Source organism: Pollachius pollachius (genome assembly GCF_949987615.1).
Source record: "Pollachius pollachius genome assembly, chromosome: 10".
NCBI classification, from domain to species: Eukaryota; Metazoa; Chordata; class Actinopteri; order Gadiformes; family Gadidae; genus Pollachius; species Pollachius pollachius.
The window spans coordinates 5,426,842-5,486,962 of NC_136943.1; the positions used below are offsets into that span (position 1 = coordinate 5,426,842).

At 44.1% G+C, this 60,121-nt stretch overlaps 5 protein-coding genes across 5 annotated transcripts; all 5 read right to left on the reverse strand.

Annotated features, from left to right (window-relative positions):
- Positions 1–473: 473 nt before the first annotated feature.
- Positions 474–11,847, reverse strand: LOC307081290 (protocadherin gamma-A4-like). Its single transcript, XM_079744403.1, has 4 exons — positions 9,180–11,847; positions 4,790–5,857; positions 2,642–2,677; positions 474–2,105 (listed from the first exon to the last, which is right to left on the reverse strand). Exons 1-3 carry the CDS (start codon positions 11,580–11,582, stop codon positions 2,666–2,668), a joined length of 3,483 nt encoding a protein of 1,160 aa, XP_079600529.1. The 5' UTR covers positions 11,583–11,847; the 3' UTR covers positions 474–2,105; positions 2,642–2,665.
- Positions 11,848–13,082: 1,235 nt separating this feature from the next.
- LOC307081620 (protocadherin gamma-A4-like) lies at positions 13,083–19,705 on the reverse strand (the record flags this gene model as incomplete). The annotated part of the gene is made up of 3 exons (XM_079744868.1): positions 13,083–13,109; positions 13,796–14,863; positions 17,306–19,705. 3 exons carry the CDS (start codon positions 19,703–19,705, stop codon positions 13,083–13,085), a joined length of 3,495 nt encoding a protein of 1,164 aa, XP_079600994.1.
- Positions 19,706–19,867: 162 nt separating this feature from the next.
- Positions 19,868–26,130, reverse strand: LOC307081621 (protocadherin gamma-A4-like; the record flags this gene model as incomplete). Its single annotated transcript, XM_079744869.1, has 3 exons — positions 23,806–26,130; positions 20,360–21,427; positions 19,868–19,894 (listed from the first exon to the last, which is right to left on the reverse strand). Exons 1-3 carry the CDS (start codon positions 26,095–26,097, stop codon positions 19,868–19,870), a joined length of 3,387 nt encoding a protein of 1,128 aa, XP_079600995.1. The 5' UTR covers positions 26,098–26,130.
- Positions 26,131–26,370: 240 nt separating this feature from the next.
- LOC307081623 (protocadherin-16-like) lies at positions 26,371–42,668 on the reverse strand (the record flags this gene model as incomplete). Its single annotated transcript, XM_079744875.1, has 6 exons — positions 26,371–26,397; positions 26,864–27,931; positions 30,364–32,734; positions 33,592–34,556; positions 36,955–38,022; positions 40,266–42,668. The coding sequence occupies 6 exons, from the start codon at positions 42,666–42,668 to the stop codon at positions 26,371–26,373; spliced, it is 7,902 nt and encodes a 2,633-aa protein (XP_079601001.1).
- Positions 42,669–47,671: 5,003 nt separating this feature from the next.
- LOC307081267 (protocadherin-10) lies at positions 47,672–53,471 on the reverse strand (the record flags this gene model as incomplete). Its single annotated transcript, XM_079744379.1, is given in 5 exon segments — positions 47,672–47,876; positions 47,878–47,977; positions 48,365–48,495; positions 48,581–48,642; positions 50,949–53,471. Coding segments are annotated over 5 exon segments (3,021 nt in total).
- Between the last annotated feature and the right edge of the window lie 6,650 nt (positions 53,472–60,121).

The window sequence follows — 60,121 nt, forward strand, 5'->3', positions numbered from 1 at the left end:
ATTAAGGCTGTTCAATTAGCCTGTGAATAGGGACTAAGTCTGGGAACAGACAGAATGTGACAAACTGTTTAACTAACATCTGTTGTCTTTGCAGTTTGCCATAAACTGGTAAACAGAAGAACAGATAGTGTGAGAGAAAAGGGAGTCAATGGTCAAATTAAATCAGGCTCTAACCTTTCTCTCCTAATCACACAATTTAATAACAGACTACAGGCATGACGGAATATCCTCATTTAAATGGATACAGTAAATTGTAGGTGATCTATCCTCCAAGTCCTGATGTACCAAACAGGAATGGAAATAACAGAGGTGACCATTATGCAGACAGTGGTTAGGGTTATATAAAAACCTTCTGCCAAGATTATTTAGCCTAAATGTTTTAAAACATGGAATGAAAACATTTACACAAGGATCTCAGCATGGGTTTAATGGCATAATTCAGAGTATTTCACACAAGATTGACATGAACCTGTTTGTACCTATAGGACACAAAATGCACCGTTTCAATAATTGTCTGGTTTTCTGTATATGTTAATGTGATTACCATAGCATACAATATGATCACACTCTGTAAGTACTAGATATTGTACCATTAAAAATGACAATGTACAAAAGCACTTATCTACTGTTGTTAAACAGAATACAGCGTCTTATTGTGCAATGAATTTAATATAAATCACTTAGGGGTTAACTTCAGGGGGCTAGCCAACTGATTTAAGAACATGAGGTTGTAAATACAGCTACCAGTCATTTCATTGCACAATAATTTCAATGTTTGATATAACATAAACACTTGAGTAATTTTTGAAGTTAGATTCATGAATTCATAACACAGAGCTGGTAGGAAATGACACACTGATCAAAAATGTCTTCCTGTACGGTTCTGTAAGTTGCCCAAACCAAGTATTAGGCTTGGATATTTGTTTTAATACCATTGTTCAGAATTTATTTGGTTTCTAAATCATCCCAACAATAATTTATAATGCCACTGGAAACTAATCAACACCATTGTGCTCATTTTAAACATCATAGTAGGCACAAAAAAAGATAAATTTGGCAGTGAGTCAGATATATCAATGGCATTGCTTCCTTTGTTTACCGCCGTTATTATGTCGAGTCAATAGGATCATAATACGTAATCACTTGTAGACATAGGCTATCCCAGAAGAACTATTGAACTTTTCAGTATACCTTTAGTATTAAACTTTCCAGAATACTTTCACTGTCAAGTCCTTTGGGTCTCTTGTATTCCAAATTAACTTATTGTTGTGCTCCAATCAAACTCAAAAACACACTGCATCTTAACTACCACACAGCACCAGACTTGTATGAAATGGAACGGGTCCCAAAATAAAGTTACAAAAGCACTTAAAAACCACATGCATGGCATGAATGTCATCACTTATTCATAAAAAAAGAAAACGCCTCCATATTTGTTGGCTGATGTATTTCAAAAAGGCAGACAGCTTCAACACTAAACCATTAGAGCCTATACACACATAAACAACATCAAATATAGAGCAATCCCAAATCGACCACAGCGACACAACACTAATAACTATACCTTTCAATAACTTACACACATATATAATTTTGTTGATGCCTATGCTATTTACTGTTGAGCATTTTGCATAAGTGCTATAATACAGTAGTGAGTCATACACACGATGGGAAAAGGTTTCCTGTAGGATCTTCTGAAGACCTACACTATGGGTCCACGTTGTGGCTTGATGCAGCGTCCTGTAAAGTCCCATTCACGGCAGGGTTTTCAAAAGTCTTATATGGCTATGGCGCTTGTTATCATGCATGTTGATGTTGATTGGTTCAGCATGTGCTTATAGAGAACGTATCGGGGGGGGGGGGGGGCTCAGAAAGGCCACCGATGGAGGGCTAGAAAATGGAGGGACACCGATGTCACACAAGCAGGGCGGCTAGGAGCGATCAAGCTTGGGATTGGACAATCACGCATATGTATTTTTGTCATGTATTTACAAGGCCCTCTGGGGGAGGGTGGGGGATAAGGGTGAGGGCTGCAGGGTCCGCCATCCTCTCTCTCCGGTGGTCCGCTCGGCATAACCGGGGGGCTTCACGTGGAACTGTTACTGCTGTTGGTGGTACAGAGAAAGACGACACCGGAAGGGAAATGGTTATTCTGCAGTATCTATTAATACATGCCTTTTATAGCCGAGCTCTGCTGCTCCATGTGTATGCGAGAGAAGGGGGAGGAACTGTGTGAGGGTGCGTGTGTGGTTGCCGAATGAGTGTGATTGGCTCTGTGCTCCCTCTGTGTGCCGTGCAAGGGTCACAAATCACAGCTGCCAATGGGCAACCCTGATTGAACTCGCAGAGGTGTTTAAGTACACAGCATGCCATTACTGTCCAGCCACAATCCACACGCTGACTAGTCACAGACATACTTAAATACCTTGGTTGGAATTGTATCACATGCATTGGGTGTTTCATGCTTTGAGTGTTTCATTGCAGTGTATAGTTATTTATTTAATACAGCGCTTTATACAAATCACAGCAGGCATGGTTTGTTAAAAAGGAAACCTGTGTGTCAGGGAGCTTTTATTTTAGCACAAGTTAGATTGAGAATCAAAGGGATAAGTCAGAAGGGCCGGGGAAAGGTTCAACCTACCTCCAGCTGCAGAGCAGATGTCCTTCACTTAGGATACTTTAGAGACAAAAAAAAGAACAAAGCAAGTTACTGGGCAGTTTATTTTAAGTCATAAAAGACTCTCTGATTGGTTAAATGGCAGGCTATATGGTGTATAATATACTATGGACTACACATGACAGGTTTGGACTATAGCTTGTGGAGAATATTCTATGGAACAAGATAAAAATTAGTTAGTCTTATTCTCAGTGGTTTATATTTTGGAAACCCTCTCCAGTACATGTCATGCTGGACCGGGAGTCCCCCGTGTGTTTAAACCAAACATAGACTAGTTGACCTCCACACCAGTGACCTGCTATTGTGTAGCAGGTTGGACGTTGCACGTCATTCTGTAAAGGCAAGACAGTTAGTATCGTGTTAGATAAAAGCATTTTTGACAGAAAAAGAAAACAATGTTCTTCTATACTTACCCTCCTAACCACCTTTGATAGAAAAAAAAGCAAAGTTAGATGACAGGTGAGAAAATATGATGTTCTACCATTCACCTTGAAAGACCTTGACAATTACCTAAGTACCCTGATTTATAAGAGGAAACAGCTAGCATCCTATTAGTACACAGACACTGTTCCAGGCTGCAGGCCTGCTCTCTCCCTCACTGCTGAGCGATGGGGAGAGAGGAGGGGAGAGCGCCTCTGCAGTGTTCGCTGCAGTGTGCCAGAAGAGGAATTAGTTCCCTACAGCACAGCACAATCCCTGCCTCTCCGCTCTGTTGTCAACAAAGACCGAGCAATGCTGTTTCATGCACCGTGACTGGTTTGCTTCAAGACAAGAACGTTTACCAACAATGTAGGTTCCAGATCGATTACAAAAAAGCAGACAGGATAATTATCAGCAGGTCATTCATTTGCTCTAAAATTTTCGCATCATATGAAGTGAAATATAATAATTACTGGAAACAGGACAGAGGCCAAATGTATAAGCCCCAAATAAGCATGTTTTCACAGTGAAGATATGTTTTCTCTGTATACACCTGGGATACTGGTGGAGGAGAAAATAAGTCATAGGCATAAACTACACTGCAGGGATGGACCATGCCTGAAAATAATAAGCTAGATAGCTAGAAAGTTATTGTTTAAACCAAACCACAAACTGCTGCCATTTACTAATCTTACGCAATTATGAGGTTGCAAGGCCACGTTGTTTAATTCAGATGCTTCAAAGCCATAAAAGAGAGAAGAACCACGGTAAACAATCATGAGGTATGAACAGTAAATGGAAGGTATGAGTGATGGAGAATGATACCATCATTAAATGAAGTTATATAAACCCCCTCACATTGTTATAACCTAGTAGGGTACCACTCATAACTGTAGTAATATGATGTTGAAACTGAATTGCAAGGGATTTTGTTTCCATCATATGAGTCTGTTAAATCATGTTAGTCTAAGGGTTCAGACAAAGGACAGGCCTAGTCAAATGTTAAGCATAGCTGTATTTGTATTTGATCAGACACATTATAGCTCACATTACTTCATATCTTATTCATATAGTGGCTCTCTTAAGGTGTGAGCAGATGGAGATTTAGTCTCTGTGAGGCCAGTGCCGACATAAGGCTGAACGTGTACACAACGCTACCCTGCACTCACATGACAGGCGAGTGGGAGAGCAGAAGAGAAAGAAAACCACTTGCTAAGCTACCCTCGGTTAGCCGATGTTGACATTAAAAAAAAAAAAAATACGCCCACCAGTGTGCCAAGCAGGACGAATACCAGCAGGCAGGGATCTCAGGGAGATAGCGGAATTCATAGGGAAAGACATGATGCCCCTCAACACGGGGACCATGGCTGGGTTTAAGGCTTTCGGAAAGATACTGGATAAATGGAACAGCCCGCCATCCGGCACATATTCTGGCCAAGCGGTCATAGCTTAAAGCGGCTGGAGCTAAAAATTTGCAGAGTTTTTTACTACCACGGGTATGTGGTCGCACATGTTTTTATTTTATAGGTTTAATACGAGGACTTTATATTTCTGCACAAATCACACTGTTTTTGTGAGTTGTTACTGTTACTGACTGGAGATCAGTAATATCGAAATATGTTATGGTTCAAAGCGCTAGAGAATGTGAACATTTCCCAGATGAACACATGAATTGTTTGCTGCAGTCCTCACCTGCAGCGTGGAGGGTGCTGAGCCGCTCGTCTCTGTGAGGCCAGTGCTCCGTGGTAAACTGGACACTATGTACCTGGAGCCCTTTGGCGCTGGCTGTCTAACCACCAGCTTTCCTTTCCTGGTCTCCGCTAGAAACATGCTGTACCAGTAGGCATCGTTGGACACCAGAGTGGAATCTGCAAAAGAGTTCCTCTCACTGACCACACTGTTCCTGCAGGGAGGAGCAGCTTTGCTGGACTTGGGTTTCTGACACTTGAGAACGATGGTGACCAATATGGTGATCAACAAGAGAAAGGACACCGAGCCCAGGCCGATGACCAGATACAGATTTAAGTCTGAAAAGATGTCGTACTCTAGGGGCACTTCGGTCATGTCCGAGTTGGCCTTGACCGCGGTCTCCACTGTGGACAGCTTGATGGTAACGGTAGCAGAGAGAGCGGGCTCTCCGTTGTCCTTGGCGACCACAACAAGCCGTTGGAGACGGGGATCTCTGTAACTGAACATTCTCATGGTGCGGATCTCTCCGTTGTACTGGTCCAGACTGAACAAGGTGGCGTCCGTCACCTGTAGAAACTGGTAGGTAATCCTTGAGTTCAACACAGAGTCGCCGTCGATAGCAATCACCTTGGAAACCAGAGAGCCTTTATCGGTGGATCTGGGGATCTTCTCCTCCACCACTGAGCCGTGAGCGCGCCATGGGGACACTATGACTGGAGTGTTGTCATTCTGGTCCACAATAATGATGTGGACAGTCACATTACTGCTGAGTGGAGGAACACCAGAGTCTCTGGCCTCAATGTGGAAAAGAAACTCCTTCTCAATCTCATGGTCAAACGTCTTCAGAGCATAGAGTTTACCGTTCTCTGGGCTAATGGAGAACAGCATGGAAATGGAGGTGTTGGCTATCTCCCTCTCTATGATGAAATACACTAGATACTGGTTTTCATGGAGGTCTGGGTCGTATGCAGTAAGAGAATCTAGCAAGGCCCCAGGAGCATTATTCTCCATCACACGTATGGTATAGAAAGACTGAGGGAACTGGGGGACATTATCATTAACATCCAGTAGCTCTAAGGTCATGGTTTCATTATCAGATAGTGGAGGAGAACCTCTGTCTGTTACTGTAAATGTGATGTCGTATTCTGGAACCTTCTCCCGGTCTAAAGGTTCTGATATTAACAATTCAAAGTAGTTATCAGAGGATTCTCGAAGTTTAAATGGCATAGAAGCAGGAATCGTTAGGTCAACAAAGCCATTATCACCTGAATCCTTATCACTTACACTTATAACTGCTATTACCGTGTCTATTGGAGCGTTTTCTTTAATTGGACTCTGAAAAGACTTTATAGAGATTTCTGGGTGATTATCATTCATATCTGTTACTAATATTGTCACTTTACACTGACCAGACAATGGATTAGGACTTTTGTCTGTGGCAATTATCTCCATATCATATATTTTGAAGTCTTCATAGTTAATCATCTCCTTTACTCGAACCTCACCTGAATCTGGATTCAAACTGAACGTATTTTGCGTTTTCTCTGATGTATACAGACTATAAGAGTACATTATTTCTGCGTTGGAGCCTTCGTCTCGATCAGTGGCGTTCACCTTGAGTACTAAACTTCCAGTCGGTGAGTTTTCCATCAGCTCAATTTTGTAGTTTTCCTTGTCAAATGACGGGGCGTTGTCGTTGACGTCCAGGACACGAACAACAATATTGGCCGTTCCAGAGCGCGCAGGGACACCGCCGTCCACCGCGGTCAGCACCAGACGATGGACTGCTTGGGCCTCTCGATCCAAAGTCTTTTTAAGAATCAAGTCCGCAAACTTGGACCCATCTCTCCCCGTTTGAATTTCAATCGCGAAATGTTCACTCGAGCTCAAGTGGTAATCCTTAAGGGAATTCACCCCCACGTCAGGGTCCACGGCGTTATTCAAAGAAAACCGTTCACCCATCGGACTGGATTCAGATATGTCCAAATGCATGGTTTCCCTTCGAAAATAAGGTGCATTGTCGTTAATATCCAATATTTCTACCTCGATATTAAACATACGTATGGGGTCTTCGATCGCTGCATCCAGTTTAAGAAAACACGATGTAGTTGTTCTCAATGGGCACAGAATTTCCCTATCAATCTTTTCTAAAATGAAAAGCTCGCCCGTATCCTTGTTGATATCGATATACTTTTTGTTGGCCACAGCATCTATTCGCATTTTCCTCTTGTAGAGCGATCTGACATCTAACCCCAAATCAGAAGCCAAACTGGCAACTACTGCGTGTTCCTCCATTTCCTCAGGAATGGAATAATGCGTAACAGCAGAGGCCATGTCCATTGTGGCAACCAGAAGCATAAACGTTGACACGTACCGTAACCAACATGACTGAATCCCATGGCGCGCCATGGTAATCAGATACGTTGTATGACTCTTCCAGTGGAAGACCGCTAATACCCAACCTGTCGCGAACACGTCGTCTAACCTTTAAGAACTCTCCTTAAAATACGAGGCGTCCAAATGAAACCAACCGACAGAATATACCGCTACCTCCCCACAGGAAATGGTCACAACGATGATGACATCATCGATGCATACTTGTAAGCGAGCAACGTGACACGTGGGTCTTGCGTGCCGTGAGAGGGGAGAAGAAGAATGTGGATTGACGGAGACCTTGCCTATATAAAGTCACGATATCACATAGCCTACATCCACTGCGAAATGGATTGTATCTTCAAAATCTGTAAATACAACGATATATAGACATATAGCTTGGTATCAAATCCCACTGTGTGGGGGGGTCTGGGTGTGTGTGTGTGTGTGTGTGTGTGTGTGTGTGTGTGTGTGTGTGTGTGTGTGTTCCCATTGACATCATTGTTCAATCAACAGCCTGTCTGTTCTTCACTGTCTCATCCCTTTCTTTTCCTGCTGTTTTACATTATAGCAAATTTGCATCTTACCACATCCTAATCCCACTTACTGATGGGGTTAGTAAGGGTAGTTAGTTGGTTTCCTTTCCAAAGTAAACAAAGGAAAAGCTCACATCTGGAAGACGAGCAGCAGACAGCAGACAGCAGTCACACAGGTTCTCCAGAGCCACCAGGACCCTGACAGAACACAGCTAGAGGTAACAGCACACATTACCAGTGTGGGGGGTGGGGTTATAAACCCTCAAAGAACATCATACCACGGTCGGGACTTCTTTACTACACGGCACGTTGACAACAAATGATTCATGAAATGCTGATAAACATCTTCATGTGTCAACATTTGAAGATGACAGTAAGAACAGAATAAATTAAATTACATGTAAATGATTATAAGGCGTTATAACCGAAGTACAGAAATGCTGTTTTATTTCAATGGAAGGCTTGGAGACCTGTGTGTGTTTTCAATAATAACATGCTTATATAGTAAATTCATTTTCAAGGTGAAACACTCAGCCTTTGTTCCAGGCTCTGCTTGGGTCATGGCCTCACAACCAGCGTGTGATTCTCCACATCACACCCTTCAGAAAGCAGCACTGAACTTATGGTTCAACCAACCTCGACACTTCACACCCCTCTACATGTCTCTCCCCTGGATCCCTGTAGCCACCTGTGACAAGCTAGAATCCATAGGGTTGACAATATGATCTGCAACCAACATCCAACCTCTCTTCAGTCCCTACCTTCAGAGGACCACTTATAGGGGCAGGCCAGCACTTCACCTCCGTCACTTCAGGGGACTAATTCACAATGCAGACCTTTTTCTTAAAAAAAACATTGTAACACCCATCACTCCCTGGATCACCTCGTCCACTGACACGTGTTCTTTGTGATAGCGCTTGTGTAGAATTGAGAACCTATACGCAATACACTGACAACTACAGAACTGTCTACATCAACAAACCACCTAACCTTGTGTTCTGATTCCTATAGATAGTCTGCCCTTTCGTTGTTTTAGACACTGGGTTGTGAATACATGCTGTGTAGTTGATCTGATGATTGTCTGCTATGAAAGTAATCAGCTTTACAATTCCCTTTGGATGAAAGATATTTGGAAAATGACTGCTAAAAAATACACATCATTTTGGTCACATTTTCTTATGGACAAGGCAAGTGTGTACACAGCAATCAGGCAAAGGAGTTACTGAATGTAGCAAAGACCACAGGGGGGAATCAAAGCTGCTTACATATAAACACTCTACCTGGTTGAGCCACCAAACCAACGTTCATTAGATGTTATAAAGAACAGACACTACATAAGCAATAGGGAGGAGTCTCACCTGCAGGGTGGAGAGTAAATAGATGAACTTCAAAGATGAAATGGATTGCATTTAATTATATAAGGAGCCAAAGAATGCATTAGAATTAACCAGATGAACACATGAATTGTTTGCTGCAGTCCTCACCTGCAGCGTGGAGGGTGCTGAGCCGCTCGTCTCTGTGAGGCCAGTGCTCCGTGGTAAACTGGACACTATGTACCTGGAGCCCTTTGGCGCTGGCTGTCTAACCACCAGCTTTCCTTTCCTGGTCTCCGCTAGAAACATGCTGTACCAGTAGGCATCGTTGGACACCAGAGTGGAATCTGCAAAAGAGTTCCTCTCACTGACCACACTGTTCCTGCAGGGAGGAGCAGCTTTGCTGGACTTGGGTTTCTGACACTTGAGAACGATGGTGACCAATATGGTGATCAACAAGAGAAAGGACACCGAGCCCAGGCCGATGACCAGATACAGATTTAAGTCTGAAAAGATGTCGTACTCTAGGGGCACTTCGGTCATGTCCGAGTTTGCCTTGACCGCGGTCTCCACTGTGGACAGCTTGATGGTAACGGTAGCAGAGAGAGCGGGCTCTCCGTTGTCCTTGGCGACCACAACAAGCCGTTGGAGACGGGGATCTCTGTAACTGAACATTCTCATGGTGCGGATCTCTCCGTTGTACTGGTCCAGACTGAACAAGGTGGCGTCCGTCACCTGTAGAAACTGGTAGGTAATCCTTGAGTTCAACACAGAGTCGCCGTCGATAGCAATCACCTTGGAAACCAGAGAGCCTTTATCGGTGGATCTGGGGATCTTCTCCTCCACCACTGAGCCGTGAGCGCGCCATGGGGACACTATGACTGGAGTGTTGTCATTCTGGTCCACAATAATGATGTGGACAGTCACATTACTGCTGAGTGGAGGAACACCAGAGTCTCTGGCCTCAATGTGGAAAAGAAACTCCTTCTCAATCTCATGGTCAAACGTCTTCAGAGCATAGAGTTTACCGTTCTCTGGGCTAATGGAGAACAGCATGGACATGGAGGTGTTGGCTATCTCCCTCTCTATGATGAAATACACTAGATACTGGTTTTCATGGAGGTCTGGGTCGTACGCATTGAGAGTATCTAGCAAGGCTCCAGGAGCATTATTCTCCATCACACGTATGGTATAGAAAGACTGAGGGAACTGGGGGACATTATCATTAACATCCAGTAGCTCTAAGGTCATGGTTTCATTATCAGATAATGGAGGAGAACCTCTGTCAGTAACTGTGAACGTGATGTCATATTCTGAAACCTTCTCCCGGTCTAATGTTTCTGAAACAATCAGCTCAAAATAATTATCAGAAGACTCCCTTAATTTGAAAGGCATATTTTCAGGAATCCGGATGTCAACGACTCCATTATCCCCTGAGTCTTTATCACTAACGCTCACCACAGCTATGACCGAGCCTACTTCTATGTTTTCCTTGACAGGACTTTGAAAGGACTTGATTGAAATCCCAGGATGGTTGTCATTCATGTCCTCCACTACAACCGTTACTTTGCATTGCCCTGATAAGGCCGGTGCACCTTTATCCGTTGCTATCACTTCCATGTCATAAAGCTTAAAATCCTCATAGTTCAGTACTCCTTTCACTGTTATCTCTCCCGTGTGAGGGTTGACATTGAATGTGTTTTGGGTCATTTCTGAAGTATACAAACTGTACATGTATTCTATTTCTGCATTAGATCCATCATCTAAGTCTGTTGCATTAGGTTTAAGCACAAGGCTTCCGATTGGAGAGTTTTCCATTATTTTTATTGTATAATGCTCTTTGTCAAACTGCGGGGCGTTGTCATTAGTGTCCAACACCCGAACCGTAATGCTCGCTGTGCCGGTGCGCGAAGGTGTCCCGCCATCTACAGCGGTGAGAACTAGATTATGGACGGCCTGCAGCTCACGGTCCAGCGCCTTTTTAAGAATAAGATCGGCGAACTTCGAACCATCTCTTCCTGTTTGAATTTCGATATCGAAATGCTCACTAGTGCTCAAATGATATGTTTTCACGGAGTTCGAACCAACATCCGGATCAACTGCATTGCTGACGGAGAATCGTTCCCCGGCCTGCGTTGCCTCTGAAATGTCTAATTTAATTGCGTCCCTCCTAAAATGAGGGGTATTATCATTTATGTCCATTATCTCCATTTCAATATAGAATATACGCTCTGGGTTTTCTACAATAGCTTCTAATTTTAGGAAACACGATGTCGATGTTTTTGAGGTGCAGAGATATTCCCGGTCTATCCTCTCGACAATGTACAGGTCCCCAGTCTCTTTGTTCACGTCCAGATATTTCCTGTTCGCTACGGCTTCGAGTCGAATCATCCGTTTGGAAAGCATCTTAACGTCGAGGCCCAGATTAGAAGCCAAATTTGCGACCACTGAACCTTCCTCCATTTCCTCGTCTATTGAATAGTGAGTCACTGCATCTGCTGATTTCCAAGAAGCAAATAAAATACAAATCAAAACATACCGAGTCCAGCTCTTGATATTACATTTCGGCTCCATCGTTTTAGGAATCTGTTTGTCTCCTGTAACCTTTACTCATTGGCCCAGAGTAGCGATGTCCTCGTTGAAACAAGGTAATACGTACAACATAATCCTCCAATCTAAGGCCCCGTTTCCACGAGGACGCTTGCGGGTAAAAACGACCAAATATTTTATCGGAAGTGCCTTTCGTTTAGACGGTGACGGAGTTTTTGGGGATAAAACGCAAAAATCTGACACCACCCTCCAGAGTGGAAAACATGAATACGCTCCGCCGTATCGTCTCCGTCTACACTGGCAAGACGCAAAACTCTGCTCAGGTCTGCTCACGTCGCGTTCACGCAGCTTGCTCACGCAAGCTGCTTTGGCAGCTCTAATAAACTTACAGGAGTCTTTCCACGAAATGTGCAGGATATGTACAGATAGTATTACTGAACAGAGGACAGTGACGTGCAGTCAGGGGAGGCAGGTGAGGCAGAGCCTCACCTGTCATCATGAAAAGAAAAAACTAATTATGATAAAATTAAAAAAATATTATATATTGGTATTTGTCTACTGATCTGTGGTCTAAATGTAATTAATTTACGATTCCAATAATTTAAATCATTTTTATTATCAAAATCGCTGAATTTGCATTTTTACTGAGGGGAATTACGCGTGCTGAGGCCAGCTGAGGCAGTGAGCAGGGCTGCCTCACCGAGAATTGCGCAATCCCTCACAAACTGGGTAGAGCGCATGCGTTTAACCCAGTTTGCTTTTCCACCATTGTCACCAATGTAATGTTTGTAGACACTTATTATATGATCGCACTTTACTTAAACTAGTTAATGCATTTGATATATGTGTATAACATATTTAGTCTTGCAGCAAGACTAAATATGCTGATCTGACATAAAACCGCGCTGAAAGAGCATGAAATGAGGCAGCCAGTACCTCTGCCTCACTGAAGGGGGCCTATGCGTGAGCCCACAGTGTTTACAGGATGCTCCCGTTAACTTATTTAAAGGAGTCAAGTGCACTACATCAGTTTGTTTATTAAAAAAAAACATTTCTGACTGCAAACATGGAAGATAAAGACTCAAGGCCGGTACTATATAACAATTGGGTTCTTATATTTGTAAATCTGACTCTGAAAAAGTCAGTGCCTCACCAGCCACGGCCCTCACCGCACGTCTCTGACAGAGATCTGCAACTATGTTTTGGTTTTCGCGGCGCAGATAAGAGAAGAAGGAAGATTCTACGCATGCGCTCAGACATGGTGGTGTTGTGTAATGGTGTATCACAGCATTACCAAGTCGCCTGACATGAATACCCAATCGAAATCCACACACTTTTGCGTCACCATATGCACGCAGATTTCCTCCCGGAAGCGCTCGTCTAAATGCGGAATAAAATGTGAAGACGCGACGCCACTTTTGCGTCTTCTGTTCAGACCGTCATCGTGTAAACGTAGCCTAAGGCACAGATTTTGCACAAAACAACCAAATAGTCCACATCCAAATTCTAGCACCGGGAGCTAGTTCACTTGCGCAGCTCGTCGCGTCCACTCTGAGGAAGTGTAGCGTGACTGTGACCTCATAAGACGTGCTCAAATGGTGAACAGCGGCTCTATATGCAAGGAACACGCGTGTACATCCTCACAGATTCTACCATAAATCTATTTTTGGTGAAAGTATTCAACAAAAGGTCACTTCATTTCGAAGACACAATATCCCATACATTCATTGAACTAAGCTAAGGAATATAACGGTATTTTCAGCATGTAATCTCTTGTTTATTTAATTGTTATGTTATATTATATATTGTAAAATGTATTTTATTTAGGTGTATTTTATTTAGTATTGAAAAAGAATTAAGTTGCATTGTGAATAAACGTCATGTTAAAGCATGAACGCAATTCAGTAACAAATTAAATGGAAATAATGGTTTAAAGAGCTACTATTTCCCATAAATTCGTCCAACAAAGCAAACAGAAGCAATGAATATCAATAAATAATTGTTTGTTAAATAATATAGCATATATTTAACAGTACAGAGACGTTTCCTTTAGGGCCACTTATTCTGAAACACTAAAACGATAGCGTTTTGCATGTCCACATACCACGATGATGGATGAATACCATTCAATGAAATTGATCAATTTGAAAAACAAAATGGATGAAAAGGTTTAAAGAGCCAGAATATATGTTAGCAATCCCCAGAAGAACACATGAATTGTTTGCTGCAGTCCTCACCTGCAGCGTGGAGGGTGCTGAGCCGCTCGTCTCTGTGAGGCCAGTGCTCCGTGGTAAACTGGACACTATGTACCTGGAGCCCTTTGGCGCTGGCTGTCTAACCACCAGCTTTCCTTTCCGGGTCTCCGCTAGAAACATGCTGTACCAGTAGGCATCGTTGGACACCAGAGTGGAATCTGCAAAAGAGTTCCTCTCACTGACCACACTGTTCCTGCAGGGAGGAGCAGCTTTGCTGGACTTGGGTTTCTGACACTTGAGAACGATGGTGACCAATATGGTGATCAACAAGAGAAAGGACACCGAGCCCAGGCCGATGACCAGATACAGATTTAAGTCTGAAAAGATGTCGTACTCTAGGGGCACTTCGGTCATGTCCGAGTTGGCCTTGACCGCGGTCTCCACTGTGGACAGCTTGATGGTAACGGTAGCAGAGAGAGCGGGCTCTCCGTTGTCCTTGGCGACCACAACAAGCCGTTGGAGACGGGGATCTCTGTAACTGAACATTCTCATGGTCCGGATCTCTCCGTTGTACTGGTCCAGACTGAACAAGGTGGCGTCCGTCACCTGTAGAAACTGGTAGGTAATCCTTGAGTTCAACACAGAGTCGCCGTCGATAGCAATCACCTTGGAAACCAGAGAGCCTTTGTCGGTGGATCTGGGGATCTTCTCCTCCACCACTGAGCCGTGAGCGCGCCATGGGGACACTATGACTGGAGTGTTGTCATTCTGGTCCACAATAATGATGTGGACAGTCACATTACTGCTGAGTGGAGGAACACCAGAGTCTCTGGCCTCAATGTGGAAAAGAAACTCCTTCTCAATCTCATGGTCAAACGTCTTCAGAGCATAGAGTTTACCGTTCTCTGGGCTAATGGAGAACAGCATGGACATGGAGGTGTTGGCTATCTCCCTCTCTATGATGAAATACACTAGATACTGGTTTTCATGGAGGTCTGGGTCGTACGCAGTAAGAGTATCTAGCAAGGCTCCAGGAGCATTATTCTCCATCACACGTATAGTATAGAAAGACTGAGGGAACTGGGGGACATTATCATTAACATCCAGTAGCTCTAAGGTCATGGTTTCATTATCAGATAATGGAGGAGAACCTCTGTCTGTAACTGTGAATGTGATTTCGTATTCAGGAACTTTTTCTCTGTCCAGTGATTCAGAGACAACTAACTCAAAGAAATTACCTGACGATTCCTTTAGTTTAAAAGGTAAATTTGCTGGAATTGTAAGATCAATTTTACCATTATCACCAGAATCCTTATCACTGATACTAACAACTGCTATCACAGTGCCTAATTCAGCATTCTCCTTGATGGGACTCTGAAATGATTTAATAGATATCTCTGGGTGATTGTCGTTCATGTCTTCTACTAAAATTCTTATTTTGCACTGTCCTGATAAAGCGTTTGCCCCCTTATCCATGGCTTTGATTTCCATATCATAAATCCTGAAGTCTTCATAGTTTAACATGCCTTTTACAGTAAGCTCTCCGGTAGATGGATTTATTTTAAACATTTCTTGGGTTTTCTCTGAGGTGTAGAGACTATACGAGTACGTTATGTCAGCGTTTGAACCCTCGTCTGAGTCTGTAGCATTCAGTTGAAGGACGAGGCTTCCAATCGGAGAGTTTTCCATGACCTTAATGTTATATTCCTCCTTGTGGAATGTAGGAGTGTTGTCGTTAATGTCCAGGACATGAACAATCACGCTGGCAGTACCGGAGCGGGTCGGTGTACCGCCGTCAACCGCGCTGAGAACTAAATGGTGAACGGCCTCCTTCTCTCGGTCCAAAGCCTTTTTCAAGATTAAGTCAGCAAACTTTGATCCATCTCTCCCAGTTTGTACTTCGATATTAAAATGTTCGCTTTCACTTAAATGGTACGTTTTGACTGAGTTCGTTCCAACATCGGGGTCTACTGCATTGCTCAGCGAAAATCTTTCCCCTGCTGACGTCGACTCGGCTATGTCCAAATGTATTGCGTCTCGTCGGAATTGAGGTGCATTGTCGTTCATATCTAAAATTTCCAATTCAATATTAAATATTCGTAAGGGATTTTCAAGTATGACCTCTAGCTTCAAATAGCAAGAACTAGTCGATTTTGTGTTGCAAATATGTTCCCTGTCGATTTTCTCTACAATATACAGCTCGCCAGTCTCTTTGTTCACATCCAAATATTTTTTGTTCGCCACAATATCCAGGCGCATCTTTCTTTCACTGAGCGTTTCTACATTCAAATCCAGATCTGTGGCCAGATTGGCAACAACGGATCCTTCTTTCATTTCTTCAGGAATTGAATAATGCGATACGCTAGATGACAAGTGTAAAAGAGCGATCAAAACAATGGAGCTCCTGACGTACCGTTTTCCTAGCCATAGTGTATCTGAATCCATTGTGCGATAATCCATTTTTCCCGATACAATGTATATACTTTTTAATTTCAAAGGTCCCAGATCCAACGTTAGTTTTGTTATATTTCTAAATTGTTGTATGAGGACGAATCAAAAACGCGTGCAGGCCAATATTTCGCAGAATACACCCTCCTTCGCCCAGACATCCAGACTGACTGCACATAAACGACTTCTGACACCCGAGTGTTTAAACGAGAGAACAGCACCACACTACGGCTGAATTGCAAATCAAACACATGGCCAAGCAAATCCTGGTCACTTTTTTTGCATATATAACATGTGATTATCTGAAACACAGAATAACGTTGAGGCCCAGATCAGAAGCCAAATTAGTGACCACTACTTTCCTCCATTTCGTCGTCTATTGAATAGTGAGTCACTGCATCAACCGATTTCAATGAAGCAAATAAAATACAAATCAACATATACTGAGTCCAGCTCTTGATTTTACATTTCACCTCCATCGTTTTACGAAACAGATTATCTCCTGTAACCTTTGCACATTGGACCATAGTAGCGATGGCCACTTTGATACAACGTGATGCGTACACAAAATAATCCTCCAAACTAAGCCAGAGATCAGACACAAAACAACAAAACAGTCCACATTCAAATTCTAGCACCGGGAGCTGTTCACTTGCAAACTCTAAGGTAGTGCAGTGGTGACAGTGACGTCATAATACGTTCAAATTGTGAACACCGATAAGGAACACGCATGTAAGTAAATCCTCACAGATATTACTGTGAATCGTATTTTGATGACTATTTTCAACAAAACCTCACTTGATTTCAAAGTCACACTTTCTGAGTGATTCGTCCAACAAAGCAAAAGGAAATGATGATCATCAAGAAATAATGGTTAGTTATAATAAAGAGCGTATTTTAACAGAACCGATTTGTTTACTGTCAGTTATTTTGAACAACTAAAAATGAAGTTACGAATTGCATGATCACATGTCACATTGATGGATACAACTAATCAGTGAAATCGATTGATTTCCAAACGAAAAGGATCAAATAGTTTGCAGAGCTAGAATATATGTTAGAAATCCCCAGATGAACACATGAATTGTTTGCCTCAGTCCTCACCTGCAGCGTGGAGGGTGCTGAGCCGCTCGTCTCTGTGAGGCCAGTGCTCCGTGGTAAACTGGACACTATGTACCTGGAGCCCTTTGGCGCTGGCTGTCTAACCACCAGCTTTCCTTTCCTGGTCTCCGCTAGAAACATGCTGTACCAGTAGGCATCGTTGGACACCAGAGTGGAATCTGCAAAAGAGTTCCTCTCACTGACCACACTGTTCCTGCAGGGAGGAGCAGCTTTGCTGGACTTGGGTTTCTGACACTTGAGAACGATGGTGACCAATATGGTGATCAACAAGAGAAAGGACACCGAGCCCAGGCCGATGACCAGATACAGATTTAAGTCTGAAAAGATGTCGTACTCTAGGGGCACTTCGGTCATGTCCGAGTTGGCCTTGACCGCGGTCTCCACTGTGGACAGCTTGATGGTAACGGTAGCAGAGAGAGCGGGCTCTCCGTTGTCCTTGGCGACCACAACAAGCCGTTGGAGACGGGGATCTCTGTAACTGAACATTCTCATGGTGCGGATCTCTCCGTTGTACTGGTCCAGACTGAACAAGGTGGCGTCCGTCACCTGTAGAAACTGGTAGGTAATCCTTGAGTTCAACACAGAGTCGCCGTCGATAGCAATCACCTTGGAAACCAGAGAGCCTTTGTCGGTGGATCTGGGGATCTTCTCCTCCACCACTGAGCCGTGAGCGCGCCATGGGGACACTATGACTGGAGTGTTGTCATTCTGGTCCACAATAATGATGTGGACAGTCACATTACTGCTGAGTGGAGGAACACCAGAGTCTCTGGCCTCAATGTGGAAAAGAAACTCCTTCTCAATCTCATGGTCAAACGTCTTAAGAGCATAGAGTTTACCGTTCTCTGGGCTAATGGAGAACAGCATGGACATGGAGGTGTTGGCTATCTCCCTCTCTATGATGAAATACACTAGATACTGGTTTTCATGGAGGTCTGGGTCGTACGCATTGAGAGAATCTAGCAAGGCTCCTGGAGCATTATTCTCCATCACACGAATAGTATAGAAAGACTGAGGGAACTGGGGGACATTATCATTAACGTCCAGTAGCTCTAAGGTCATGGTTTCATTATCAGATAATGGAGGAGAACCTCTGTCTGTAACTGTGAACGTGATATCATATTCTGAAACCTTCTCCCGGTCTAATGTTTCTGAAACAACCAGCTCAAAATAATTATCAGAAGACTCCCTTAATTTGAAAGGCATTTTTTCAGGAATCCGGATGTCAACGACTCCATTATCCCCTGAGTCTTTATCACTAACGCTCACCACAGCTATGACCGAGTCTACTTCTATGTTTTCCTTGACAGGACTTTGAAAGGACTTGATTGAAATCCCAGGATGGTTGTCATTCATGTCCTCCACTACAACCGTTACTTTGCATTGCCCTGATAAGGCCGGTGCACCTTTATCCGTTGCTATCACTTCCATGTCGTAAAGCTTAAAATCCTCATAGTTCAGTAATCCTTTCACTGTTATCTCTCCCGTGTGAGGGTTGACATTGAATGTGTTTTGGGTCATTTCTGAAGTATACAAACTGTACATGTATTCTATTTCTGCATTAGATCCATCATCTAAGTCTGTTGCATTAGGTTTAAGCACAAGGCTTCCGATTGGAGAGTTTTCCATTATGTTTATTGTATAATGCTCTTTGTCAAACTGCGGGGCGTTGTCATTAGTGTCCAACACCCGCACCGTAATGCTCGCTGTGCCGGTGCGCGAAGGTGTCCCGCCATCTACAGCGGTGAGAATTAGATTATGGACGGCCTGCTTCTCACGGTCCAGCGCCTTTTTAAGAATAAGATCGGCGAATTTCGAACCATCTCTTCCTGTTTGAATTTCGATATCAAAATGCTCGCTGGAACTTAAATGATACATTTTTACAGAGTTCAAGCCAATATCCGGATCAACTGCATTGTTGACGGAGAATCGTTCGCCTGCCTGAGTTGCCTCTGAAAGGTCCAATTTAATTGCATCTCTCCGGAAATGCGGAGTATTGTCGTTTATGTCCAGTATCTCTATTTCAATATAGAATATACGCTGTGGGTTTTCTACAATAGCTTCCAATCGTAAGAAACATGTTGAGGTTTTTGACGTGCAAAGATATTCCCTGTCGATTCTCTCGACAATATACAGGTCCCCGGTGTCTTTGTTCACGTCGAGATATTTCCTGTTCGCTACGACTTCGAGTCGAATCATCCGTTTGGAAAGCATCTTAACGTCGAGGCCCAGATCAGAAGCCAAATTAGCGACCACTGAACCTTCCTCCATTTCCTCGTCTATTGAATAATGAGTCACTGCATCTGCTGATTTCCATGAAGCAAAGAAAATACAAATCAACACATACCGAGTCCAGCACTTGATATTACAATTCGGCCCCATCGTTTTAGGAATCCGTTTATCTCCTGTAACCTTTGCACATTGGCACAGATTAGCGATGTCCTCGTTGATAAAATGTAATAAGTAAAAAATAATGCTCCAATCTAAGCCAAAGATCTTCCACAAAATAACCAAATAGTCCACATCCCAAGCACCGGGAGCTGTTCACTTGCGCAGCTCGTCGCGTCCACTCTGAGGAAGAGTAGCGGTGACTGTGACCTCAAGAGACGTGTTCAAATGGTGAACAGCGACTCTATATCTAAGTAACACGCATGTACATCCTCACAGATTCTACTGGAATTCGTTTTTCGATTAATGTATTCAACACAACTTCACTTCATTCCAAAGACATAATTTCCCATACATATTCATCCAACAAAGCCTTTAACATTTAAAATAAATAACGGCTTGCAAAATTTAATTGTTAAATTATGAATTTGGAAAAACCAGTTTTCGTTAGTATAGGCCTATTTTATTTAGTATTACAACATTATTAAGTTGCATTGTGTATGCCCACGTCATGATGAAGCATGAAGGCAATTCAATTAAATAGATGAACTTCAAAAATTAAATGGATGACGTTTAATGTCTTAAGGGGTTGAAATATGTATTAGAATAAACCAATTCAACACATGAATTGTTTGCTGCAGTCCTCACCTGCAGCGTGGAGGGTGCTGAGCCGCTCGTCTCTGTGAGGCCAGTGCTTCGTGGTAAACTGGACACTATGTACCTGGATCCCTTTGGCGCTGGCTGTCTAACCACCAGCTTTCCTTTCCTGGTCTCCGCTAGAAACATGCTGTACCAGTAGGCATCGTTGGACACCAGAGTGGAATCTGCAAAAGAGTTCCTCTCACTGACCACACTGTTCCTGCAGGGAGGAGCAGCTTTGCTGGACTTGGGTTTCTGACACTTGAGAACGATGGTGACCAATATGGTGATCAACAAGAGAAAGGACACCGAGCCCAGGCCGATGACCAGATACAGATTTAAGTCTGAAAAGATGTCGTACTCTAGGGGCACTTCGGTCATGTCCGAGTTGGCCTTGACCGCGGTCTCCACTGTGGACAGCTTGATGGTAACGGTAGCAGAGAGAGCGGGCTCTCCGTTGTCCTTGGCAACCACAACAAGCCGTTGGAGACGGGGATCTCTGTAACTGAACATTCTCATGGTCCGGATCTCTCCGTTGTACTGGTCCAGACTGAACAAGGTGGCGTCCGTCACCTGTAGAAACTGGTAGGTAATCCTTGAGTTCAACACAGAGTCGCCATCGATAGCAATCACCTTGGAAACCAGAGAGCCTTTGTCGGTGGATCTGGGGATCTTCTCCTCCACCACTGAGCCGTGAGCGCGCCATGGGGACACTATGACTGGAGTGTTGTCATTCTGGTCCACAATAATGATGTGGACAGTCACATTACTGCTGAGTGGAGGAACACCAGAGTCTCTGGCCTCAATGTGGAAAAGAAACTCCTTCTCAATCTCATGGTCAAACGTCTTCAGAGCATAGAGTTTACCGTTCTCTGGGCTAATGGAGAACAGCATGGACATGGAGGTGTTGGCTATCTCCCTCTCTATGATGAAATACACTAGATACTGGTTTTCATGGAGGTCTGGGTCGTACGCAGTAAGAGTATCTAGCAAGGCTCCAGGAGCATTATTCTCCATCACACGTATGGTATAGAAAGACTGAGGGAACTGGGGGACATTATCATTAACATCCAGTAGCTCTAAAGTCATGGTTTCATTATCAGATAATGGAGGAGAACCTCTGTCTGTAACTGTGAATGTTATTTCGTATTCAGGAGCTTTTTCTCTGTCCAGCGATTCAGAGACAACTAACTCAAATAAATTACCTGACGATTCCTTTAGTTTAAAAGGTAAATAAGCTGGAATTGTAAGATCAATTTGACCATTTTCACCAGAATCCTTATCACTGATACTAACAACTGCTATTACAGTGCGTAATTCAGCATTCTCTTTGATGGGACTCTGAAAGGATTTAATAGATATCTCTGGGTGATTGTCGTTCATGTCTTCTACTAAAATTCTTATTTTGCACTGTCCTGATAGGGCGATAACCCCTTTATCCATGGCTATGATTTCCATATCATAAATCCTGAAATCCTCATAGTTTAAAATGCCTTTTACAGTAAGCTCTCCGTTAGATGGATTTATATTAAACATTTCTTGAGTTTTCTCTGAGGTGTAGAGACTATACGAGTACGTTATGTCAGCGTTTGAACCCTCGTCTGAGTCTGTAGCATTCAGTTGAACGACGAGGCTTCCAATCGGAGAGTTTTCCATAACCTTAATGTTATATTCCTCCTTGTTGAAGGTAGGAGTGTTGTCGTTAATGTCCAGGACATGAACAATCACGCTGGCAGAACCGGAGCGCGTTGGTGTACCGCCGTCAACCGCGCTGAGAACTAAATGATGAACGGCCTGCTTCTCTCGGTCCAAAGCCTTTTTCAAGATTAATTCAACAAATTTTGACCCATCCCTCCCAGTTTGTACTTCAATATTAAAATGTTCACTTTCACTTAAATAGTATGTTTTGACTGTATTCGTTCCAATATCGGGGTCTACTGCATTACTCAGCGAAAATCTTTCCCCTGCTGACGTCGACTCAGCTATGTCCAAATGTATTGCGTCCCGTCGGAAATGTGGGGCATTGTCGTTTATATCCAAAATTTCCAATTCTATGTTAAACATTCGTAAGGGACTCTCAAGTATGACCTCTAGTTTTAGATAGCAGGGAGTTGTTTTGGATGGGCAGATGTGTTCCCTGTCGATTTTCTCCATAATATACAGCTCGCCCGTCTCTTTGTTCACGTCAAAATATTTTTTGTTCGCCACAATATCCAGGCGCATCTTTCTTTCACTGAGCGTTTCCACATCCAAGTCCAGATCTGCGGCCAAATTGGCAACAACGGATCCTTCTTTCAATTCTTCGGATATAGAATAATGAGTCACTGCATTTGATAATTGCCAAAGAGCGAACAAAAGTATAGGGTTCCAGACATACCTTTGTCTCATTGTTGTAGGCCTATGCGAATCCATTTCTTGATGACCCTAATTCAATCTAGGTATATTTAATTTAAAAACAAAAACTATTTCCCGTCGTAGAGTTTGCGTTCGTTTTTTGTTCAAATACAATACATCTGCTGAAAGAGGAGTAATCACAATAAGTCCCGTCTTTCTGCCAAACCTGCAATTATCGCTGTGGTCGAAGGGGCTGATAATTTGAAAATGCAAGGAGAGGCTACTCGAGCCTTTGAACAAGACCACAGCGCCACATGCCGTACTACATCAGTCACTTCGCCCTTAAGAAATACATAAAACTGTAGTATAACAATATTATGAATTAAATATTAATCAAGGATTTTTTTTTTTAATTATAATGAATATGAGCGGAATTGAAAGAGACTTTGTAATTGAATTTCTCACTTGAGAACAATTTAAAAAGATGTAAAGTACTTATCTATTACAATTATCAGAATAATACAATTAATTATTTGATGCAGTCCTCATTCATGCATACAAATCATAATCCTCCAATCTAAGCCAAAGATCTTGCACCAAAACAACAAAATAGTCCACATCCCAATTCTACCACCAAGGGCTGTTGCACAGCTCGTGACGTCCACTCTGAGGAAGTGCAGAGGTGGCTGTGACCTCATAAGACGTGTTCAAATGGTGAACAGCAACTCGATACGCAAAGAACACGCATGTACATCCTCGAAAATAATACTGGAAATCGTATTTTGATTAATATTTTCAACAAAACCTCACTTGATATAAAAGTCACACATTCTCAATCATTCGTCCAACAAAGCAATCGGACATAATGAATATCAATAAATAATGGTTTGTTAAAAAGTGTAGCTATTTTTTAACTACTGAGTCGTTTACTTTAGTGCCACTTATTTTTAATTGCAAAAAATACAGTTACGTTTTGCATGATCACATGTCACAATGATCGATACAACTGTAAAATAAAATCTATTAATTTCCTAACCAAAATGTATGAAATGGTTTGAAGAGCTAGAATATATATTAGCAATCCCCAAATCAACACATGAATTGTTTGCCTCAGTCCTCACCTGCAGCGTGGAGGGTGCTGAGCCGCTCGTCTCTGTGAGGCCAGTGCTCCGTGGTAAACTGGACACTATGTACCTGGATCCCTTTGGCGCTGGCTGTCTAACCACCAGCTTTCCTTTCCGGGTCTCCGCTAGAAACATGCTGTACCAGTAGGCATCGTTGGACACCAGAGTGGAATCTGCAAAAGAGTTCCTCTCACTGACCACACTGTTCCTGCAGGGAGGAGCAGCTTTGCTGGACTTGGGTTTCTGACACTTGAGAACGATGGTGACCAATATGGTGATCAACAAGAGAAAGGACACCGAGCCCAGGCCGATGACCAGATACAGATTTAAGTCTGAAAAGATGTCGTACTCTAGGGGCACTTCGGTCATGTCCGAGTTTGCCTTGACCGCGGTCTCCACTGTGGACAGCTTGATGGTAACGGTAGCAGAGAGAGCGGGCTCTCCGTTGTCCTTGGCGACCACAACAAGCCGTTGGAGACGGGGATCTCTGTAACTGAACATTCTCATGGTGCGGATCTCTCCGTTGTACTGGTCCAGACTGAACAAGGTGGCGTCCGTCACCTGTAGAAACTGGTAGGTAATCCTTGAGTTCAACACAGAGTCGCCGTCGATAGCAATCACCTTGGAAACCAGAGAGCCTTTATCGGTGGATCTGGGGATCTTCTCCTCCACCACTGAGCCGTGAGCGCGCCATGGGGACACTATGACTGGAGTGTTGTCATTCTGGTCCACAATAATGATGTGGACAGTCACATTACTGCTGAGTGGAGGAACACCAGAGTCTCTGGCCTCAATGTGGAAAAGAAACTCCTTCTCAATCTCATGGTCAAACGTCTTCAGAGCATAGAGTTTACCGTTCTCTGGGCTAATGGAGAACAGCATGGACATGGAGGTGTTGGCTATCTCCCTCTCTATGATGAAATACACTAGATACTGGTTTTCATGGAGGTCTGGATCGTAAGCAGTGAGAGATTCTAGCAAGGCTCCAGGGGCATTATTCTCCATCACACGTATGGTATAGAAAGACTGAGGGAACTGGGGGACATTATCATTAACGTCCAGTAGCTCTAAGGTCATGGTTTCATTATCAGATAATGGAGGAGAACCTCTGTCTGTAACCGTGAACGTGATGTCATATTCTGGAACCTTCTCCCGGTCTAATGGTTCTGAAACAACCAGCTCAAAATAATTATCAGAAGACTCCCTTAATTTGAAAGGCATATTTTCAGGAATCCGGATTTCAACGACTCCATTATCCCCTGAGTCTTTATCACTAACGCTCACCACAGCTATGACCGAATCAACTTCTATGTTTTCCTTGACAGGACTTTGAAAGGACTTGATTGAAATCCCAGGATGGTTGTCATTCATGTCCTCCACTACAACCGTTACTTTGCATTGCCCTGATAAGGCCGGTGCACCTTTATCCGTTGCTATCACTTCCATGTCATAAAGCTTAAAATCCTCATAGTTCAGTACTCCTTTAACTGTTATCTCTCCCGTGTGAGGGTTTACATTGAATGTATTTTGGGTCATTTCTGAAGTATACAAACTGTACATGTATTCTATTTCTGCATTATATCCATCATCTAAATCTGTTGCATTTGGTTTAAGCACAAGGCTTCCGATTGGAGAGTTTTCCATTATTTTTATTGTATAATGCTCTTTGTCAAACTGCGGGGCGTTGTCATTAGTGTCCAACACCCGCACCGTAATGCTCGCTGTGCCGGTGCGCGAAGGTGTCCCGCCATCTACAGCGGTGAGAACTAGATTATGGACGGCCTGCTGCTCACGGTCCAGCGCCTTTTTAAGAATAAGATCAGCGAACTTTGAACCATCTCTTCCGGTTTGGATTTCAATATCAAAATGCTCACTGGTGCTCAATTGATATGTTTTCACGGAGTTCGAACCAACATCCGGATCAACTGCATTGTTGACGGAGAATCGTTCGCCTGCCTGAGTTGCCTCTGAAATGTCCAATTCATTTGCGTCTCTCCTAAAATGAGGGGTATTATCATTTATATCCATTATTTCTATTTCAATAAAGAAAATACGTTTTGGGTTTTCAACAATAGCTTCTAATTTCAAAAAACAAGATGTCGATGTTTTTGATGTGCAAAGATATTCCCGGTCTATCCTCTCGACAATATACAGGTCCCCAGTCTCTTTGTTCACGTCCAGATATTTCCTGTTCGCTACGACTTCGAGTCGAATCATCCGTTTGGAAAGCATCTTAACGTCGAGGCCCAGATCAGAAGCCAAATTAGCGACCACTGAACCCTGCTCCATTTCCTCGTCTATTGAATAGTGAGTCACTGCATCTGCTGATTTCCATGAAGCAAAGAAAATACAAATCAACACATACCGATTCCAGCTCTTGATATTACATTTCGGCCCCATCGTTTTAGGAATCTGTTTGTCTCTTATAACCTTTGCACATTGGCCCAGAGTAGCGATGTCCTCGTTGATAAAATGTAATACGTACAAAATAATACTCCAATCTAAACCAAAGATCTTCCATAAAATAACCAAATAGTCCACATCCCAAGCACCGGGAGCTGTTCACCTAAGCAGCACGTCGCGTCCACTCTGAGGAAGAGTAGCGGTGACTCTGACCTCATAAGACGTATTCAAACGGTGAACAGCGACTCTATATGCAAGGAACATGCATGTACATCCTCACAGATTCTACTGGAATTCGTTTTTCGATTACTGTATTCAACACAACTTCACTTCATTCCAAAGACATAATTTCCCATACATATTGATCCAACAAAGCCTATAACATTTAAAATAAATAACGGCTTGCAAAATTTAATTGGTAAATTATGAATTGGAAAAACTAGTTTTCGTTAGTGTAGGCCTATTTCATTTAGTATTACAACATTATTAAGTTGCATTGTGTATGCCCACATGTCATGATGAAGCATGAAGGCAACTCAATTAAATAAATGATCTTCAAAAATTAAATAGATGACGTTTAATGTTTTAAGGGGTTAAAATATGAATGAGAACAAACCAATTAAACACATGAATTGTTTGCTGCAGTCCTCACCTGCAGCGTGGAGGGTGCTGAGCCGCTCGTCTCTGTGAGGCCAGTGCTCCGTGGTAAACTGGACACTATGTACCTGGAGCCCTTTGGCGCTGGCTGTCTAACCACCAGCTTTCCTTTCCTGGTCTCCGCTAGAAACATGCTGTACCAGTAGGCATCGTTGGACACCAGAGTGGAATCTGCAAAAGAGTTCCTCTCACTGACCACACTGTTCCTGCAGGGAGGAGCAGCTTTGCTGGACTTGGGTTTCTGACACTTGAGAACGATGGTGACCAATATGGTGATCAACAAGAGAAAGGACACCGAGCCCAGGCCGATGACCAGATACAGATTTAAGTCTGAAAAGATGTCGTACTCTAGGGGCACTTCGGTCATGTCCGAGTTGGCCTTGACCGCGGTCTCCACTGTGGACAGCTTGATGGTAACGGTAGCAGAGAGAGCGGGCTCTCCGTTGTCCTTGGCGACCACAACAAGCCGTTGGAGACGGGGATCTCTGTAACTGAACATTCTCATGGTGCGGATCTCTCCGTTGTACTGGTCCAGACTGAACAAGGTGGCGTCCGTCACCTGTAGAAACTGGTAGGTAATCCTTGAGTTCAACACAGAGTCGCCGTCGATAGCAATCACCTTGGAAACCAGAGAGCCTTTATCGGTGGATCTGGGGATCTTCTCCTCCACCACTGAGCCGTGAGCGCGCCATGGGGACACTATGACTGGAGTGTTGTCATTCTGGTCCACAATAATGATGTGGACAGTCACATTACTGCTGAGTGGAGGAACACCAGAGTCTCTGGCCTCAATGTGAAAAAGAAACTCCTTCTCAATCTCATGGTCAAACGTCTTCAGAGCATAGAGTTTACCGTTCTCTGGGCTAATGGAAAACAGCATGGACATGGAGGTGTTGGCTATCTCCCTCTCTATGATGAAATACACTAGATACTGGTTTTCATGGAGGTCTGGGTCGTACGCAGTGAGAGAATCTAGCAAGGCTCCAGGAGCATTATTCTCCATCACACGTATGGTATAGCAAGACTGAGGGAACTGGGGGACATTATCATTAACATCCAGTAGCTCTAAAGTCATGGTTTCATTATCAGATAATGGTGGAGAACCTCTGTCTGTAACTGTGAATGTTATTTCGTATTCAGGAGCTTTTTCTCTGTCCAGTGATTCAGAGACAACTAACTCAAAGAAATTACCTGACGATTCCTTTAGTTTAAAAGGTAAATTTGCTGGAATTGTAAGATCAATTTTACCATTATCACCAGAATCCTTATCACTGATACTAACAACTGCTATCACAGTGCCTAATTCAGCATTCTCCTTTATGGGACTCTGAAATGATTTAATAGATATCTCTGGGTGATTGTCGTTCATGTCTTCTACTAAAATTCTTATTTTGCACTGTCCTGATAAAGCATTTAACCCTTTATCCATGGCTATAATTTCCATATCATAAATCCTGAAGTCTTCATAGTTTAACATGCCTTTTACAGTAAGCTCTCCGTTAGATGGATTTATATTAAACATTTCTTGGGTTTTCTCTGAGGTGTAGAGACTATACGAGTAGGTTATGTCAGCGTTTAAACCCTCGTCTGAGTCTGTAGCATTCAGTTGAACGACGAGGCTTCCAATCGGAGAGTTTTCCATAACCTTAATATTATATTCCTCCTTGTCGAAGGTAGGAATGTTGTCGTTAATGTCCAGGACATGAACAATCACGCTGGCAGTACCGGAGCGGGTCGGTGTACCGCCGTCAACCGCGCTGAGAACTAAATGATGTACGGCCTGCTTCTCTCGGTCCAAAGCCTTTTTCAAGATTAAGTCAGCAGACTTCGACCCATCCCTACCAGTTTGTACCTCGATATTAAAATGTTCACTTTCACTTAAATGGTACGTTTTGACTGAGTTCGTTCCAACATCGGGGTCTACTGCATTACTCAGGGAAAATCTTTCCCCTGCTGACGTCGACTCAGCAATGTCCAAACGTATTGCGTCTCTTCGGAAATGTGGGGCATTGTCGTTTATATCCAAAATTTCCAATTCTATATTAAACATTCGTAACGGATTTTCAAGTATGACCTCTAGTTTTAGATAGCAAGGAGATGTTTTTGCTTGGCAGATGTTTTCCCTGTCAATTTTCTCCACAATATACAGCTCCCCCGTCTCTTTGTTCACGTCAAAATATTTTTTGTTCGCCACAATATCCAGGCGCATCTTTCTTTCACTGAGCGTTTCCACATCCAAGTCCAGATCTGCGGCCAAATTGGCAACAACGGATCCTTCTTTCAATTCTTCAGATATAGAATAATGAGTCGCTGCATTTGATAATTGCCAAAGAGCGAACAAAAGTATAGGTTTCCAGACAAACCGTTGTCCCATTGTTTTAGGCCAATGCGAATCCATTTCTTGAATCGAGGTATATTTCACTTAAAAACAAAAACAATTTCTCCGTTTTACCGTTTGTGTTCGTTGTTTGTTCGACTATGATGCATCCTCTGAAAAATGAGTACTCACAATAAGTCCCGTCTTTCTGCTAAACCTGCAAGCATGGCTTTGGTCGATGGGGCTGACAATTTGAAAATGCAAGGAGAGGCTACTCAAGCCTTTGAACGAGACAACAGCGCCACATGCCGTACGACATCAACCACTTCGCCCTCAATAAATAGTCTACCAATCACTGTAGTATACAAATATTATGAATTAAATGTAAATCAATGATTTCTCTTTTTTAAATTATATTGTGATAGCCATTCTTAGGCATTCCCCTACAAGTGATTCATATGGGTGGAATTGAAAGAGGCTTTGCAATTCAAGTTGTCACCTGCAGAGTGAAATTTAAAAAAGTGAATCGAAATTATCTATTACAATTAATCAGAATAATACAATGAATTGTTTGATGCAGTCCTCATTAATATCCTCGTTGATACAACGTTATGTATACACAAAGGATCCTCCAATCTAAGCCAAAGACCTTGCACAAATCAACAAAATAGTCTAAATCCCTATTCTAGCACCGGGAGCTCTTCACTTGCGCAGCTCGTGAGGTCAAGACTGAGGAAGTGCATTGATGACTGTGACCTCATAAGATAATTTCAAATGGTGAACAGCGACTCTATACGCAAAGAACACGCATGTACTTCCTCGAAGATAATACTGGAAATCATATTTTGATTAATATCTTCACAAAAACCTCCCTTCATATCAAAGTCACACTTTCCCAATCATTCGTCCAAGAAAGCCAACGGTTATAAATGATTATCAATAAATAATGGTTTGTTATAAAAATAGTGCATATTACTGCACTTAGTCTTTTTGTGCGACTTATTCTGAATTGCTAAAAATGAGGTTACGTTTTGCATGTACACATGTCACAAGGATGGATAAAACAATTCAATAAATCAATTAATTTCGAAACCAAAATGGATTAAATCTTATACAGAGCCAGAATGTATGTTAGAAATCCCCAGATGAACACATCAATTGTTTGCTGCAGTCCTCACCTGCAGCGTGGAGGGTGCTGAGCCGCTCGTCTCTGTGAGGCCAGTGCTCCGTGGTAAACTGGACACTATGTACCTGGAGCCCTTTGGCGCTGGCTGTCTAACCACCAGCTTTCCTTTCCTGGTCTCCGCTAGAAACATGCTGTACCAGTAGGCATCGTTGGACACCAGAGTGGAATCTGCAAAAGAGTTCCTCTCACTGACCACACTGTTCCTGCAGGGAGGAGCAGCTTTGCTGGACTTGGGTTTCTGACACTTGAGAACGATGGTGACCAATATGGTGATCAACAAGAGAAAGGACACCGAGCCCAGGCCGATGACCAGATACAGATTTAAGTCTGAAAAGATGTCGTACTCTAGGGGCACTTCGGTCATGTCCGAGTTGGCCTTGACCGCGGTCTCCACTGTGGACAGCTTGATGGTAACAGTAGCAGAGAGAGCGGGCTCTCCGTTGTCCTTGGCGACCACAACAAGCCGTTGGAGACGGGGATCTCTGTAACTGAACATTCTCATGGTCCGGATCTCTCCGTTGTACTGGTCCAGACTGAACAAGGTGGCGTCTGTCACCTGTAGAAACTGGTAGGTAATCCTTGAGTTCAACACAGAGTCGCCGTCGATAGCAATCACCTTGGAAACCAGAGAGCCTTTATCGGTGGATCTGGGGATCTTCTCCTCCACCACTGAGCCGTGAGCGCGCCATGGGGACACTATGACTGGAGTGTTGTCATTCTGGTCCACAATAATGATGTGGACAGTCACATTACTGCTGAGTGGAGGAACACCAGAGTCTCTGGCCTCAATGTGGAAAAGAAACTCCTTCTCAATCTCATGGTCAAACGTCTTCAGAGCATAGAGTTTACCGTTCTCTGGGCTAATGGAGAACAGCATGGACATGGAGGTGTTGGCTATCTCCCTCTCTATGATGAAATACACAAGATACTGGTTTTCATGGAGGTCTGGGTCGTACGCAGTGAGACAATCTAGCAAGGCTCCAGGAGCATTATTCTCCATCACACGTATGGTATAGAAAGATTGAGGGAACTGGGGGACATTATCATTAACATCCAGTAGCTCTAACGTCATGGTTTCATTATCAGATAATGGAGGAGAACCTCTGTCTGTAACTGTAAACGTTATTTCGTATTCAGGAGCTTTTTCTCTATCTAGCAATACAGAGACAACTAACTCAAAGAAATTACCTGACGATTCCTTTAGTTTAAACGGTAAATTAGCTGGAATTGTAAGATCAATTTGACCATTATCACCGGAATCCTTATCACTGATACTAACAACTGCTATTACAGTGCCTAATTCAGCATTCTCCTTGATAGGACTCTGAAATGATTTAATAGATATCTCTGGGTGATTGTCGTTCATGTCCTCAACTAAAATTCTTATTTTGCACTGTCCCGATAAGGCGTTAACCCCTTTATCCATGGATATGATTTCCATGTCATAAATCCTGAAATCTTCATAGTTTAACATGCCTTTTACAGTGAGCTCTCCGTTAGATGGATTTATACTAAACATTTCTTGGGTTTTCTCTGAGGTGTAGAGACTATACGAGTACGTTATGTCAGCGTTTGAACCCTCGTCTGAGTCTGTTGCATTCAGTTTAACGACGAGGCTTCCAATCGGAGAGTTCTCCATAACCTTAATGTGATATTCCTCCTTGTCGAAGGTAGGAGTGTTGTCGTTAATGTCCAGGACATGAACAATCACGCTGGCAGTACCGGAGCGGGTCGGTGTACCGCCGTCAACCGCGCTGAGAACTAAATGATGAACGGCCTCCTTCTCTCGGTCCAAAGCCTTTTTCAAGATTAATTCAGCAAACTTTGACCCATCCCTCCCAGTTTGTATTTCGATATTAAAATGGTCACTTTCACTTAAATAGTATGTTTTGACTGAGTTCGTTCCAACATCGGGGTCTACTGCATTGCTCAGGGAAAACCGTTCCCCTGCTGACGTCGACTCGGCTATGTCCAAACGTATTGAGTCTCGTCGGAATTGAGGTGCATTGTCGTTTATATCCAAAATTTCCAATTCAATATTAAATATACGTACTGGATTTTCAAGAATGATCTCTAGCTTCAGATAGCATGAAGATGAAGACTTAGTAGTGCAAATATGTTCCCTGTCAATTTTCTCCACAATATACAGCTGGCCAGTCTCTTTGTTCACATCAAAATATTTCTTGTTCGCCACAATATCCAGGCGCATCTTTCTTTCACTGAGCGTTTCTACATCCAATTTCAGATCTTCGGCCAGATTGGCAACAACTGATCCTTCTTTCAATTCTTCCGGAATGGCATAATGCGTTACGCAAGATGACATTTGCAGAAAAGCGATGAAAACAAAGACGCTCCGGACGTACCTTTTTCTTAGCCGTTGTGTATCTGAATCCATTGTGTAATAATCAATTTGTCCCGATAAATGTCTGTATATGTTTAATTTCCAATGTCCCAAAGCTTACGGTCGTTTTGGTATTTTTCTAAATTGCACTATAAGGATGAATCAAAAACGCGTATTGGCCAATATTTCGCAGAATACACCCTCTTTCTCCCAGACATCCAGGCTGACTGAACATAAACGACTTCTGACACCCGATTGTTCAAACGAGGGAACAGCGCCACACCACGGCTGAATTGAAAATCAAACACAGGGCAAAGCAAATCCTGGTACCATTTTATTTTGGATCTATAACATGTGATTATCTGAAACACCAAATAACGACGAGGTCCAGATAAGAAGCCAAATTAGGGACCACCGAACCGTCCTTCATTTCCTCGGCTCTTGAATGGAGAGTCAATGCATCTGCTGATTTTACATTGATTATTATATTCAACAAAACCTCACTTGTTTTCAAAGTCACACTCTCCCAATCATTCGTCCCACAAGCCATACGGGAATAAAGATTATCAATAAAAAATGGTTTGTTAAAATAATAGTGCATGTAACTGTATTTTGTCTTTTTCTGCCACTTATTATGAATTACTAAAATGAAGTTACGTTTTGCATGTACACGTCACAATGATGGATGCAACTATTCAATGATATCGATTAATTTCAAAACCAAAATGGATTAATCATTTTAAAAAGCTAGAATATATGTTAGCAATCCCAAGATGAACACATGAATTGTTTGCCTCAGTCCTCACCTGCAGCGTGGAGGGTGCTGAGCCGCTCGTCTCTGTGAGGCCAGTGCTCCGTGGTAAACTGGACACTATGTACCTGGAGCCCTTTGGCGCTGGCTGTCTAACCACCAGCTTTCCTTTCCTGGTCTCCGCTAGAAACATGCTGTACCAGTAGGCATCGTTGGACACCAGAGTGGAATCTGCAAAAGAGTTCCTCTCACTGACCACACTGTTCCTGCAGGGAGGAGCAGCTTTGCTGGACTTGGGTTTCTGACACTTGAGAACGATGGTGACCAATATGGTGATCAACAAGAGAAAGGACACCGAGCCCAGGCCGATGACCAGATACAGATTTAAGTCTGAAAAGATGTCGTACTCTAGGGGCACTTCGGTCATGTCCGAGTTGGCCTTGACCGCGGTCTCCACTGTGGACAGCTTGATGGTAACGGTAGCAGAGAGAGCGGGCTCTCCGTTGTCCTTGGCGACCACAACAAGCCGTTGGAGACGGGGATCTCTGTAACTGAACATTCTCATGGTGCGGATCTCTCCGTTGTACTGGTCCAGACTGAACAAGGTGGCGTCCGTCACCTGTAGAAACTGGTAGGTAATCCTTGAGTTCAACACAGAGTCGCCGTCGATAGCAATCACCTTGGAAACCAGAGAGCCTTTATCGGTGGATCTGGGGATCTTCTCCTCCACCACTGAGCCGTGAGCGCGCCATGGGGACACTATGACTGGAGTGTTGTCATTCTGGTCCACAATAATGATGTGGACAGTCACATTACTGCTGAGTGGAGGAACACCAGAGTCTCTGGCCTCAATGTGGAAAAGAAACTCCTTCTCAATCTCATGGTCAAACGTCTTCAGAGCATAGAGTTTACCGTTCTCTGGGCTAATGGAGAACAGCATGGACATGGAGGTGTTGGCTATCTCCCTCTCTATGATGAAATACACTAGATACTGGTTTTCATGGAGGTCTGGGTCGTACGCAGTGAGACAATCTAGCAAGGCTCCAGGAGCATTATTCTCCATCACACGTATGGTATAGAAAGACTGAGCGAACTGGGGGACATTATCATTAACATCCAGTAGCTCTAAAGTCATGGTTTCATTATCAGATAATGAAGGAGAACCTCTGTCTGCAACTGTAAATGTTATTTCGTATTCAGGAGCTTTTTCTCTGTCCAGCGATTCAGAGACAACTAACTCAAAGAAATTACCTGACGATTCCTTTAGTTTAAAAGGTAAATAAGCTGGAATTGTAAGATCAACTTTACCATTTTCACCAGAATCCTTATCACTGATACTAACAACTGCTATTACAATGCCTAATTCAGCATTCTCCTTGATGGGACTCTGAAAGGATTTAATAGATATCTCTGGGTGATTGTCGTTCATGTCTTCTACTAAAATTCTTATTTTGCACTGTCCTGATAAAGCGTTTGCCCCTTTATCCATGGCTAGGATTTCCATATCATAAATCCTGAAATCCTCATAGTTTAACATGCCTTTTACAGTAAGCTCTCCGTTAGATGGATTTATATTAAACATTTCTTGGGTTTTCTCTGAGGTGTAGAGACTATACGAGTACGTTATGTCAGCGTTTGAACCCTCGTCTGAGTCTGTAGCATTCAGTTGAACGACGAGGCTTCCAATCGGAGAGTTTTCCATAACCTTAATGTTATATTCCTCTTTGTCGAAGGTAGGAGTGTTGTCGTTAATGTCCAGGACATGAACAATCACGCTGGCAGTACCGGAGCGGGTCGGTGTACCGCCGTCAACTGCGCTTACAACTAAATGATGAACGGCTTGCTGCTCTCTGTCCAAAGCCTTTTTCAAGATTAATTCTGCAAACTTTGACCCATCTCTCCCAGTTTGTAATTCGATATTAAAATGTTCGCTTTCACTTAAATAGTACGTTTTGACTGAGTTCGATCCAACATCGGGGTCTACTGCATTACTCAGGGAAAACCGTTCCCCTGCTGACGTCGACTCGGCTATGTCCAAACGTATTGAGTCTCGTCGGAATTGTGGGGCATTGTCGTTTATATCTAAAATTTCCAATTCAATATTAAATATTCGTACGGGATTTTCAAGTATGACCTCTAGTTTTAGATAGCAGAGAATAGATGTTTTGGTTGGGCAGATGTGTTCCCGATCGATTTTCTCCACAATATACAGCTCGCCCGTCTCTTTGTTCACGTCAAAATATTTTTTGTTTGCCACAATATCCAGGCGCATCTTTCTTTCACTGAGCGTTTCCACATCCAAGTCCAGATCTGCGGCCAAATTAGCAACAACGGATCCTTCTTTCAATTCTTCGGATATAGAATAATGAGTCACTGCATTTGATAATTGCCAAAGAGCGAACAAAAGTATAGGGTTCAAGACATACCTTTGTCTCATTGTTGTAGCCCTATTCGAATCCATTTCTTGAATCGAGGTATATATTACTTCAAAACAAAAACTATTTCCCCGTTTTACAGTTTGTGTTCGTTATTTGTCCAAATACAATGTATCTACTGAAAAAGGAGTAATCACAATAAATCCCGTCTTTCTGCCAAACCTGCAATCATCGCTGTGGCCGAATGGGCTGACAATTTGGAAATGCAAGGAGAGGCTACTCGATCCCTTGAACGAGACCACAGCGCCACATGCCGTACGACATCAACCAATTTGCCCTCAATAAATACCTATCGCTGTAGTATAACAATATTATGAATTAAAAATAAATTAAGGATTTTCCTCTTTTTAATTAAAATGGATTAATATGAGTGGAATTGGAAGAGACTTGGCAATTGAGTATCTTACCTGCCGAGCACAATTAAAAAATGTACTTATCTATTACAATTCATCATTATAATGCAATGAATAACTTGATGCAGTCGTCATTGATGTCCTCGTTGATGCAACGTAATGCGTCTACAAAATAGTCCTACAACTTAAGCCGTAGATCTTGCTGAAAATAACCAAATAGTCCAAGTTCCAATTCTAGCAACAGAAGCTTTTCACTTGCGCAGCTCCGGGCATCCACTCTGAGGTAATGCAACTGTGACTGTGACCTTATGAGACGTGTTCAAATGGTGAACAGCGACTCAATACGCAAATAGCACGCATTTACATCCCCACAAATTCTACTCGAAATCGTTTCAAAGAAATCTAACTTGATTTCAAAGTCACACTTTCCCGTATATTTGTTTAGCAAAGCAAACAGCAATAATAATATGATCAGTAAATGGTTGTTTCCTCGATTAAAGCATGCGACTGTACTGAGGCTTTTTCTTTAGAGCAATTTATGTTGAACTACTAAAAAATGTTTTATTTTGCATGTGTACATGTTAAAATGATAGATAAATACAAGTCAATGACATTAATTATTCTCTAAAATGAAATGGATAAAATGGTTTAAAGAGGTAGAAATTCCCAGGTGAACACAAGAATTGTTTGCCTCAGTCCTCACCTGCAGCGTGGAGGGTGCTGAGCCGCTCGTCTCTGTGAGGCCAGTGCTCCGTGGTAAACTGGACACTATGTACCTGGAGCCCTTTGGCGCTGGCTGTCTAACCACCAGCTTTCCTTTCCTCGTCTCCGCTAGAAACATGCTGTACCAGTAGGCATCGTTGGACACCAGAGTGGAATCTGCAAAAGAGTTCCTCTCACTGACCACACTGTTCCTGCAGGGAGGAGCAGCTTTGCTGGACTTGGGTTTCTGACACTTGAGAACGATGGTGACCAATATGGTGATCAACAAGAGAAAGGACACCGAGCCCAGGCCGATGACCAGATACAGATTTAAGTCTGAAAAGATGTCGTACTCTAGGGGCACTTCGGTCATGTCCGAGTTGGCCTTGACCGCGGTCTCCACTGTGGACAGCTTGATGGTAACGGTAGCAGAGAGAGCGGGCTCTCCGTTGTCCTTGGCGACCACAACAAGCCGTTGGAGACGGGGATCTCTGTAACTGAACATTCTCATGGTGCGGATCTCTCCGTTGTACTGGTCCAGACTGAACAAGGTGGCGTCCGTCACCTGTAGAAACTGGTAGGTAATCCTTGAGTTCAACACAGAGTCGCCGTCGATAGCAATCACCTTGGAAACCAGAGAGCCTTTATCGGTGGATCTGGGGATCTTCTCCTCCACCACTGAGCCGTGAGCGCGCCATGGGGACACTATGACTGGAGTGTTGTCATTCTGGTCCACAATAATGATGTGGACAGTCACATTACTGCTGAGTGGAGGAAAGCCAGAGTCTCTGGCCTCAATGTGGAAAAGAAACTCCTTCTCAATCTCATGGTCAAACGTCTTCAGGGCATAGAGTTTACCGTTCTCTGGGCTAATGGAGAACAGCATGGACATGGAGGTGTTGGCTATCTCCCTCTCTATGATGAAATACACTAGATACTGGTTTTCATGGAGGTCTGGGTCGTACGCAGTGAGAGAATCTAGCAAGGCTCCAGGAGCATTATTCTCCATCACACGTATAGTATAGAAAGACTGAGGGAACTGGGGGACATTATCATTAACATCCAGTAGCTCTAAGGTCATGGTTTCATTATCAGATAATGGAGGAGAACCTCTGTCTGTTACTGTAAACGTGATGTCATATTCTGGAACCTTCTCCCGGTCCAATGGTTCTGAAACAACCAGCTCAAAATAATTATCAGAAGACTCCCTTAATTTGAAAGGCATATTTTCAGGAATCCGGATGTCAACGACTCCATTATCCCCTGAGTCTTTATCACTAACGCTCACCACAGCTATGACCGAGTCTACTTCTATGTTTTCCTTGACAGGACTTTGAAAGGACTTGATTGAAATCCCAGGATGGTTGTCATTCATGTCCTCCACTACAACCGTTACTTTGCATTGCCCTGATAAGGCCGGTGCACCTTTATCCGTTGCTATCACTTCCATGTCATAAAGCTTAAAATCCTCATAGTTCAGTACTCCTTTCACTGTTATCTCTCCCGTGTGAGGGTTTACATTGAATGTATTTTGGGTCATTTCTGAAGTATACAAACTGTACATGTATTCTATTGCTGCATTAGATCCATCATCTAAGTCTGTTGCATTAGGTTTAAGCACAAGGCTTCCGATTGGAGAGTTTTCCATTATTTTTATTGTATAATGCTCTTTGTCAAACTGCGGGGCGTTGTCATTAGTGTCCAACACCCGAACCGTAATGCTCGCTGTGCCGGTGCGCGAAGGTGTCCCGCCATCTACAGCGGTGAGAATTAGATTATGGACGGCCTGCTGCTCACGGTCCAGCGCCTTTTTAAGAATAAGATCGGCGAACTTTGAACCATCTCTTCCCGTTTGAATTTCAATATCAAAATGGTCGCTGGCACTCAAAAAATACGTTTTTAAAGAATTCGATCCAACATCCGGATCAACTGCATTGTTTACAGAAAATCGTTCCCCGGCCTGAGTTGCCTCTGAAATGTCCAATTCATTTGCGTCCCTCCTAAAATGAGGGGTATTATCGTTTATATCCAATATTTCTACTTCAATAAAGAATATACGTTTTGGGTTTTCAACAATAGCTTCTAATTTTAAAAAACACGATGTCTTCGTTGTACAAAGATATTCCCTGTCAATCCTCTCGACAATATACAAGTCCCCAGTCTCTTTGTTCACGTCCAGATATTTCTTGTTCGCTACGATTTCGAGTCGAATCATCCGTTTGGAAAGCATCTTAACGTCGAGGCCCAGATCAGAACCCAAATTAGCGACCACTGAACCTTCCTCCATTTCCTCGTCTATTGAGTAGTGAGTCACTGCATCTGCTGATTTCCATGAAGCAAAGGAAATACAAATCAACACATACCGAGTCCAGCTCTTGATATTACATTTCGGCTCCATCGTTTTAGGAATCTGTTTTTCTTCTGTGACCTTTACACATTTGCCCAGATTAATGTCCTCAGTGATAAATACGTACAAAATAATCCTCCAATCTATGCCAAAATTATTGACGAAAACAACCAAATAGTCCACATCCCAATTCTAGCACCGGGAGCTGTTCAATTGTGCAGCTCGTGGCGTCCACTCTGAGCTAGCGCAGCGGTGGCTGTGACCTCATAAGACGTGTTCAAATGGTGAACAGCGACTCTATATGAAAGGAACACGCATGTACATCCTCACAGATAGTACCGGAAATCCTATTTCCGTTCTTGCATTTAACAAAACTTCCCTTGATTTCAACGTCATACTTCCCATACAGTCGTCCAACAAAGCAAACGGAAATAATATTATCAATAAATAATGGTTTATTTGATTATAACATAACTATACTGAGTTGTTTCCGTTGATGTCGTTTCTTTTGAACTATTAAAAAATATAGTTTATCTTTGAATGTACACGTCACAATGATGGATAAATACTATTCAATGAAATAGATAATACAACCATCAACTGACGGATAAGGCAGATGCAATGCCTTATAACCTTACCAGACAGATTAGTTAAAAGTTAAATAATCTCATCCATAGATAATGTGTCACAATGCCAACAGTGTTCACTTTGTATATCCAGTCGTACGTTTGTGTCTTAGGATGCTGAATAAGACTGAGATGTGTCTGTTAATATAATCTATTCAAATTAAAAAATATTCTATACTTTACGTTATATTTACATTCATACTTGTATACTCAAAGAAAACAAAAACCAATGATAGTCACAACATCAATTTCGAAAGCAAAAAAATACATATATTTTTTCGTGAGTAGCTATTAGAGATAATCTGAATATCCAAATGAATTATTTGACGCAGTCCTCACCTGCAGCGTGGAGGGTGCTGAGCCGCTCGTCTCTGTGAGGCCAGTGCTCCGTGGTAAACTGGACACTATGTACCTGGAGCCCTTTGGCGCTGGCTGTCTAACCACCAGCTTTCCTTTCCTGGTCTCCGCTAGAAACATGCTGTACCAGTAGGCATCGTTGGACACCAGAGTGGAATCTGCAAAAGAGTTCCTCTCACTGACCACACTGTTCCTGCAGGGAGGAGCAGCTTTGCTGGACTTGGGTTTCTGACACTTGAGAACGATGGTGACCAATATGGTGATCAACAAGAGAAAGGACACCGAGCCCAGGCCGATGACCAGATACAGATTTAAGTCTGAAAAGATGTCGTACTCTAGGGGCACTTCGGTCATGTCCGAGTTGGCCTTGACCGCGGTCTCCACTGTGGACAGCTTGATGGTAACGGTAGCAGAGAGAGCGGGCTCTCCGTTGTCCTTGGCGACCACAACAAGCCGTTGGAGACGGGGATCTCTGTAACTGAACATTCTCATGGTCCGGATCTCTCCGTTGTACTGGTCCAGACTGAACAAGGTGGCGTCCGTCACCTGTAGAAACTGGTAGGTAATCCTTGAGTTCAACACAGAGTCGCCGTCGATAGCAATCACCTTGGAAACCAGAGAGCCTTTATCGGTGGATCTGGGGATCTTCTCCTCCACCACTGAGCCGTGAGCGCGCCATGGGGACACTATGACTGGAGTGTTGTCATTCTGGTCCACAATAATGATGTGGACAGTCACATTACTGCTGAGTGGAGGAACACCAGAGTCTCTGGCCTCAATGTGGAAAAGAAACTCCTTCTCAATCTCATAGTCAAACGTCTTCAGAGCAAAGAGTTGACCATTCTCTGGGCTAATGGAGAACAGCATGGACATGGAGGTGTTGGCTATCTCCCTCTCTATGATGAAATACACTAGATACTGGTTTTCATGGAGGTCTGGGTCAACTGCAGTGATGGAACTCAACAACGATCCTGGCGCATTATTCTCCGTTACTCGTATAGTGTAAAACGACTGGGAGAACTGTGGCTCGTTGTCATTGATATCGAGTAAATGTACTGATATCGTTTCATTATCGGATAATGCGGGCGACCCAGAATCCGTTACAATTAACGTGACGTCATATTCGGCGAGACGTTCCCGGTCTAAAGGTTCTGATACAATGAGCTCGTAATGGTCGGGTCTTTCTGACGACTTATTGAGAATAAAAGGATGATGCGGTTGATGGATAGCTAGGCTTACTTTGCCATTATCTCCCGTGTCTTTGTCGCTTAATCCCACAATGGCTATTACCGTGCCTACTGGTGTATTCTCACTGACCGTGCTCTTAACCGACTGTATGGTGATCACCGGATGATTGTCATTCATATCTGTCACATGGACGACAACTCGACATTGGCCGTGTAACGGATGCAGTCCCTTGTCTTTGGCCTCAACGTGCATCTCATAGAACTTCATGTCCTCATAATCAATAGTACCCCTCACCGTTATCTCCCCGGTGCTCGGGTTCAAAGAAAATACATCTTGTGTTTTCTCCGACGTGTACAGGGTAAAGGAGTAGATTATGTCCGCATTCGCACCTTCGTCGAGATCCGTTGCGTTTAATTTAATCACCCGGGTACGAATAGGTGTATTTTCTGTCATGTTGATTGTATAAATCGGCTTGTCGAAATGTGGGGCGTTATCGTTTGTGTCTTGTACCCGAACTATGATGTTAGCGGTGCCTGAGCGCACCGGGACTCCGCCGTCAACTGCGGTCAGGACAAGGTGGTGAACGGCGCGCTGCTCTCTGTCTAAAGCTTTGGTCAGCACCAAGTCCACGTACTTGGTTCCGTCGCTGCCCGTTTGTATTTCGATCGTGAATTGCTCGCTGACGCTGAGTTTGTATGTCTTTACAGTGTTCACGTCAACGTCTGGGTCGACAGCATTCGGCAGCGAGAATCTCTCTCCTGGTGTGGCCGACTCAGACACGTCCAGTTCTACCCGGTCCCGTCTGAAGTGGGGAGCGTTATCGTTTATGTCTTTTATCTCCAGTTCAATGTTAAAAATGCGTAACGGACTCTCTATTATCAGATCCAGCTTAAGAAGACAAGAGTTAGTTGTCTTAGTTGGACAAAGGTTTTCCCTGTCCATTTTCTCAATGATATAGAGCTCTCCTGTATTTTTGTTAACATCTAAATATTTGTTGTTGTGGAAAATATCAAGTTTTACCTCCCGTTGGGCCAGACCTCCAGCCTCCAGTCCCAAGTCTGCCGCAATATTTGCTACAACCCAGCCTCTCTCCAACTCCTCCGGTATAGAGTACCTCGTCACGCCCAGTGCAGCGGGCCATATTCCACTTAGGACAAAGACTGCGAAGAAAGCTGGCGAAATCCTTCCCATTTGCATCCTTACGAAAGGGATGTTGTTTCCGAAAGCCATTGTTTTAATTGCACCACCGACTCGAAACGTTTCTTATTGTTTGCATATAGTAGGCCGGCAGACTACCTTTTTAACCAAACGTAAAAAATATATAGCATCGCTGTATTGTGTGCGTGCCGTTCCATTGCCTGTTTGAATGGGTGCGTCTTCGAAAGCAACACGAATCTGGTTGATTTAGTGGTGAACAGTGACACCATGTGACTGACCTTACACTCAAACAAACATCTAAGGGTGAGGTCAGGAAAAGATAAATAAGGACGTTTAATTTTGGCACTTTTTTGGCGTTGCAATAAGAACATAAACTTTGAAAAGCCTTTTCCTCTTCTTCTCATTGCTACATGGGTGCTTCTCTTTCAGTATAATTTTCGTCGTTGTGACGTCCTCACAGTTGTCTGATCAAAGATGTGCACATGGTGAGGGGACTGACACATTAAATCATACTTTTCAAAGACAAGCCTTTCACCTGAAAATGAATTAAAGTTATTTAATAAATATATTAAAGGTTGTACTATTCTGGCGATGTAACGAAAGCATAAAAGAGCAAGAAAGTACGATTTCAAAATGAACAACAGAACAAGTCATTTCCTTCTCTGCCCATGAACCATCTGAAGTGTTGCTTTCATAAACCTTTGACGGACTTCACCGCAAGATGGATTCCCAGAACAAGCAAAGATGCTCTGATTGGTCAGAAAGGATCCTGGGCTGGTCTGAATCTAAATGGAGATCTAAATAAAGCCTGAATTTGAAAGAGATATTCTAATATCTCACAATAAAATGATAGATCTTAAATCTTACCTGCAGCACCTTTTAAGGACTTTACTCCAAAACAAAACCTTAAACCTCTTTTCGTCATTCATAAATGGCTTATGAAACAAAACCTTACATATTGAAGCGATAATAGGAGTTGATCAATGTTAGGGATGGCTGGTACTTCTAGTCCAAAGCCCCAGAGAGAGAGAGAGTTGCACCATCTCTTTCACTCCATCAGACCAATTATTTTACAGAAAATGGTGGACCACGGAACCACTCAATACTGTAGTTCCAACATAGGGAGCTTGGAGCAGTCATGCTAGGAGCCTTTGCTTTCATTGATCTTTTCAAAGCCAAGATGTAAAAAATTAGTAGATGTTGAGACCCTCCTATTAGTGTAATTGTGAGGTTGTATAAATGACTGCACTGTTGGATGAAGTGGAATGAGTTGTGGAAAATACAACACTATCAACCCTAACTAGGAAAGACATCAGGAAAAGACTGAATACAGTTTAAGGTTTTTATTAAGAATTAGCATAGCAATACAAAAGCTGGGCTGGTCTGCAGAACAACTGCTTTTTCCAGCTTCGGCAAACAGTTCATATAGACTCGCTCTGTGATTCTGTGACATAATAACCTCCAAGGCAAGGTCTTGAAGCACAACTTGGTTAGTCACGTGGCAAAACTTCCAACCAGTTTTCCTACTCCATTAACTTCACCTCCCCTTATCTATCAGGGAACACCCAGGTCCCCTCATCCTTTAACCTCACCTTCCTTATCCATTCCTTTCACAACAACTTTAAACTATTAGGTTTTCTCAACCTCATCCGAATAATTACATTGTACAAGGAATATTCGTACATATGGGACAGAACATCGGACAATGTTTTTTAAGAAAACAAGAGTCTCTTCAGAAGACTCACCAAAGAATGACATTTATCTCTTCTAAATAGAGAATATAAGGCAAGACAATGATTATAATCCTTCTAAGGGTAGGATAATTATTCAACAAGTGCTAGGCTTTCCCTCCAACACCTTTTTGTGATAGTCCGAATGCTCCTGCTCAATTCGTCTATTTCCCCATCGTCTCTCTTTCAGCAGGGAGGCGGTACATCCCCCTCCCTCTCTGATTCCAGCCCGGCCCCTAGCAGTGCAGCCCACCATGATGGGCCAAAGGGCTGGGGGCTGCTGGTTAAAAGACAACACAGAGCCCTGAGCATAGACCAGGACGTTGACACACTGTCGGAGTTTGAGTAAGTAAAGTTTCATGGGGACATTAGGGACATATTAACAGATTAAGAATAATATTGAGTTCCTGGAATTCATGCCAAATATATGCAAATGTTTACAGGCCTACTATAGATAAATGCATTTTTCCTGTTGGTCATGAGTGTATTTACTATCTTGTTTCCTCATATAGGAAATCTAGGCTTTGTAAATTCGTTTTTTCTGAGCTTGTCGAGGCCTAAACAGTAGAAGATGATGCTCTCTTCTGTGCCCTTGACAACTGATTTCACACTAGAACTGATTGATAGATTATTCAAATATAAATAATGATTAAGTGAACAAGGTAAAAAGGTGGATTTTTCAAAAAATGTAAAATCTGCTTATTTATCCATCTTTAACCTCTAGAGGGCAGAATTGACCTTTTAATGCAAAATGATTCCTCGGAGGAATGTTGTACAAAAGCACAAGATGGACAATGTACAAACGACGTCCATCTTGTGTTTATCCCTTAAGATTATCATATGGATCTTATGATACCACATTGTTTAGATTAACGCATCAATTGATTTATTATATTCATTATTGTATCTTTGCATTTCAAATAAAGTAAAACAATAACAACAAAATGTAATTTAAGTGTGTGAATGACGTCCATGACGCACATTGTTGCCTTATTTATTTTCTATTGACCATCGTGTAATAGGCCAACAGATATATACATGTATTGGCATTATGAATTACGGTAATATAACAAATGTTTGAAAGTACACACATTGGTCAGGGCAATGTACAGCATATCCAACATTTTTATATTATGACTCACTGACGCCCTCTGCTGACGATATATAATTTGATTCCTTCTCTGACGCTCTCATAATGTTTGTTTCGCCTACATTTATATTAATGGCTATTATAGCATGAAAATAAAAAAGTTATTTTTTCACCCAGTTTAACGACGATTACAATTCAAGGAAATTATTAAGGTTAGAAAGGTAGCCTATTTTCATTGGGCACCTCCAGACTTTATTGGAGTCACATAGCTATTCATTATGGGGCTTCCCGGAATATTTAATGCAGTTGTATCCTTTTTGTGCATTTAATATCTGCACTTATAAGGCATTAGTCTTTATAAGGCATTATAATGTATAACCAATGTAATACACACGTTTTACAGTCGCCGCCTGGTGGTTGAACGTATAAATTGCAGTACAAATGGCTGGTCAGTGATCCGACATTTTCAGCACCAGGGGGAAGGCGAGCTCCCACCGCGGAATGTTTTGTCGCGGACAATTGACAGGATTGGTTCCTATCTGTTGTGCGCTTGCCTGAAATTAAGTTGACCTTCATTTGAACCTATTTTTCTAAGACACCACCATTTCTTGATGAAACAACGTTAACATTATGCCTATAGGCATATTCATAAATCGAAAAATAGAAGAGGCTAATCAGTTTCAGGTTCCACACAGAACTGGGGACATTATATTCCTCATAGTGTCCCTGAAAGGATGTAGCAAGTCGACTACCTTTGCTCGTCTGAAAGTAAGTGGACTTGCCTAGAAATCCTGCTCCTTCATCCTACAGCTCCCTATGGATCCGCCTTCACTCAGAGAACAAGTGGCTCCCTTCTCTCTGAGGGGGAGCCATTTGGTTATTAGCAGAATAATCGTCAATGTGATTCATGCACACGACCTAATTAGGCTACCTCACTTGATTATAATCAGTTTTTTTCCCTCTCTCTCATTCTTCAACGTGAAAGGTCACAGAGAAAGGGGCCATATGCCCAAAATGGCATCCAGGTGTGGCATTTTAGCTGAGCACCCCCCCCACCCCCCCACCTGACTGCTAGGATTCATTCTCATGGTTTTAATTAAAGTGATATTTCAGGAGAGAAGGCTCTGTTTGTTCAGTTAATGAACCCTCTGTATTCTCTCTGGGCAAATGGAAATGCGTGCAGTCCAATTAGCATATCTTAGCATTTTGCAATATTTATTCCTCAACATGGAAAACAGCTTACGAAGGCAAAATAACTGATGAAACTAAGTTTTGTTGGCCTTAAATTATTGACTCGAGATTATTAAATATGGACTTAGTGAACTTGCAGATAAATGTATATAGACACAGGACTACCGTGTGTGTGAGTGTGCGTGTGCATGTGTGTGGGCGTGTGTGTGTGTTTTTGTGTGTCTGTGTGTGTGTGTGTGTGCATGTGTGTGTGTGTGGGTGTGTGTGTCTGTGTGTGTGGGTGTGTGTGTCTGTGTGTGTGTGTGTGTGTGTCTGTGTGTGTGTGTGTGTGTGAGTGTGTGTGTGTGGGGGTTTGTGTTTGTGTTCGTGCATGCCAGTGTATTAAAACTACATTTGAGAAATACTTTATTTTCAGAAAGTGGTTCCAGTACATGGCTGTTGATGACTACCTCCCCACCCCGTTAAAACTGCATGTGTCAACGGCATCTTGCATATTACATATGATTATATGACGCCCTTTAATATGCACACCTCCTGAAGCACATTCAATCAAATCAAAAGAAAACATTTCCGTTCGTGTTTTTTATAAAAAATATAAATTCATGAAGATGTGCAAAAAGTCTTCCTTCACTGTTTACTACACACTTCCACACCTTTTGGATGAATCAATAACCGCTTCAACGTGATTGTCGAAATAATAATAATTACAAGAGGAGGACGAGAAGAGTAGGATGTGCATAAATGCCAACCATATAAAAATGGCGTCCCCAGAGTTTGTTTCTCCATCTCTGCAGCGGTTCATCGACCAGCTCCCCCTTCACAAACTGTCTGAAACGTCTTCCGTTTGCTCGCTTCATGAGTCCACCCACACCGAACCAAAGTCAGGAAAAGTCAACATCTTTCCCTTTCTCGTTTCTCCTCCTTCATCCTCACTTTGATGAAGGTCGCAGTAACCAGATGGATCGCCCCGGCCCACCCCGTTCTGCCTCAGCCCTGGGGCTGTGCGCGCGTTCAACAGCCGAGCCCGTGGTTTAGTCGTTGTACAGGTCGTTGTTGATGACGGCGGCCTCGCCCTGCGGGGACATCTGAAGCCGCCTCCTCTTGCCGAAGGTGGAGAAGGCGTTGCGCACGTCCAGCTCGCTGCGGTGCACCGCGGGCCTCAGGGTGCAGAACCCGGAGGGCGTGCCGGGGATGTACACGTTGTGCTGGTAGTCGGGAGGCGGGTGGGGGTGGGGGGGGGCGGGGGGGCAGGGAGGGCTGCTGCTCGGGCGGCGGCGTGCAGCGGGGGGTCCAGGAGCGGGCGGGGACGGCGGGCACCGCGGCGGACATCTTGTTGTCTGTTTTGGGAGATGAGTGTCGGAGTTAGCGGGGGAGGGGGCAGAAGAAGCAGGGTCACTCACGGCTTCCCTGGGACTCCCAGGGGGACGGCGGCGCTTTAAGGGGGTCTTTGGACCTTCTGACTTTACTCACAGTGCGGGGCACGTACAGCATGGGGACACCGGCGATATTAAATCAACATCAAATGGAAAAGTAAATGGAAAAGGCGCAGGATATCTTCAAAATATATTTTGGTGTGTTTAACGAGATGGGATGACACATAATAGATAGTGTTCTAACACTGGGAAACATTACGGTCGGTACACAGGCTTTCCTCTTAATTGAGGGTGGGCGGTGGGGTTACACCCAGAGGTTGTTTGCTGGTGGGGAGATCTGGCCTCGCGTACCTTTCCCTCCGCCCCTCATGTGGTTTCCCCAGGTCCAGTACTGCCCAGGAGCCATGGAGCTCACATAGTTCTCAGGGTCGGCATGCATGGCCTTGCGCATCAGCGTGCCGTCCATGTTAATAGAGTTATAGCTGTAGGGGAATACACATCATTAGCCTTGGCTCACATGGTACCCTACCTTTGGCACAATAAAACAACATTTATTTGGTGGTATACCTTTTAATGGAATTGGAGTTTTGATTCTTCGTCAGTGTCCAGTCTGTGTTTGGCTGCTTGAGCTGAAACAAGAAAAGAATAAAACGAGTTTAGTTCCCCACAGCGTTCTTGAAACATGACTCAATTAAAGCATTCAATTTTTACTTTTAAGTTTTCTAATCTGCAACCTAGGACCATTAAAGAGGGAAATGTAATAGAGTTGGGTTCTTCATGTTTATCACCAGTGAATCGTTGCTAATTTGCGTTCTAACGGATTCCGAGAAAGCCATTGCTCCCTGTGGATGGCTGCCATATTACAGGTTTAACTGGTTTCAACCTGGAGCCATTGGAGTGGGTACCAGTCACCACACACCGTGCACAAGGGAGGGCTGTCACACGGCTGGTGAAATAGAGTTCTCGAGTGGAATTAATTCCGGTTTGTGTCTCATATGTATTTCACGCTCTATTAAATTACTTAGAGTTGTTAACACGGAGAATGCGACGTAAGCGTATTATTAGCATCGGTATTCTAAATACGTTCCTCGCCAGCTACGCACAAAAACCAATTAAAACCCCACCGGGATGAAACGAAACACGATTTTAATCTTCAAAGGAAAGCGTGCCAAGGAGGAAATTAAGAAAAGTATCCACGTAATTGTTTTGTGGAATTTATGCATCATTCTTCCATTAATATTTGCTTTATGCTCCTCGAGCAAGCTTTTTAATTAAAAGTCGCACGAGGGCTGCCTCAAGTTTGTAGTCCTTGCAGCTTTTTCTGGCACAAAGTAGGACAGCTCACTTGGAACTTCTGGAAGTCACAGTTACATGCATTTGGCTTACACGGGCAGGCCATCATCCACGTGGATGCCACGATCCACGCGCACACGCAGTAGCCTTGCACTGCATGTGCTATTGGAGACCTGGTTATTGCTGTTAAGAGTCTCAACGAGACTTATGGGAGGATGGAAGATCCTTAGATACACTGCTGGACCGTCCCAAGGAGGCAATTAACATCAAGAACGTCCCCCTGGAGGGATCTAGCCGTGGGGGTAACAATCGCCGTGACCTCAAATGTTCTCAGTACGTGGTCACGGGAGTGCGCGCTGGTGACCTCTCTCTTTCTGCCGGGTGGATGACGGTACCCCAGATTCACTCGCTGTCTCTTTGCATTGGCCTTGACGTGACAGTGACTAATACGCACATGCTAACGGTCTCGCCTCTCTCTCTCTCATTATATATATATCCTCATATCGGCGGGCGCGAGGCTGAGTCTCACTCAGGGCAGGCCAGCTCAACATTGGGCCAATCTACAGGCTCGCCACGTTCTAGTCAGGTCTTTTCAACAACCGAGTGCCCTCACGCCCGCACGCACTTACACGCACACATACACGCACACATACACACACACACACACACACACACACACACACACACACACACACACACACACACACACACACACACACACACACACACAACCGCTGCCCCTCCTCCTTCCGTTCTTGTCCCCTGTCTGCCCAGTCCGACCCTTTGCCATTTTTCATCAATAATGGACCTGCTCTCTCTCTCTCTCTCTCTCTCTCTCTCTCTCTCTCGCTCTCTCTCGCTCTCTCTCTCATACACCCCCTTCTTCCTCTCTATCTCTCTCTTTCTCTCTCCCTTCACCCCCCCTCTCTCTCTCCCTCTCTATAGCCTATCTCTCACCCTTTCCCTCTCTCCCCCTCTCTCTCTCCCTCTCTCTCTACATTGTGTGGAGGACAATGACTCGCTCATGTCTGTGCCCTTGAGGCGTAGTTAGTGAGGTTGACCGTTCCATAGCCCATCTTTATTTTGAAACAAGGGGAGGAAGAAGTGATCTGGGGGGCTCGGGGAATCGACGCAAATGCCAGATGAAATCAAAGAAATATGGTTCACCTTGCATGTGACACACATAACCTTGAATTGTACACGAAACTCGTCAGTGATAATGGTTTCAGGCGAGAACAGAGTTGTCTTTGATGAACACAGTGCGTTCTGCACTGTGGCGTTCCAAGGGTCTCACGAGAACACCAATGGAAGAACTAAATAATGTAGGCCTATATCATCAGAACGATTGAATTGTTATTTGTAGTGGTATTTCCGCTGAAGGCAATTATAGATATTATTATGAATCACTAGAATAGCTGCTGATAGATATGGTTTAAGGAGGTGGAAATGGTTGAAAATCAAATAGAATCGGAGTGAAAAGAAGTAAGCCTTTCCTTATTATTATTCAAATTAAGTCAATCTCGCTTCTATGATTTGACCTTCATAGAAAACGGCATCCTGAACTTCGTTGAGACGGGATATTCCGTTATCCTGGGTTAATATTTCTTTAATTAATTTAAAGCCGAGGCTGATGCCACCGTACCTCGTTCGGGGTGGTCGATCCGTTGTTCACGGTTGAACTTCGGCCCTGCGCGTTCCACGAGTTGTCCGCGCTCTTCGCTTCGTTGTTCCGCGGAGCGCTGCTGGGGCTGCACGGCTTCAGGAACATGAAGTCACTTTTAGCCGATTCTGGGGTCAGGCACACTTTATAACAATAGGACTGGGAGAGGCTGCTGTTGCCGTTGACCTCCATGCAGTTCGTGGGCAATTTGGCCGCGGTGGAAATCTGCAAGTTGATGTTGGATTTCTTGAACACCTCCGGCGGGGGGTCCGGCTGGAAGCCCGCGCAGCAGCAGCAAGCCAGCGGGGGGAGACTGTACCCGCTGAGGGTCTCCCGGTCCTTGTAACACTTCACCACGGCCAGTATGATGATGGTCACCAGGAAGATCAGGGAGATGGTGCTCAGGGACACGATCAGGTAGAAAGCGAGGTTGGAGGGGGGCTGCGGGCTGAGCGTGAGGTCCCCGAAATCCGACAGCGACTCGGGCACGCTGTCCACCACCGTGAGGAGGATCGACACGGTGGCGGAGAGCGGGGGCTGCCCGTTATCCTTCACTAGTATCACAAGCCTCTGCCTTGTCGTGTCTTTTTCCACCAAACGGCGTATAGTCCGAATCTCCCCCGTGTATAAAGCCACGCTAAAGAGCCCTGGGTCGGTGGCTTGTAACACCTGATAGGATAAGCGGGAGTTCTGCCCAGCGTCTGCGTCTAACGCCGTGATTTTGCCCACCAGATACCCAGCGTCCACTGATCGGGGGACCACCTCCGTGGCCACTGTGCCATTTTTGGGCAGCGGAGATACGATGACCGGCGCGTTATCGTTCTGATCCAAAACGAAGACGGTGACGGTGACGTTACTACTGAGAGGCGGGAAACCCGCGTCCTGGGCTTGGACCTTGATCTGGAAGTTCCTGAGCTGCTCGTAGTCAAAGGAGCGCAGGGCGTAGATGTTGCCGTTGTCCGAGTTGATGGAGACATAAGTGGACACGGGCATGCCCTGGATGTGACCTTCCAGAATGGAATAGGACAAATAGGCGTTTTGATTGGAATCAGGGTCGAACGCGGTCACGGAGCAAATTGAAGCGCCCGGGGCATTGTTCTCAGTCACATAGACTGTGTAGGAAGGCTGGGCAAAGCGCGGGGGGTTGTCATTGATGTCAGACACTTGGACGAGGATGGTTTTCCTCGTGGACAGAGATGGTGACCCCAGGTCTCGAGCCGTGAGAGTGATGTTGTACTCGGACACCGACTCCCTGTCCAGGAACTCGCTGGTCACGAGAGTGTAATAGTTTTTAAAGGAGGAGTGGAGTTGAAAGGGCACATTGCTGGGGATTTGACAGTCTACGTTTCCGTTCTCCAACGAGTCCCGGTCCATGACACTGATCACGGCGATCACCGTGCCCGGTGGTGCGTCCTCCTGAACGGGCGTGGAGACGGAGGTCAAGATGACTTCAGGCGCGTTGTCGTTCACGTCAAGAATGTCGACCAGCACCTTACTGTGAACGGCCACCGCCGACGGACCGCGGTCCTTAGCCTGCACGTAAAGCTCGAACACACTCGATTTCTCAAAGTCCACGATCCCTTTCACGCGGATCTCGCCAGTGTACGGGTCGATGCTGAACAACTCGCGCACCTTTAACGGAGCGTGCCCGCTGAACGCGTAGGTCACCTCGCCGTTTGAGCCCTCGTCCAAATCCGTGGCGTTTAGTTTCAGAAGGAGAGTGCCCCGTGGTGCGTTCTCCACAAGACTGGATCTGTACACGGATCGATCGAATACAGGCACGTTATCATTGGCGTCTAATACGGTGATGGTTATTCTGGCTGTCCCGGAGCGTTCGGGCGAGCCTCCGTCCAAGGCTGTCAGCACCATCTCGTGCGTCTTCTGCTGCTCCCGGTCCAGCGGGACGTCCAGCACGAGCTCCGCAAACTTGCTCCCGTCATTGCGCGTTTGGATGTTCAGCACGAAGTGCTGGTTGGCACTGAGCTGGTATGTGCGGAGAGAATTGGTGCCCACGTCCAGGTCCTGCGCGCTCTCTAACGGGAACCGGGAACCGGGCGCAGCGGACTCGGTGATGTCGATGTTAAACTCACTCCACGGAAAACTCGGGGAGTTGTCATTTACATCTAAAATCTCTACTTCCACCCTATAGAGTTCTAGTGGATTTTCAATCACCACTTGTAGATGAAGAAAACAGCTCGGGCTGCGTTCGCAAAGATCCTCGCGGTCTATTTTTTCGTTGACAAATAAAATGCCGTTTTCCAAGTTCACTTCTAAATATTGCTTCTTAGCGCCCGAGACTATACGGAACCGACGCGCTGATAGCTTGGCCACGTCCAATCCCAGGTCCTCCGCGATGTTCCCCACAAAAGCCCCGTGGTCCAACTCCTCCGGAATAGAGTAGCGTATTTGCGCCAGAACCAGGTCCACCACACAGGCACACAGCAGCAAACACACCACCATCCCCGTGACTGGAGCCCAACTGTCTCTGGCGCGCCTGTGATCCATCTCAGAGCCGCGCGTAAAAAGCCTTCACCGATGAATGGAACCAGAAACGCATCTCCTTGACATCACAAGCCGTACAAAAAAAGTGGTCTTTGTCTGCTCTGTGTCCAAATCGAGCCAGATAATGTCTAGAAATGGAGAGATGTAACTTTGCCGACTCGTTGTAGGCAAATTGAAAACAAACAACTTCTCTTGTTAAGGAGAACTGAAGAGAGGAGACGGCGATAAATATGTCTCTTCCTTTCTCTCTCTTTCTCTCTCTTTCGCTCTCTCTCTCGCTCCTACACCCTCTCTCTCTCTCTCTCTCTCTCTCTCTCTCTCGCTCCCCCACCCTCTCTCCCTCTCTCTCTCTTTCTCTCCCTCTCTCTAGCTCTCTTGTGCTCTATGTCTCTCTTCTCCGTGTCCTGTTGTTCTACTCGTGCGGCGCGGTGGTGTGTGAGTGGCGGAAGGCTCGCAGTTTGATTTCTTCCAGAGTGGAGGCTGGCGGGGAGGTGTTTCTTTCGTGCGCGCGTGTGGCATGGTCGTGCGTGTGCGCGCAATAGAAGGGGATGGACGTGGCTCATAGCAGCTCCGCATTGGACCAGGCGGACGTCGGAATGGGCCACTATAATTACAGTACACGTTTAACGCTTTCACGTCTGACCGTATCGGATCCAGTCAAAGGCACAGACACCGGGGCAAGATTAAAGACCAAATCTTTTCCCTGCTTCTCTTTAAAGTCGTCCTTCACCACTCATGTGTTAAGAGATAAAGTTTGACTCACATTTGATGCCAATTATTTGAAAACATTTTCTCCTAAAACATAAAACGATGAATCTAAACATGTCAGCTCTCTCGTCCTATGGCCTCATCCACTGGCCCACGCTGGCCCGTGGCCAGTGCGCTCGTGGGGATCTTAGCTTTTTAATGAGACTGCTTTGAAGCTAAATGCCTACGTCTCACAAACAGCCCATTCATTAATCATGGCGCGTCGATTTAAGCTTTCTAAAAAAGAATTCGAGATGGGGTCACTGTATACAATTTTAATAGGCTTTTAAATGGGCTGATGATACATTCTGAGGCTTAGAAAATGATCAGTGATGATTATCATAAGTGGAAGATGTAGTCTCCTATACACATAGGTCCGAGCAGAGGCGCATTACACGAATTTGATTTCCCTGAGTACGTTGATTGTTATGTGTGATGTATCATCACAATCAACATAAAAGCACTGTTGTAAACCCGTAATCGCGCTTGACTTTAATCGCACTTTCTAGTTTGAATAAAATGGAAATGACAAAGGTGTGTTATTTTCTGTTGTGATGTGTGTGTGTGTGTGTGTGGGGGGGGGGGGGGGGGGGGGGGGGGGGGGGGGCTGTTGACGTGCCTGAACATTTCCAGCATATGTATGTATGTGTTTACGACATAACCTCAGTGGATCAGGGAGAAGCGGTTATTGTTTGGAAAGAGAGAGAAGCCAAAAAGCCTGGTTTCTTAGGAGACTGCCACATGTGTGTCCGTATCTAATCTCCCCCCAACTAATCCTGGTCAGTCACACAGACAATCCTTGAACCGCAGGAAGGCGGGGGGCGCGCCGCAGCGACTCCCCCTCACCAAGTCGACCTCGCGTCGGTCGACGGACACGAGCTGCATTTTAATGAAAGCGTGTGGCTCGGAATCTGAAAGTGTCTTCCTGAGGCTGACGACAGCCATAGCCTCACGGGGTGCCCGGTAATGTGATTCCCAACCCAGTTTCTAAACCAACGACCCCTCGCAAACACAATTCACCAGTCACACCATTTAGAAAAAAGTACGATTTCCAGGTTTAAACACAGCAGAAAACACGATTTGCTGTCAGACTTAAACTCCAGCAGATGGTTAAGCTTCTTCGGAAATGATTACATTTCTAAAAAAACACACTCACACACACAAACACTCACACAACCAATTCCGTTGCGTTCCCTGTCTTTTTTAATTAACGTAGAAAGGGATTAGTGTGCAGCTATCCGGGATCAACCGTCCTCCGACAGAAGAATGATAAATAATCCCCAAAGCATTTCGTTGAATGTAGCACCCAGCTGTGCCGATACATGTCACGTTTCCTTGCATTACACGGAGCATTAACCGAGACCCGTCCGTCTCTGTCGCCGTGCGTCGACACCATGGTGGGGCCCTGAACACGACTTTCCATGGACCACACCCGACATACCAACCACCACAACAATAAAAATAAATAAACCAAGGAGGGAAGGAGGAAAGAAAGATAAAAATAAGAAACTGCATTAAGCCTAATCATGAACATGTTGATGGTTGGTTGCTGATTGCCATCTAACAAGTGACTCATTTAACTCAGTACCGGATAAGACAGATTCCCGTTTAGACTTGTGTTTGTGATCTTATGGTGCCATCTATTGGCGACTCGGCGCGACTATGCGAAGGAGACCAATTGGAAATTGGGGAAAACAAGGGAGCTTCTGCTTTTTAAATACGTCTGGATTATCAAATGTTTCAATCTGGAAGGTTTAGGATTTATTTTATTTAACTATTACTAGTTATTTATTCTTTAACTATTAATATGTATGCATATATTTATATATATAGTAATTTGTGTAGACAAGTATTGAGTATTCATAGACTATACGAGTTTTTATAGTATTGAGACCTATTATATTTACCCTACTGTAGGGATGTTAATTTTACATTCACTTACTTATTGAGAGTATGAGTAAAAATCTCGTGGCGTCATTCGTCCTGTTTCAACTGTGGTATGATGCTGCCATCTAGCGGCCATTTTAAACTCCACTGAGTGTTGGTTGGAAAGGCAAATATAATGCATGTTTTATTGAGATTTCCCTTGGTAAGAGACAGTAACACACACACAAACACACACACACACACACACACACACACACACACACACACACACACACACACACACACACACACACACACACACACTGATGATTGCATTATACTGTACATTTAGGTCGGGGCTGGTATATTGGTGCATACACATCACAAGGGGCACAGGCTCTTTGGGGTGATTTTAAGATTTGAACTTCGCCCAAACCCATTATTGTCTTGATAGTCGTTAAAGTTTGATACACATATAGAAACAATAAATGTTACACGATTAACTACCATACGTGGTAAATGAATAGGCTTAACGTTTTGCTTTTGGGCAGAGTCCCTCTGCGAAATAAATGCTGCTTATTAAAATAAAACAAAAATAAAACGCTAGACAGCGCCCGCGGTTCGATCAGCCCCAGCCGAAAGGCCGGGGCTGAGGAGTTCATTAATTGGATGTAGCCGCTGAGCTAAACTAGCGCCAGGTAATATCATGCAGGCCTCTGTCTAGTAGTTCAACTTGACAGAGAAGGTAGTCGTACGTCACAGTGACCGGCTGTATTACCCGGAAATGCGCCGTGAACACGTTGATTCAAAGTTTGTTATGATCAGTTTTCAGTCCTGTAGCGTGCTCACACGTCATTGGAGGCTATACAGGGTAGGCCTATGTTTAAGAGGCGGGCGAACTGATGCACCTGTAGGCTATACGGGCGGAAGACTGACTGACTGGTTTACAATTGCGTCAGAAGTGGTCAGTTCTTAGAAACTGATGTAATTATGACCCCTAACTCAATAGGCCTACCGTTTTGCTTTGGGATGAATGATGTGTGGTTTTAACATATCCCAACGTTGGTGATTTGGACTATTCAGGATCTCGCTCCATTTCAGTCCAATTTGACAAACACTTCAACAGCCTTTTATGAAGCTGTACCCAAGTGATGTCTACTGTGTGTAGGTGTTGTGAAATAGTTTTGAAACATACTTTAATATCCTGGTAATAATGTGGCATTCATCATAATCATTCCCGACATTTCTTTTTGGTTGGTAAGTATTGTATCGTAAGTATTGTTAACATAAAACAGTATAGGCTACGTCTTTCGTGTTTAGTCTTCAATTCTTTGTCATGTAGCCCGTTTTACCCACGTCATTTGACGTGATACAGTCTACTATACTCACAAGGCCTATCTACTATAGCCTACTAAAGAGGTTGTCGAATTGATTGACGCACCTGCACGACATATGGGCATACGGCTGATTGACGTTACATTATAGGTTGAGAATTGCGTAAAATAATCTATGATTATAGATTATTGATTTATGATTTGGTCCCCCTCAAAACACTGTTTTGTATAAGAAATGTAGAAAGCAAATATAATAACCCACAGAGAAAGACCTAACAACGACCCCGTGTCGTCTGTCGGAGGTCTCACGTCCGAACAAAAGACTGACGTCACATCGGGAAGAACCGCGGGGTGAGGTTATGAAGAGGTGCTGTGTTGGTGTTCTGAGTCTGGGGATTTCGTTGCTGGCCAAAGGGCAAAGCGTGATGTAATCAGAATGTTGCTAGGCAACCATAGTGCGATACACACCTGGAACGAAAACAAAAGAAAAACGATATCTTCTGGAGTCTTGCTGTATTGACACAGATGGTCCACTAGATGGAGGACAAGACTAAGAACAGGAAGATAGACTCATGCCATGCTGTTTTTAATTCCTATCTGTCCCAAGGTGTGTGTGTGTTTTTGTGTGTGTGTGTGTGTGTGTGTGTGTGTGTGTGTGTGTGTGTGTGTGTGTGTGTGTGTACTGCAGATGTGAGAAGGAGAAAGAGAGTCATGGAAACCTATACAGAGAGAGAGAAACAGAGATTGACAGAGACATTTACACACACATATATATATATATGTATATATATATATATATATATATATATATATATATGAGAGTCAGACAGAGAAAGTGTCAAATAATGTTCAGCATGCTGCAAAAAAAAAATTTGAAAAGAAGAAACCAGCTCTGAGTGGGCACCCCTGCACCACCTCTCTGTATGTCTATCTGTCTGTCTGTCTGTCTGTCTGGCCGCTTTTCATGGAGCCCCACTGCAGTGTGGGAGAAGGTGGGGTCACCGCTGTGTCTGTCAGGGACGAGAGAGAGACAGAGAGAGAGAATCAGGCACACAGCAGGGAGTGAAGAAAAGGAGGGTACAAGAACAGGAAAGGGGACAGAAACACAGAGGAGAGGTAAGCTAGGGGTCCAAGTGGTCGTCCAGTGATATTAGGGAAGAGAGCTAATAGGAGAGAGGGAGAGAGAGAGAGAGAGAGAGAGAGAGAGAGAGAGAGAGAGATTCATCCATATGCTCCTCAGCTGTGTAAACTGAATTGCGGCGCTGCGTCTCGGATTCCCCCAAAAATGGGGGATATTTATAGGAGGCTGGCAGAGGCGGCATGCGGACCCTTGCTCTGTCACACCCGCTAATATTATTATTATTACTTTATATGCGCAGAAATGGAAAATGTCAGCAACCTGAGAGGCCTACAGAGACAGTACGTGTCTGTGTGTGTGCTTGTGTGTGTGTGTGTGTGTTAGTCTGTGTGTGCATATGCCTGTGTGTGTGTGTGTGTGTGTGTTTTTGTATGTGTGTGCATGTGTGTTGGTATATGTATGTGTGTGTGTGTGTGTGTGTGTGTGTTAGTCTGTGTGTGCATACGCCTGTGTGTGTGTGTGTGTGTGTTTGTGTATGTGTGTGTGTGTGTGTGTTGGTCTATGTATGTGTGTGTGTGTGTGTGTGTGTGTGTGGTTGTCTGCCCCATAGTCTCATGTAGTGTCTGCATTTTGTTTTATTTCAAGGGGGGAAATAAGGCAGACGTGGGGGGAGGGGGGGGGGGAGCAAATAATGAAAAAAGGGGAGACGGAGCAAAAGGGGGAGAACGTTTGCCTGTATTGGCAAGGGATGTAACCTGATCCACCGGACCTATTAGAACTGTCAGAGACTAAGGGAGTGAGAGAAAGGGGTGGATGGCAGGGGAGGAGAGAGAAGGAAGGAGAGAGAGAGGGGGGGGGGGGGGGAGAGAGGGGGAGACAGGGGGGGAGGAAGAAAGAAAGAAAGAGTGGAACAGGACGAGACAGAGACAGACATGAGCACATATTCCAGCTCCAGATTATAAGATTCCCGCAAGTTGCAGACATGTTGAAACACACAACACAAAGAGACACACACCCCACTTCACTCACACACACACACACACAAAACACACAACAGTGCACACGCATACACAAACACACTCACACACCCACACATACACACACATACAAGTGCATAGACACACACCCACACACACACACACCTACGTTCACACACGTGCATGCGCATACACACAAACAGACACATACACAGACACTTGCATACACACACAGACACTCATACACAAACACACAAAGGTCCCGGTTCACCTGGTAACAGATGCAAACTCACGTGCACACATGCAGAAATATAAACAGCGGGCTAGACATAACAGAGCTGTGTGTGTGCGTGCGTCCTGGTGGTAGGAGAGGAAATTCCAGCCGGAACAGGTGGGATGGCCGATAGCGATCCATCGGAATGGCTCGGTTCCCGCCCGGGATTCTGTCATCAGTTCAGTAAAGATCCCCGCCAGGGATTGGGATCAGGCCGGCCTCCAAAGGACTGATGCTCACGTGCACCTGCATCTGCACATGCATGTGTATGTGCACATGCACGTGTATGTGCACATGCACTTGCAGGCATGGGTGCCAGCAGCTCTATCAACTTTAATTACAGTTGGATGAAAGAAAAAACATACTAATCTCTTGGT

What these genes read in the sequence shown, in the direction of transcription:
- LOC307081290 (XM_079744403.1), bottom strand. Translation starts at nt 11,582, where the DNA reads ATGGAGCCGAAATGTAATATCAAGAGCTGGACTCGGTATGTTTTGATT. An exon ending in CAGCACCCTCCACGCTGCAG is followed by an intron (nt 5,858 to 9,179) that starts GTGAGGACTGCA and finishes ATGACCTTAGAG; the next exon opens with CTACTGGATGTTAATGATAA.